Below are 72,089 nucleotides of genomic sequence, written 5' to 3'. Positions count from 1 at the left end.
TCATTTACCATAATCAAAGACTATGAAGTATTAATCAGTTTATCATGTGTCTCCATAGGAATGAAATTTTAAAAATAGTAATATATATACTTCTAATTGAAAATAACAAAATATTTAAAAATACATAGAAAAATGCATTATGCATTTACGTTATTGTGCTATGTTACTTTTTCCCCAAAACCCATTTCTGTCAATAATTTTAGAGTACTAGTTATATAATTGTAATAATTTAAGAAATCACCCATTGAAATACTTTTTACAGTCAATGTTATTTCAGAAGTTGGTGCTATTTAAAAAAACAGGATATATGTTAGTACCGTTATCAAATTATAACATTAGTTTTCTTGATTTCATTTTATAATATTATTTAAGAATATTATTTTCTAAATATGTAATATTTTTTCTGGTGTATCCAAAGTTGCTTATCTATATCTATATGTCTATGTATAGATATATCACCTATATCTATATATCTATCTAAAATGAATCTTTCCTATTGAATTGATATCACTACTTGATACCTTGGATACCTTCTGAATGCTACCCTTGGTGACTAATAAGACACTACAAAATTTGGGAGAACGTTTGATATTTGAGTTACTAAAGCACTATGGATGGGGTCCAAGTCTTTCCAAATCACACACTATGGTTAATGGTTCCATTGAGATTTTCTTTAACCAGTTTTCCTTGACATACACAAAATAAGTCTATGAAAATGCACACTTACGAATGTGATAATGAAAAAAAAGATTGCTTCTTTGCCTAGAACAACTGAAGCCATTTTTTTTTATTTCTGTGGTTATTTCTTGTCTGCCTGTGGCATCTACACCAGTTCTTGAACCTAGAGTACTCTTGGTCAGAGTAATTAATGAACACTTGAGAAAGGAGTCATATAGTGACCAGAAATCACCTAGCATTTTGTGAGGTGTTTTGTTTTGTTTTGTTTTGTTTTGTTTTAGGAGATACTACGATACAATTAAACATGTACTTGTGAACAGAAACTACAGCCAGGAACCTATACTGCTTATCATGACATGAGATTGATCCTAACAGAAAGTGTTTTGCTTTCTTGCCAAGTTCTTGATCTTGTAAGTGGCTTTCTTATCCCATTTTTAAATACTTTATGTTTTGTTACATAAGATGGTGCAAAATATTTTATGTGCAAATTTTTAGAATTTTTTAAAGAAAATTTCAGAGGTAACTAGACATTTTCTTTAATTTTAGATTTTAAACAGAGTTTCATGTATAATATTTGATATTTTAGGGGTGCCTGGGTGGCTCAGTTGGTTAAGTGTCCAAACTCAGGTCATGATCTCACTGTTTGTGAGTTCAAGCCCCCGGTCGGGCTCTATGCTGACAGCACAGAGCCTGGAGCCTGCTTCAGATTCTGTGTCTCCCTCTCTCTCTTACCCTTCCCACTCACTCCCTGTCCTTCTCTGTCTCTCTCAAAACTAAATAAACATTAAAAATTTTTTTAAAAAGTAAAAAATGATTTGATATCTTAACAACCATTGACCTTTGATCATTTCAGTCTTAAGATATTGAATGTATGCTTTCTCCCAAACAATGATCTCTTCTTAATTTTTCATACTTATTGTTTCTAATTTTTAAATAATATGTTAATTACATTACTGCTTTGGTATGACACCAGAATAATATGAATATAATGAAGTATTCATGGGTACCTTCCGGTGATGATTTAGTAAACATACTATATATATATATATATATATATATATATATATATATATATACACACACACACACACACACACATGTAGTATGTGTATATACTATACTATATATATATATATATATATATACTATACTATATATATAGTATATATATACTATACTATATAGTACTATACTGTACTATATATGTATGTTTAGAATATACAGGCATCCCTCATTTTGCATTTCCTTTTATTGCACTTCGCAGATACTGCATTTTTTTTTTTTTTTTTTTTACAAATTGAAGTTTCGTGGCAACCTCATGTCAAGCGAGTATCGGCACCATTTTCCAACAGCATTTGCTCACTTCATATCTCTGTCACATTTTGTTAATTGCTGTATTATTTCATACTTTTTCACTATTATTTTATTTGCAATGGTGGAATTTCATGATAAAACTTGAACGAATGAGGAGTTGCTTCTTAGGGATGAGCAAAGAAAGTGGTTTCCTGAGATGGAATCTACTCCTGATGAATATGTTGTGAAGATTGTTGAAGTGGCAACAAAAGATTTAGAATAGGACATAAACTTAGCTGATAAAGCAGTAGCAGGATTTAAAGCATTGACTCTAATTTTGAAAGAAGTTCTACTGTGGGTAAATGCTATCAAACAGAATGCATGCTGCAGAAAGATATCATTCATGAAAGGAAATGTTAATTGATGTAGCTGACTTCATTTTATTATTATTTCTTCATTCATCTTATTATTTCTTCCACCACTGTCTTCATCAGTCAGCTAGCCATCTGTATTGAGGCAAAGACCTTCCACCAGCAAAAAGATTACAACGCGTTGAAAGCTCCGATGATGGTTAACATTTTTTAGCAATAAAGTATTTTTAATAAGGTATGTACATTGTTTTTTTTTTTTAAATAATGCTATTGCATACTTAATAGACTGCAGTATAGTGTAAACATAAATTTTATATGCACCGGGGAACCAAAAAATTCATTTGACTCATTTTATTGCAATGTTTGCTTTACTATCATGGTCTGGAACCAAACCCATAATATCTATGAGGTATGCTTTCTACATATGTTATATATATGTATGGAGAAAGAGCGAGAGAGAGAGAGAATTAGGATATACAGTATATAATCAGCATGTGTGTGTGTGTATGTGTGTGTGTGTGTGTGTGTGTGTGAGATGTCTTACATATATAAAAGATAAAAAAGAGATTAGGGACCTTTCTTAATCTGTAATGACTATGGCATATCCTATGCTATAGGATGGTTTCTATGTTACTTAGTCTAAAAAAATTCTGAGTTTTATTCTTTGCCCTTTTTTTAAGATTAAGTGGAAACATTAAGTTAATTGAAAGCTTCTGATTATTTTTGGTCTTGATTACTATATTTAATATTATTCTAATAATATAGTTATTATACATTACATGTATAGAGTTAGTAGTGATTTAATAAGCTGTTCTTTTCAAATTTTGTGAGTTGAAGTAGTTTATCCACAATTAGTGCTACTCTGATATTTTAAGCATGGACATAGAATAGAAACATTATGTTGTTTTATTCTGAATCATTCTCCACCCCGTGTGGTATGTCCTCAAATCCGTTTTATTATGAAAACATTGTAAATGTTTTTGATGTGATAAATCTGACGTGTTTTCCTATAACTCATTCATTGACTTCAGTAGAAATTGTGAGGAAGCACATTATATTTTGTGTTGCTATTTGTTTTAATTTTTCTGTTACATATAAATTAATACATTCTTGATTTTGCTTTTTATTATTTTAGATTAGAATGCAAAGCTATTTCATACCTAGACTTAGGATAAGTGTTGGTAACCCTTCCAAAGTGATATGTGGATTTTTTTCCCTTAATTGATTTTTTTACTCCTGGAGATTTGGTTATTCTCACAGGTGATAGAAGCTAAATTTATTGCGAGATAAATAGAGTTAGTTGTAGAAGCTGGTCTACATGCCACTGCTACTTAACCTCCATGTTCATATTTTGATATTTGACTTGTTTCTGTAAATAAGTGTAGGTCTATGGTATAAGTAAGAACTGTGTTGGTTTGCAAATTCAGGAGTTCCCCAGGTGAAATCTGAAACTGACCCCTTGTACCTAGAGTAGGAAGAGAGACTGAAAAAAGAGGCAGGACACTCCAAATTGGTAGATGGTAGGTTTAATAAGCAAAGGAACTTCCATTCAAGGCTTGTGTGGGTGGCTCCAAGAAGATTCTGATAACCAGAATCCTCAAGTTCATATAGAAGCCCTAATGGGGTTCAGTAATATATACAGTCCATACGGTCTCAACAGCACATTACTCTCTCAAGGTTGCATCTTTGAAATGGCTCCTGCTGTGGAAACAGTGGGTGGAACGTGCATTTCCAGGACAGGAGGGAGTAAGGAGCCTCTGTCCTAGTCCAGTTCACAGGTCAACTGGCAGTCACATTCTCTTGATTAATTCCTTCAACACATTGGTAGTTATCATTTACACTCAGCACATCACTTAAAACAATATTAAATTAGGCATCTCATCTGATTAGGGACCAGTACCCAAATGTGTACTTCTGTGGTGTTTATTCAAGGTCAATAAGTAACCTACCCAGGAGGAAAAGTAGCGATGGAAAAATGCCTGTAAACTCGAAGTTATCATTAAAAGACAGAGGAACTGAATACATACTTTTCTAAAGAAGACATCCAAATGGACAAGGGGTACATGAAAAGATGTCTAACCTTTCTAATCACCAGGGAACTGGAAATCATAACCACAATGACATATTACTTCACACTTGTTCAAATGGTTATTATCAAGAAGACAAGTGATTAACGATTCTCTGTTCGTGAGAATGTGGAGAAAAAGGAACCCCTCATATTCTATTGGTGGGAATGCAAATTGGTTCAGTCACTATGGAAAATAGTATGGAGGTTCCTCAAAAAAATTAAAAATATAACTACCTTAAGCTGATTTATTTCACTTAACATAATACCCTCTAGGCCCATCATGTTGTCACAAAGGGCATGATCTCATCCTTTTTTATGGCTGCATAATATTTCATTATGCATACACAAGTGTTCCACATCTTCCTTATTCATTTATCCATTGATGGACACTTAGGTTCCTTCCATATCTTGGCTATTATAAATAATGCTGCAGTAGCACCTGGGTGACTCAGTCGGTTAAGTGTCTGCCTTTGGACCAGGTCATGATCTCACAATTTGTGGGTTTGAGCCCCGCATTGTGCTCTGTGCTGACAGCTCAGAGCCTGGAGCCTGCTTTGGATTCTGTGTCTCCCTCTCTCTCTGCCCCTCCCCAGCTTGTGCTTTGTCTTTCTTTCTCTGCCAAAAATAAATGAACAGTAAAAAAAAAGTTTCTTCTTTTAAATAAATAATGCTGCAATAGGTATGCATATATCTTTTCAAATTAGTGTTTTTCCCCCTTTGGGTAAATGCCCAGTAGTTAAATTATTTGATTGTATGGTATTTTTATTTTTAATTTTTTGAGGAGCCTTTATACTGTTTCCACAGTGGCTGTACTAGTTTACATTCTGACCAAGATTACATGAAGGCCCATATCCTCACCAGCACTTGTTATCTCTTGTCTTTTTGATTTTAACCATTCTGACAGGTGTGAGGTGATAACTCATTGCAGTTTTGATTTGTCTTCCCTGATGATTAGTGATGTTGAGCATCTATTCTCACGTTTCATGGCCATCTGCATGTCTTCATTGGAAACGTATCTATTCATGTCCTCTGCCCATTATTTTTTTTACTTTTTTGGTTTTTTGACCATTGGGTTGTGTAAGTTCTTTATATATTTTGGATATGATTATTTCACTCATGTGGAATCTAAAAAACAAATCAGATGAACAAACAAACAAAAAGTAAAATCAGACCTGGAAATACAGAAAACAAACTGATAATCTCCGAGGGGATGGGGTAGGAGATGAGCAAAATGAGTGAAGGAGAGTGGGAGATACAGGCTTCCATTTAGGGAGTGAATAACTCATGGGAATCAGAGGCACAGCGCAATATTTTAATAATGTTGTATGGTGACAGCTACACTTGTGATGAACATAACATAGGGTATAGAGAAAGCTGAATCACTATGTTGTACACCTGAAACTAATGTAGCACTGTATGTCAACCATATTCAAATGTTTAAAAATTAAAAAAATAAAAATGAAAATACAACTACCATATGATCCATCGGTTCCACTTTGGCATATATCCAAAGGAGATATCTGCACTCCCATATTTATTGCAGTATTATTCACAGTAGCCAAGATATGGAAGCAACCTAAATATCTGTCAATGGATGAAAAAAAAAAAAAGATGGGAGATACACACACACACACACACACACACACACACACACAGGGATATTATTCAATCACAAAAACAAGAAGGAAATCCTGCGATTTGTGACAACATGGGTATACTGGGAGAGTGTTATGCTAAGTGAGATAAATGAAACAGAGAAAACAAACACTGTATGATATTACTTAATATGTCAAATGTAAAAAAGCTAAACTTCTAAAAACAGAGAATGGTGGTTGCCAGGGGATGGGGGGAGGTGGGAGAATTGGGGAGATGTTTAAGGGTACAAACTTGGAACTAGTAGATAAATAAATTGTGGAGATCTAATGCATAGTATAGTGATTATAGTCAGCAATACTGATTTTAAGCTTTAAAGTTGCTAAGAGACTAGATCTTGTGTTCTCATTACAAAAATAAAAGATGATTATGTGACATGACAGAGCTGTTAACTAACACTAAGGTGGTAATCATATTGCAATATATAAATGTATCAGGTTAACATGCTTTACACCTTAAATTTATACAATGTTACATGTCAATTATATCTCAAAAAGAAAGGTATCTAGGATATGAACAAAACATTCAGTACCTAAATATCTCACTTATAATTCCATGTTCCATAGGAGGAAATAAAAAGATATTCATGGATAACTTAGAGCTGGCAGGTTTCTGTTCTTGGAGTATAACATCAAAGAATAGTTTAAAATAAAAGAAGTTTAAGTAATGGTTCCATCTTCATTTATAAAATATAGCAACTGTAAAATGAATAGTTGTATACATTGCTATAAAATTTCTCTTATGTTGACTTTTCCCTGATCTTCAAATGCATTAGAATAGCACAATATTTCTCACTTTATGTTAATTATTGCTACTCTTAAAAGTCTTTAAACAGTTTTTATCTAATCCTCCCATGACATTTCCATGTATATGTTATGTATTGTGTGCCCTATGTGTATCTGTGCTTTATACATAAAAAGAGTGAATTTTTTTTAATCCCCAAATCTCTATCACCCCTTTTGGGCAATATCACCCCATTTTCAGAATTCCTGAAATAACTCTAACCCTGAGAGTTAAATTTAGTTTTTTAGAGCATCAAAACCATACATGTTAATTCAAAACTGTGATTCAAATAATACATTAAGGTTAAAAAATTAAATACTGGGCCTAAAAATTTTTCTGTATAGGATTTTTACAAATGAATTTCTGTAACATCAGGTTCCATTCTCAGTAACATGAAGAAGGGCCTAAACAACTAACTTTGAAAACTAAACCTGACTAAAAAACTAAAAAGTTCAATAAACCTTGAAGTTATTTTGATATTAATAACTCCCAAATAAGGCTTCATTCCAACTAGGCTATGAAAACGGATTCTGGGTGGTTCTGATTTAAGACATCCCTAAGATGGGGGTAGTCACCAGTTTTTCTGTCTTCTTCCTCTAGTGAAAACTGTTTATGCCCTCAAGTGAAGAAAGGAAGTTTGGTTGAAGTTCAAAACCAAACGAAAGATACCATAAGTGTTCATTGAAATAAATGTGCCAAATGATATGGACAAAGAGGTTGATAATTACTTTCTATTGCAAAGATCTCATTTCTGCAGTTCTAGAAGTCTAAGCCTGGAAAACTGTGGTTATATCATTAACTGGAAACTCCTTCAATTATGGAGTGGGGTCAGAAGTAATTTCTTACTGTGGCTTATACAACATGATGATCATTGGAAAGGCACTAACATAACACTTACGGAGAAAAAATGATCATTTGAAAAGTACAGGCTGAGATCCACTTCTAAGACAGCCATCACATTATTGTTGATATAATTAAGTATTCTTCCAAACAGTAGCTAGCTTTTAAGTATCAAAGAAAAGATAATATTTTTTAAGTTTATTTATGTGTTTTGGGAGAGAGTGAGCGAGCAGGGGAGAGGCAGAGAGGAAGAGAGAGAGAATCCCAAACAGGCTTTGCACTGTTAGTGCAGAGTCCAATGCGAGGCTGAAACCCATGAGCCATGAGATCATGACCTGAACCAAAGCCAAGAGTCGGACACTTAACTGACTGACCTACCCAGGTACCCCAAAACGACATTTCAGGGGCACCTGGGTGGTTCAGTCAACTAAGCATCCAATCCTTGATTTAGGCTCAGTCATGATACCACCATTTGTGAGTTTGAGCCCCATGACAGGCTCTGCCCTGACAGCACGGAGCCTGCTTGGGCTCTCTCTCCCCCTTGCTCTCTGCTTCTCTCTCATTCTCTCTCAAAAATAAATAAGCGTTTTAAAAATGACATTTCAGTTCACATGTTTGTGAGTCTTTAATAAAAATCAAAAATAATTCATAAGAAGCTTACCAGTACTTTCCAATTCCATTAAAATATTTAACTGAGAGAAGATGTTTTAAAGAGTTTAAACACACGATAAAATTGAGTCATTATTAATGCTGAATTAAGCTTGTAGTGTTTAATAATTTGAGCATGTTTTGGGGGCACCTGGGTAGCTCAGCGGGTTAAGCGTCCAGCTTCGGCTCAGGTCATGATGTCGCGGTTTGTGAGTTCCAGCCCCACATTGGGCTCTGTGCTGGCAGCTCTCGTAACCTAGAGTTGCTTCAGATTCTGGGTCCACCCCTCCCTCAGCCCCTCCCATACTCATGTTATGTCTCTTTGTCTCTCAATAATAAATACACATTAAAATTTAAAAAAATAAACATTTTTTCAACTGGATACATAGTAATAGAATTTAGTAGGAATCAATAAAATCAATATTGCCAAATTCACCTGTGAAACACCAGACCTTCATTCTTAACTTTCTTTCATTTTGGGCCAATTACTAAGTATTAATTGAGCAGCTCCATGGTATGAGCAACATAATCAACTTCCCATTCCTCCTTTGCTGATACATGCTTTGCTGCAAAAAGAAAAAAAGAGGGGGTGGGGGGGAGATCCTTCCACCGTTTTTGACAGCTGTGAGAGAGGGACATTGACAAGAATGTACATGCTCAAGTCCAAATTGGAACCAAGAAAATTAAGTAGAGTTTTTTATGATGGTAACCTCATATTTCTCACCTGCCTGACTTGAGTTTCTGCCCTCCTTTCATGTCTGAATGTGGCTTTCTGAGAGAAGCTTTCAAATGAGTTATACTATTAACAAAAATCTTATGATAGGAGTATCTCCTTAGCAATTAGTCAATAGACAGCAAGATTTAAATTAACATAACATAAATTGAAATATATTTTTATTAAAATAACTGTTATGATACAGATTAAGTATGTAAGTCTTTGATATATTAATTGTCCATGATATACAGATATGATTTTTAAATCATTCAAATTCACAACATTAGCAAGTTAATAAATGGAGACCAGTCTTGAAAAAGAGAAGCTTTGCTTCATTTATTTTCTAGGATGTTCAGATTACTGAGAGCTACAATTGAAGAGGTCTCTACTAGTGCAAAAAACCAAACCAAAACAAAACAAACAGACAAAAACCCTAAAATAAAATTGGATAAGAAAATCTACATTTAAAATTAAGCTTTGATATTTTATAATTATATGATCTTTTATAAGTTACCTTAGCAATAATACCAATAATAAAACAAAGAATAGTAAAATTTGCAACATTGAATTTTTATGGGAAAAATGCCATCGAAATAGAGGCATCAGAAAAGAGCTTTATAATAAGAGTGTGGACTAGACTGGTATGGTCAGGATTGTTGTGATAGTAAAATGCAGCCAGTATGTTACATAATAAAGATTTTATCTCCTGGTAGGTGCTTACATACTTACTCATTTATCTATCCATCCATCTAACTAAGAAATCCTTTGAGGGTATTGTGTAAGTGATCTAGTGGAAGTTTTTTTATTACTCAGGATAAAATACACTGTGTTCAATGAGAACAGCCCCAACATCTTATTTCTTTTTTTTTTTCAATATATGAAATTTATTGTCAAATTGGTTTCCATACAACACCCAGTGCTCATCCCAAAAGGTGCCCTCCTCAATACCCATCACCCACCCTCCCCTCCCTCCCACCCCCCATCAACCCTCAGTTCTCAGTTTTTAAGAGTCTCTTATGCTTTGGCTCTCTCCCACTCTAACCTCTTTTTTTTTTTTCCTTCCCCTCCCCCATGGGTTTCTGTTAAGTTTCTCAGGATCCACATAAGAGTAAAAACATATGGTATCTGATTTCTCTGTATGGCTTATTTCACTTAGCATCACACTCTCCAGTTCCATCCACGTTGCTACAAAGGGCCATATTTCGTTCTTTCTCATTGCCATGTAGTACTCCATTGTGTATATAAACCACAATTTCTTTATCCATTCATCAGTTGTTGGACATATAGGCTCTTTCCATAATTTGGCTATTGTTGAGAGTGCTGCTATAAACATTGGGGTACAAGTGGCCCTATGCATCAGTGCTCCTGTATCCCTTGGGTAAATTCCTAGCAGTGCTATTGCTGGGTCATAGGGTAGGTCTATTTTTAATTTTCTGAGGAACCTCCACACTGTTTTCCAGAGTGGCTGCACCAATTTGCATTCCCACCAACAGTGCAGGAGGGTTCCCGTTTCTCCACATCCTCTCCAGCATCTATAGTCTCCTGATTTGTTCATTTTGGCCACTCTGGTGTGAGGTGATATCTGAGTGTGGTTTTGATTTGTAATTCCCTGGTAAGGAGCAACGTTGAGCATCTTTTCATTTGCCTGTTGGCCATCCGGGTGTCTTCTTTAGAGAAGTGTCTATTCATGTTTTCTGCCCATTTCTTCACTGGGTTATTTTTTTTTTCGGGTGTGGAGTTTGGTGAGCTCTTTATAGATTTTGGATACTAGCCCTTTGTCCGATATATCATTTGCAAACGTATGGCCAACTAATCTTTGACAAAGCAGGAAAGAACATCCAATGGAAAAAAGACAGTCTCTTTAACAAATGGTGCTGGGAGAACTGGACAGCAACATGCAGAAGGTTGAAACTAGACCACTTTCTCACACCATTCACAAAAATAAACTCAAAATGGTTAAAGGACCTAAATGTGAGACAGGAAACCATCAAAACCCTAGAGGAGAAAGCAGGAAAAGACCACTCTGACCTCAGCCGTAGCAATCTCTTACTCGACACATTCCCAAAGGCAAGGGAATTAAAAGCAAAAATGAATTACTGGGACCTTATGAAGATTAAAAGCTTCTGCACAGCAAAGGAAATAACCAACAAAACTAACAGGCAACCAACGGAATGGGAAAATGAAATCTTATTTCTAACTGACATCAGTCTAAAATAGGTCTGGCAGCTTTCATTGGCTGTCTGATGCTGTGACTTTTAGTTTGAGACTTGGGTTCAAGTCCTATCCCTGAGGTGTGGCTGAAAAATTCCTGAACCTTTAAAATTACCAGTTCCATCATTTGTAATTTGAAGACAAAAATAGGAGCTACCTAGAGAGAAAATTAAATGGGGTAATGTGTATAAAGTGGTTTGCACCAAAATAGCCCAGAGAATAAGCTCAATTAATGTGAGTCATTATTTTTCTGGGAAAAGTCAGGGTGTAAGGTAATAATAAATCAGTTCAGGATGCCCCAAGGATTTCTCTTCTAACCTTTATGGGAACAAATCTTCATCCAGGGTTACAGTCTCCCCACCACCACCTCTACCCCCCAATCTCACAAGTCAGTCCACATTCACTAAGACAACAGCCTCTGATGTCTGGTTGTCAATATGAAAAGCTTCATTCTTTACACCTATGTTGTACTTTGGACATAGTGTTAGTGATTCTCTCTTCTTGTCATGCCTGTTATTTCTGAAGCAGACCAATAAAACCCTAAGAAGTCTTAGTCTAACTACCTTTACTTAATTCAGAGTAACTTTCTTGTTTTTTTCCATCTGACCTGGGAAATCACTGTGGGGAATTTAAACATCTCAGTCTCCATGTTTTGATCAGACTACATCTTAATGTCTGGAATCCTTTTAGTATCTTTGCCTTATGTTCCTACCTCCTTCCTTCATGAGGAAATGGACAAGAAATAGCCATTTATGTTTTCCATTTCCTTATATGTTTTCCATTTCCTTATAGGGACACATGTTGGGAGACCCACCAAGCTTTTATTCCTCACACAAGACTCCCAGCCTTTCATTTCCTGTCAACAAAATGGACCACAGCTGGAGGTATAGGGGAACATTCACTTGTTTAACTCCTTTTACTCAAAGACCAAAATTCAAAAGAGAAAGACAACAAACACACACACACAAAAAAAACCCCCAAACTCCCAAAACACAAAATGACAATCAAACAACAAAAGAATCCATGATGGAAAACCTATGAATGTGGCAACACTTTCCAGAAGTTTGGGAAGTGGTAAATAGATACTATGAATTGTAACACCCTCAGATGGTCTTACTCAGCTCTCTTAATGCTATGTTGAATTAGTATTTTATGTTAAGAAAGTAGGAAACTGTTTAAACTCTACATTGGACTGTATAGCTCAGTGAGGAGAACTGTCATGTCTTCTTCCCTATGTATACTTCCCTATGCTTTACTCAATCTTTGACACCTAGTAAGTGCTTGATGTATGTATGTGTTGAATAAACATTCAGCAAACGTTTATCCTTGCTTGTTAAATGCTAGGCCTTGTGGTGAAGTGATTGGCTATACAAAGATCAACTTAGTAGCCATATACATAATAGACTTTTCAAAAAGTAGTTCTATTTTGCAAATTGGATTTCCAAAAATATCTTATGATATGGCAGAAAATTCACTGGGGGACATCTAATTTTTTGTAGTCTTAACCTTCAAACATGAAGGATAGAAAATAATGGTAAATTATAAACAAAATCCTAAGGACATGGACAGGAAGAAGTAAAACACTCAGTATTTGCAGATGACATGATACTATATATAGAAAACCCTAAAGACTCCACCAAAAAATGATTACAATTATTTAATGAATTCATTTTAGTTGTAGGATGGAAAATTAACATACAAGAATCAATTGGGCTTTCTTTACACTAATAATGATGTAGCAGGAAAAATGCAGAAAATCCATTTACAGTTACATCAAAATATTAAAATACCTAGAAATAAATTTAACCAAGGAGGTAAAAGACCTGCACTCTGAAAACTAGAAGACATTTATGAAAACAATCGAAGATGACACAAATAAATGAAAAGACATCTCATGCTCATGGATTAGAAAATTTAATCTTATTAAAATATTCATACTACCCAAAACAGTCTATAGATTCAGTGCAATCCCTATCAAAACACCAATGCCATTTTTCATATAAAAGGAATAAAATTTGTATGGAAGCACAAAAGACCCCAAAGAGACCAAACAATTTTGTGAAAGACCAAAGCTAGAGGTATCATGCTCCCTGATTTCAAAACGTATTACAAAGCTATAGTAATCAAGTCAGTATGGTGCTGGCATGAAAACACATACATAGATCAATGGAATAGAATTGAGAGCCTGGGAATAAGCCCACACATATATGGTCGATTAGTCTATGACAAAGAAGGCAAAAACATACAATGGGGAAAAGACAGTCTTTCCAAAAAATGGTGCTGGGAAAACTAGACAGCTATATGCAAAAGAATGAAACCGGACCATCATATTATGCTACATATAAAAGTAAGCTCAAAATCAATTAAGGACTTGAATATAAGGCCTGAAACTATAGAACACCTATAAGAAAACATAGGCACTAAGCTCTTGGATATTAGTCTCAGCAGTGTATTCGAGACCAGTTTTCTTAGTCAAGGACAACAAAAGCGAAAATAAACAATTGGGATTACATCAATCTAAAAAGCTTTTGCACAGTGAAAGAAACCATCGACAAAACAAAAAGACAATATACTGAGTGGGAAAAAAATATTTGAAAATCATACATCTGATAAGGGATTAATATCCAAAATATAAAAGAATTTACTCAATTTGATATCAAAAAACAAAGAAGACCTACAGATGGCCAATGGGCACACAAAAAGATGCTAGATGTCACTAATCATCAGGATAAGGCAAATCAAAACCACAAGAGATGTCACCTCACACCTGTTAGATTGGCTGTTATCAAAGACAAAAAAAAAAAAAAAACGTTGGTGAGGATATGGAGAAAAGGGATCCCTTGTGCACTGTTGGGAATGTAAATCGGTACAGCCACAATGGAAAACAGTATGGAAATTATTCCAAAATTTAAAAATAAAACTTCTGTATGATCCAGCAATTCCATATCTGGATATTTATCAAAAGAAAATGAAAATGACAATTTGAAGAGATATAAGCACCCCCCATTGTCACTGCATCAGTATTTATAAGAATCAAGATATGGAAGCAACATAAGTGTGTGTGTGTGTGTGTGTATATATATATATATATATACTATGTATATATACACATGTATGTATATATGTATATACACATGTACACTATGTATATATATACACATTATGTATATATATGTATATATATATATATATAAAGAGATATTACTCAGCCATAAAAAAGAATAAAATCTTGCTATTCGCAACCACATGGATGGGCCTATGCTAAGTGATATAAGTCAAAGAAAGACAAATACCATATGATTTTATTTATACATAGAATCTAAAAAACAAAAAATATCAGAAACAGTCACATAGATACAGGAAGCAAACTGTCAGTTATCAAAGGAGGTGGGGTTAAGAGGTATAAACTTCTAGTTCTAAAATAAATGAGACACGGAGATATAATATTCAGCATGGAAAATACAGTCAATAATATTGTCGTAGCTTTTTAAAAAAAAAATTATATTTATTTAATTTTGACAGAGACAGAACACAAGTGGGGGAGGGGCAGAGAGAGAAGGAAACACAGAATCGGAAGCAGGCTCCAGGCTCCGAGCTCCGAGCTGTCAGCACAGAGCCTGATGTGGGGCTCCAATTCACAAACTGAGATCATGACCTGAGCTGAAGTCAAACACTTAACCGACTGAGCCACCCAGGCGCCCCAATATTGTTGTAACTTTGTATGGTGATGGGACTAGGTACTAACTAGTCTTGTGAGGATCACTTCATGATGTATAAAAATATTGAATCACTATGATGTCATCATTATGGTGTATGGCATTATTGATTATTTATTATAATATACCTAAATATTATCACTATGATGTATATCATTATGACATATACTTGAAAGTTGTAGGATACTGTGTATCAATTATACTCGAATTAAAAAAACCCTACCAGCAAGTAGACTAGCCAGAATATGAATATACGTAAACTTTGAAATGGCATATTTTTCACACAGTTTTTTTCCTGAGGCATAATTGTCATATCACATTATATTAGTTTCAGGTGTACAACATAATGATTTGATATTTGTATGAATTGCAAAATGATCACTACAATAAATCTAGATAACATCACATAGTTTGAAGTTATTTTAAAATTGAGGAGAAAGCCATCAAAACAATTGCTCTGAGGTCTTTTCCAAAGCTATATTTCAATTTGTATGTTGCTAATAGAGGATAATAGTGAGAAAGCCCAGTCTTAAGGCTGTAGAGTAACATAAAATATATAATCTCGCCTCATGGTACATCCCGGCCAGAGATCGTTCAATAAAAGGAAATGAATATATACTAAAAATGTTCAGAGATAATTATGCTAGTTTTTCAGACTAAATACCTTGGAATTTGCAAAGACAGCTCATAGACAAAAGGGATACCACTAAAATCCAGTGCAATAGATTTCTCTATTCACAGTGACAGGAACATCTCTCTCAATATTACTTAGCTAATGAACGAATAGATCTGCTGTGAAGTTCCTAGGAGGCTCATTTTCTTGAGAACAGTAGTAAAAGTTAGCTGATGAATGACCTAAACTGCTTAATGTTTCTCCTTATAACTTCTGAGCAGCAAGGCGTATCCAGGCAAGTACTGAAGGAGTTATCCTCGGGAGGCCCCGGTGTCCTTGCAGGTTGTCAGAGGCAATGAGCCAGGTTTATTTCAAATGGCTCCTTAAATGAACATTTATTTTGTGCCAGTAACACGTTTTTGATTAACAGCTCCTTTGACTAATTTGCTTCCCCAAACAGCCCAATAAAGGACTCGTTTAAAACATAATTAAAAGCATGTTATTGCTAGTAGTTAATACTGATTAAAACAGGCATTAAGACAATTATCGTTGAAGGAAAGTAAGCACCCCGTAGTTAGTATAGAATCCATCCTTACTGTTTTTATGCATCTCGTACAGAAATGGCTACATGACAAGCTAGAGCAAGAGCTCATTTTTTATGGAATCATATCAAAGTATGTTCCCATTTTGCTTGTTTCTTTCAGTGAATGTGCAAGTTCTTATATAGGTGGGCTACTGAAATAGTTTTTGCCTTGTGCAAAACACTCATATATTCAACCAGGTAAAGCTCATTTTCAATCAATATGAACCGATTTGGGCTGTATGGGGTAAAGTTCAGCTGTTCTTTTATTGTTAATAGGACATATACCTTTATTCTTTCTAAACGCTCTCATTACACAAAACTTGCTTAGTCACATTATAGATTGACTGCAATGGATGTTTTCACTATTGTTACTTGGCACTTTGATCCGTTTGTTTTCGTATTACTTCTTGTTCAAATCATGTTCTGTTGTGGTGTGAAAAAGAAATAAGACCTTCAACGATTCCTGATTCTTTTTTAAAAAGCACCTTTTTAAAACAGAACAATAGTGGAAATTAATATTATATGAAAGAAGTACATCAGGTTTTGCAACAACTTCTCTGTTTTGCATCAAATTATGACTTTTCAGGAATTGTGTAGGTAATATAAAAAGAGCGTGTGTTTTGCATGAAAGATTATTTTATTGAAAATGAAAATACAGAAAGCAGCCTCAGTTCATATAAAAGATTCCTTTCTAAAAATATTTTTCTTGTGAACAATTTTATATTTAAGTATAACCTCTTGTTCTGTGACTCTTCAAGAAGGCATATGGTGGAAATAATGGAAATTCAGTTTTGGTATACTTGAATACAGCAAAACTGCCTTTACAGAACGGATGTATAAGTCACTTAAAAATTTTAACATAAAAGATTGGGGAGATAAAACCATGCCAACGGATTTGATCATTTGTTTTAGATTCCCATTTTGCTCTGGTAGCCCCTGGACAGTCTCACAAATAGATGGCACTCGCCAAGTGCCTTGACAAAGTGCATTGATCAAGAGATGATTTGTCTTTTCCTTCATGGATCCAAGAAAAGTCTGGGCTGACTACAGTCATCAGAGACCAGTTTCCAAACACTGTATGGCTTGCAGAGATAAAAATCAAAAATAAAAACAAAATACACACATGCACACACATATGTACACACATATGCACACACAAACTTGTAAGGTGATAGGTGGTCTAAAATTATATGTGGGTGGGGAGAGGGAATATAAAAAGAGAAAAGAGAAAGGTTTTTGTCATATTTGATATCAGTAATAAATTAATTTCTTTTCATTCTACTGTAGACTTTTTACAACTCTTCTGGATGATTCCAAGAGCTTTCTAAAATGCCTTCCTCTTTCTACTTTGGTTAATCCTTCACACTGCTATCAAAATTATGGTTAAAAAATGCAAATATGATCTCCATCTATGCTAGTTAAAGCCTCTCTATGATTCATATCAATTCTTTTTTGATAGAGTTTAATTCTTTAATTATCTGACCTCACTCTACATTTTCAGTCAAATTTTCTGATCTGCTGTCTTGTGTACCTCATGAAACCTCATAGAATTGAACTGTTTTTTTAAAATCATGTTAGCTAGTGGGAACTCTGGTACACAAAAGATAATTAACAATTTTGTTGAATAAAAATAGGTTTCATTTTAGGTATTAGTAATATTGTGTCAACATGTATAGGTATTTCTAATAGTGTATAAAACTGCAGATAGTATTTTGAACTATTCAGAGAATATTGTGAATAATTCCACTTAGATTAATGGAATAATCACAGGAAGTTGGCAACTACTACACAGCTTGAACTGGATTTATTAGGTAATAGTTAGGAGTTCTGGTTAGAAAAATGAGCTGTAAAATCCGACCTAACTGCCCAATGCCTCAGTTTCTTCATCTGCCAAATGAAGATAATAAAACGTGATTTCTAGGGAAGAGTTAATGGGTTAATAGGTGTAAATTTCTCAGGAGAGTATGTGGCAAATTTTATGTAAAAATGAGCCTTTATATCAATCTCAGACATCTCTGTGCACCAAAAGAAACCATTACATCAGTGATGTCAAAATATCTAGGAACATACAAGTCTATGAATCTAAAGTAAACAGTTGTTTGTGTCTTCCTTTGCTCCTCCTGATCCAGATTCTCCCCTCTGCTTGATGCCCAGGGCATTGGCCCACACAGACAACACTAATACACCCACTGCCCTCTAGCTTAAGGTGGGGTCACCAGTGGGGAGAACTGGCAGGAAAAGGAGAAGAGTGTGCTCAGAGAACATATTGCACTGGCACCAGTGGCTGACTGGGTTCCAGGACCTGAAGCCGACAGGCCTGGGCTGGGACTCACTCCATATGGCGCTCCCTTCCTCTGGGTCTAGTAGCCAAGACACCCTTTCCCCCATCAGGCGGTGGGGGTGGTGGTGGTAATGGTTGTTGTCATCATCTTACTCCTACCAGCCCTGGTTCTACTCTTCCTGGCCATTAACTGCACTATACGTCACCTACATCTTTGAAGAGTTCATTTATTCAACTCTTCTGAAATGTTACCATCCATTTCCTGTAGGGACCTTGACCAAAGCGATACTAAAAAGGAGTAATTTGATTTCAAAATCTTTTAACTAGTTTTGCTTGTCAAATATATCTGCTTATTGTGAAAGACATCCAAACACCCACCTAATGCCAAAATAGTTGTTCTTATCTTTATCATGGTCATTACAACTGGATATTTGAATTGTATTTCATTAAAATATGGTTTTCACTTTATGGTAGTAGATTTTTTTTAATCGATAAATTGAGAAAAACAGTTGTTTCTGGCAGATTTGAAACCAAAGCAGCCTTCTGAAGATATTGGGGTCATAATATGGATATTAACTAAATAGTAATGTATTGTCTTGTCTGGAAACTTAGCTTTTATAAACAATCACTTGGATCCTGGCAGAACATATTTGCAATATAATCTATTCCAGGGCACCTGGGTGGCTCAGTTGGTTAAGTGGACGACTTTGGCTCATGTCGTGATCTCACGGTTTATGAGTTCGAGCCCCGCATTGGGCTCTGTCCTGACAGTTCAGAGCCTGGAGCCTGCTTCTGATTCTGTGTGTGTATGTCTCTGCCCTTTCCTCACTCACTCTCTCTCTGTCTCAATAAAATGAATAAACATTAATTTTTTTAATGTAATCTACTCTACTTACAGAAGTATATTTGCCTATCTTGACAACTGAAAACAGTAAAATTGTCTTTCCAAGTAGCAACTTTTTAAATTCAATATTGAAAAAAAAAGTTGGTGGGCAAGGTGGAGAGTGCATGGATAAAAGTAATAGAAAACACGAAGGGAATAGGAATTTTCTGCTTTGCATTACCCAAGGTGTTATGCTCATGGCAGTAATGTTCGAATATACATTTATCACAGAGAGAGAAAGGAAGAACGAGAGGGAGAGAAAGAGATTTGAGAATCAGAAAATAATAAATTTGACTTCTGATTTTTTTTTGACTCATGGAAAGTATTGCTGCTCTGATTGTAGTTAAAACTCCATTGTTCGGGTAAATGCATTGAAATAATTTGTATTTTCCATCTGTAAAATGGGGAACACAGTGCCTTCATTTAAAAGTAAAACATTTACTAGAATAATTGAAAATATTTGATTGTGATAGTAAAGCAGTATTATTGAATATTACATTTTATCAGGATATTTTGTATGTGGAAAATTATACTTGCAATTATAATAATGATATATCAGCTTAAAAATATATTTTGATGATAGTACAGTTTTATTAGAAAGTTAAACTCATAGAGACTCTTAACCACATATATTGCATAGGTAACTCTTTAGAAATTCATAAATTATATTTCTTTTTAGTCTTTTGTTGACATTAGCTTGTTTCACTGCATGATGCAAAAAACAAGCAAACATGGGTAACTTTTTAAAATCCTGTGAAATATAAAAGCCACTTCAAAGCTAATGGATAACAATAAAGTTTGAAGTTTTTTTCCCAAAACAGTTCATTTTAGGAAAAATTCTATGCAAATTTGACTTTACAGATACGCTTCCTCTCAGAAAGTAGCCACCAGTCTTTACACTCCAACATAATTTTAATTCCTGAAGTCTTATGGAGGACACATTCATTCTTTGTGATTATTCAGAAATAATATTTGTTTTTACGCACTCTAAACAATGGATGCAAACCTGGAAGAGTTTCCTATTCTCAGAGGACTTCTGCCCAGATCCATCAAGGCCAAGTAGCAGTCACTCACTGCACTTTGAAAACCAGCAGATGATGTCTGGTTAGAAGTAACAGACTTTGGCAATACTAAGAAATCTAAGGGCCTGTGTCTGTTTTGAAGGAAGCAAAAAGTGACAGATTTAAAATGAGCTGAAATGATGCAGTTGTCAAATGAGAATCTGTTCCAAAATTGAGATTTACTGAACCAACAGTTTCTCCGCCAGTGCACTGTATTGGTCAGACATAGAAATTTTATGTTTTGGAGGAACAGCCAGAGGAAAACCAGCTGAAACAGCAGACGGTGTACCTCGTTCATGACTTTACACTTTCTGGCTTTTCTCTTGATGTCCCGTTCTTAGTACTGTTAGGATACATCCTCTTACATTTTACTACCCAATTAATTGGAATGTAAAGAGTTCATTATCTACTGTGTGATTGTTTACCTTCTTCCTAAGAGAGGAAGTTCTTAGAAGAATTTATCCAGCTTATACATGAAGAAGAAACTGGGGCAAAAAGTTTATTTTACTCTCAATCCAACTTATGGGCAATACTGAAATGGATCCTTTAAGGCAGTTGTGGTTCATATGTAAAAGAACTGATCTAATATTAAGAAAAAAAAATTGGCTTGGGGAATGCAGAGCTGTGGAGCCATGGAAAATAATTGTTCACAGAACTCCTGACAGTTTCAATCACAGGATTCCCTGCAATGACTGGAAGAAATTGCAGAGTAACTTGTTCAGGGACGATTCAGAAATTGATGTAAACCCAAAGGATGACTTCTTTGTTTCTGATTTAAGATGTGGACCACAACAAATATATCATCATTAAGTTATTTTTTCCTAACCCTTATGGCCTTAGGGCCGTGTGTGTGTGTGTGTGTGTGTGTGTGTGTGTGTGAGTGTGTGTGTGTTTTCCATGTGTTTGTACATAAACATGAAATTGCATGTTTTGAGATGAATCAGGTTTCTTTTCATTTTCCCCAAACATTGTACTAGTTATCTATTAAGAATAAAATTTCCCCAGTAAAATAAACCTGATGTTGCTTTCCATCCAAGAGTTTGTGAAATTGAAGTTGAATTTAGACCATACTGTAACACAAAGAGATCAATCCTTTTATACAAATCCGTGTGTAATTCCAAACCAAATAGCTGCAAAATAAATTGGCAACTGGTATATTCTTTATAATACGCTGCCAGTTATGGAGCTGGGATAAACTAAACCTGGAATTTAATTACAAAAGAAAACCAAAAGAATCTGAAAGAAGTAGGAAACTGGGTAAGAATTCATTTTGATAATATGCTGAAAAACCTCTTTCTTTTTCTATATCTTATTTCTTAAATGCCCATCTGTACATACTAGTTTCTTACAATTGAACTCAAAATCCCAAAGTAACTGAGAGTATATGCTCAGTTCATTTAAAGCATAGAAAAGCAAACAAATAATTTTCATACTCTGATTGCATCTACTGTCTGCCCATTTACTTATTATCAGCATAGTTGTCTCTCTTACTTCTGAAATGCCTGCCTTTGCTAGCCCAAACCATACCAACGTGCACCCCCCATAAAGCAGCTTTCTCCAGAGATACTTAATAAACATTTAAATCTATGATTACAACCTGTACAAATGACACTCTCATAGAATTCTATGTACCCAACCTGAACAACCATACATGTATCATGCTGTTTTAAATTGTTTAATTTTTTTTCTGTCTTCATGTTTTTCATGAGTATCTTGTACATCTCTCCCTACCATCCCTACCATGAGTGAAGAAACATACTCATTTAGAAATGTGTCCTGAAAATAAAATCCTCTAAAAAGCAATGGCTCATCAGGAAATTCACCATTTTACCCACTGGTTACAGAGACTTTTGAACCAAATTCTGTTCCACTTTCACTGGAAAGTATCACACTAATTTGGTAATCAAAGTGTCCTTTAAAAGCAGACACCGCTCTCTGCGTAGTGACCAGTATACTACAACTCATTTTAAGATAATAATCTAACAATATATTCAGAAATTTTTCATACATGTGCCACATTCTCAGATTCCTAGGGAGAAGCAATTCCTGTCAATTCTTAATATAGACATTAATGCCAAGTAACATATAAGAAACAGACTCACAATATTTTCCTGGCAAAATACTATAAAACTAAGAACTTTGTGTTCTAGGACGTTTAGAATAATTCCACAGTGAGATCTGCTATTACAATGAATTTGTGAATCCTAAAACAACGTACACACATTTTGCTATATTGAAATATGAAATATCCAGAGAGGGATATTATGCATTTCATACATATAGAAGCATAGATTGCTCTTTGCGTTAATCATGGCCATTTGTGTGCATTTTTTATTTTTATTACCTAGGCTTGGAGCAATCTTTGCAAAACAGACCCATAACAAACACGTAAAAATGGAATAAAAAGCACATTCCCCATAAAGTGCTTGCACAGCACAGAAATGTAAAATTTTGGCACCCAGTCAGTTTTGTGTGGTATAAAAAAAATTTCTTATATTTAAATTCTCTGTATTTTACAAGTCTTTTTATGTAAAACCTTAAGTGGAGTTGACTGTTTATCCCGGTTGATTTGGCCACGTGACGCCTTCCAGGTTGGGGAGCTCTCGCTTCGCTGTTTCTTATCAGCCCTCCTTACTACCGCCATGTGGGGCCAATTTGTTCCTTCTGCAGAGAAAGAAGGGGTTTGGATTTAATTTGAAGCCTTGACATAAGGTTTAATTTGCTAAAAAGGGGAGCTATGCCATTGTAAATCTTGGAGGAGACACTCAGGTTGTGAGAGCTGTCAGCCCAATCTGTTTTAAGCACTGTTTGAGGTGTTTGTTAAAGAAACTGTATTTCCTTCAAGACCCTACTCACCTAATTGAATTGATGCTTAATTGCAAATATAATTCTATTCTGTATTCTGATCAACTGTTTATTTTTTGAGAGAAGGATGATGGGTTATGGAAAGTTTCCATATGAAATATGTATTTACAGTAGATGCACAGATTAGATAGTGGGGTATGAGTATGAAACTCATGAAAGGGAAATATTCATCTTATTTTTTACATCTCAATAAAAATAGAGGAGAAGGAAATATGAGCTACATTGGATGAGCTCAATAGAGAAATATGGGAGATTCTTAACTGTGAGGATTATTTTAGAATGAGTAGTAGTTATGAGGAAGCTGGGAAATGTTTGCTTTTCAAAGTTCTTAAAAATTAAGACAGATTCACATTGGTAAATTTTGTTTGGGTACTTTTGGGCTAAGAAATGAAGAAATGGGCTAATTTTCATCCTTGGGTCTTTACTGTATTCCTGTCCCTGGAGCATTTGTGACTGTGAGGGGGCTTTCAGCTCCGATGATGACTGAAGGGGACACTGGCAGGCAGTGCATGGTGATGATGGATAGAAAATATCCTGCAGTGCATGAGCCATTTCTGTACCATTTCTGCCCTTCCTAAAATGACATTAACTCTGCAGTTAGACAAATACACATAAATATCTCTTATTTACTCCTAGAAATGATATGTTTGTATGTTCATGTTTGTGTGGAGTGTGTTTGTGAATGTGTTTAATATTAGCGAAACAACATAGTCTGATATATAAGATCACCTTCTCTGGAGTCTATTGTCTAGATTTGTATTCCAACCTAACCATTTGCTATTTTCTGAATAAGGTATATATACACTCAGTGCTTCAGTCCCCTCATCTCTAAATTTGGGATAGTAATAGTACATGCTTCTGTGTTTTTGTAAGCATTAAATGAGTTAAGACATAGGTACTTAGGACATTGCAGCAAAACAAAACAATACAAAAATATGGAGTACAAACATTTGTGTTTATGGCTTACATGTTAGTAGTTATTATTAATTACTATTTCTTCTGTGATCTTGGACCAACTTTCTACAGTCTGACAAACTCCACTCCTTCCTTCATGTTTATTGCCTATATGAATAATTACGAAGTGTGGACTTGCAGAAATAAATTATATTTGCCCAAGGGTATTCAGAAGTCGAACACAGGAAACTTTTGAGTTCCTTAAAAAAAGTCAAAGTATCCATGAATACTTAATTCTACTTTCAAACTTACCTATTTTGTGACAGATACATAGTGATAAATACTTTTGGGGATTATAATCTCCTATAGTGTTTGAGATCTAAAAATTCAAGTCATGGAAAGTTTTAGAAATGGGAAGGAGTCATATTTTTCATATATTTAAAAATTACTCAGTATTTGTAGCTTATAAAAGATTTAAGTTGCAGCAATTCAAACAAATGGACACAATATCACATTGTTTTAATAGAAAGTGTGGATTTTTGATTTTTGAAAAGAAATTCACCTTTATTGCTTTGTATACTTATGTAGTCTTGGGATTAATTTGAGAAATGTTATCATCAGACAGCATCCTTTGTGTTCTGGATAATAATTTTGCTTGGAAATGAGCACTGATGCAGTACTAAAAAGTTTCAAGCCTATTAATAGTGTCCTGTGGGCCCTACTAATTTGCTGAGAAACCTTTTGTTTAATTGCAATCAGTTATCAAGTGTTTTATAGAACTGCCGTATCCTTAAGTGTGTGCTAGATATTGTGAAGGTACTGGTGAAGCATGTGGCATAGGACCAGTACTTGTGGAGCTTGATGTCTAATTAGGAGGAAAGCAAGACTGATACATGGCCATTACTTTTCAGGCAGATAGATACCTCGATACCTTTGTGCATCTGCACTGCTCTGCACAATGGGTGTTTGGCAGTAAATAAGACAGACTAAACAAAAGATGGTGCTTGCTTTCTAGAGAGTTTGGATTGGAGGACAGACAGTAAAATAAAATATTTAATACCAGATGGGGATAAGGGTTATACAGAAAACTAATCTCTGAAGGGTGCTAGAGAGAGCAGGGATGAAGGTCTTCCAATTTTAAATAGGCTGAGCAGTAATTTACACTTGAACAAAGACCTGAAGAAGCTGAGGAAGCCAGCAACAATTAAAAGATTCCAGGTTGAATTGAAAGTAGCAAATACAAAATCCCATTAGCTAGAACTTGGCTGGTAAATTCCAGGAAAAGCAAGGAGGGCAATAAATTCAGTTAGAAGTAAATGAGTGAAGGGAATCTTCAGTGGGATATGAGTCAGAGGGGGCCAGATTGTATAGTCTATGTGGGCATTTTAGGACTTGGTCTTAACTAACTGAAGTAGAGTCATTGGAGGGTGTTGGAAAGAAGATTTATCTGGTGAATTAATCTGACTTAACAGTTTTATAAGGATTACATGGCCCGCTGGGCTGAGTATAACCTTGCCTTCCCGCTAACCCCTATTACAGGAAACCCAGAGACCAATGAGGAGATAAAGATGATGTTATCTTAAGACAGAGTGGTGGCTGTAGACATAGACACGGTGAAATTTCTGGATATATTTTTATGATCAAGCCAACAAGATTTGCTGCTAAATTCATTAGTGGGAAGGAAAGAAGGTGGAGTCAAAGAGGATGCAAGGTTGTTAGGTCTGGAATAGTGGGAAGAGAATTTGTAATCAATTGAGATGGGAGAAGCTAGTAGAGCAGGTTTGTGGAAGAATATTATGAGGAGTTTGAAGTGAGGTATGTTACATCTTAGCTGCAGGTTTGGTATCAAAGTGGGATGTCAAGGAGACAGTGCATACATTCCAGTAGGTTGCGATTTAGGGAGTAGGTCAAGGTTGCAGATGTAAATTAAGCTGTCTCAACTGGCTTTTAAAACCATGAAATTGAATGAGAACACAAGGGAGTGTGTGTAGCGAAGAGTATAGAGAAAAAAAGAGGTTCTTCAGTTTATCCTTGAGGTACCTAAAAGATACAAGTTTGGGGAAAAGGGGTGGAGCAAGAAAGCAGACAGAGGAGGAGTAAGGAGTGGAATAGGAAGAAAATAATTTTGTTTTGGAAGCAGGTAGCTGTTGGAAGGGAAGGCAGGAGCTTGTGGAAATTATATCCTGATTGCTTTTCCTTTATCTGAAACTAGGAAAAGTTATCAGCTGAGGAAAATAATAGAGACAGGTGTTTTAATTTTAAGGAAAGAGAGAGCTATATCTACTAGGAGCTTGAGAAAATGAGCAGATAGGACAATATCATATGACTACTGGAAAACCTTAAGAGCTGTTTGAGTTTTGTGAGCAAGAATTTATTATTTTTTAATTTTTTATTAAAACAATTTTTAATGTTTATTTCTGAGAGAGAGAGAGAGAGAGAGAGAGGCAGAGAATAAGTGGGGGACAGGCAGAGAGAGAGGGAGACACCGAATCTGAAGCAGGCTCCAGGCTCCTATGTGTCAGCACAGAGCCTGGATGCAGAGCTGGAACTTACAAACTGTGAGATCGTGATCTGAGGCAAAGTCTGATACTCAACTAACTGAGCCACCCAGGTGTCCCTGTGAGCGAGAATTTAAATCCAAGCCAGTTAGGATGATTGTGTGGCTTTTTTCCTAGTGACGTTAATCTGCATGCATGCCCGCAAAGTGTTCTCATTAACAATGTAGGTATCTAGGTATTTAATAAACTACTTCGATACTTAGCAGCTTAAAACCACAACAGCCTAAAACCACAGCAATCATTTGTTCTCCTCACAGACCTGAAATTTTGAGCAGGCCTTAGAAAGTGTTGCTCATTTCTGTTCACACTTTCAAAAGTATTGAGCCATGGTGGTTTGACTGGAGCTGAAGGTGGCTTACTCAAGACTGGCAAGTTGATGTTGCCAGCCTGCCAAGAGCTCAGTGGGCTGATGGCTGGGTCCTTGGTTCCTCTCCATGTGGGCCTCTCCACAGAATCATTGGCCTTTCTCACAGCATGGCAGCTGGCTTCTAAGACCAAGCCTTGGAGTGACACTTCTTTTGGTCAAGTAAACTACAAGGATCACCTGAGATTCTCTCAAGGGAAGGAAAATTAGACTCCACCTTTACTGGGAGGAATATATGGACCTCTTTAGTCTAGTACACAACTTGGCAAGGGTTTGGATTTAGTCAAGTTTGGGTGTTTTTCCAGATGAGTATTATGAGGAAAATTAAGACCAGAGTATATTCTCAGGTAAATTTATAATGACAAATTATGAAATTTAATAGAGTAAGGTTGGGAATTAACACAGAAACAAAGTGATGACCTATGAAAAATTGGTAGGCCTAATGGACTTTAGCTTCCAGTGGAGTTGAACCATGGTTGGAGAAGAATGGGGGATCCCTAAAATCTGGATGTGATCATTTCAGGGATAGGTGCTTGGACTGAGATTGCAGATGTTTTTTGTTTGTTTGTGTGTTTGTTTGTTTGTTTGTTTTAGAGAGAGAAAGAGAGCATAAGCGGGGAGGAGCAGAGAGAGAAGGAGACAAGAATCCCAAGCAGGTTCCTCACTGTCAGTGCAGAACCCGATGCGGGGCTTACTCACTAACTGCAAGATCATGACCTGAGCTGAAATCAAGAGTTGTACCTTTAACCGACTAAGCCACCCAGGTGCCCCCGTAGATGGGTCTTAACGGAAACGATGTCAGTCTATATTATGATCATGGAAATAAATGGCTATAAAAGACGTGCATTTTTAAAATTTATTTATTTATTTTTAGAGAGAGAGCGGAGGAGGGGCAGAGAGAGAGGGAGAGAGAGAGAATCCCCTATAGGCTCTGCACTGTAAGCACAGAGCCCGACTTGGAGCTCAAACTCACAAACTGTGAAATCATGACCTGAGCCTAAATCAAGAGTCTGACACTCAACCAGCTGAGCCACCCAGGAGCCTCAAAAGGTAGACTTTTTTTTTTATTTTTTACAAAAAAGATAAATGAATGTGGTAGGAAGCAAAGAACATCTAGGAGGAAAACATAAATCTATGCCTTTAAGAATTTGTAAAAGAAGATAGCATGTGTTTTAACAAGGAGTGAAGGCATAGACACAGGAATAAGAATTACATGTTGGTAAAAACGCTGTTTTGATTAGTGGAAGGTGTCTACTAAGAGAAAAGACCACTTGGAGGATATTGAAAATCAAGAGGTGTTTAGATTTCACGAAATTAGATATAAGACATCATGAATTTTTCCCTAGCAGAATAGCACGTTGAAATTGACTTCTAAGAAGGGAAAACTGGTGATGAAGAGAGGCAGATAAGAGAAAAAAATTTTAATAAACAGCATGTTTGAGCATAAAGGGAAAAGGTAAAAAGCATTTAATGTTTAGAATTTTAATTGACCAGGATTTTGGTGATATAATTTGGCAGTTATATGGAAATTGATAAAAACAAAAAATCTGGAATATGTTTAGTTTGGCAGTGGTTTGTTGTGGCAAAAAATACACTTCAAATTTGCAATGCCTTTATTGAAATTTACTACACATTGATTATTGATTTGCTTATTTACCCCCATATTATTTGAGAAATAATTCAAAGCAACCTATAAAGATATGATACATGAAATATACTATTTAGCTGGTGTGGTGTAAATAAACATAACTAAATTTCATATACATTCTCTTCAAGGAATTTATAAATAAAATGAAGATATTTAGAAAGTATTTGCAAGTGTTTACATTTCAGGCAACATGACAAAGGTAATTAATATGCTATCTAACGTATACTATCTACAACTATCTGACTACAGCTATCTAACATATACTATGTGACAACATGTTGTATATCAGATACTCAATATAATTTTTTTAACTACCAGTACATGGCAGGTATCATGTATATCATGTCAGGCAATGAATATAAAATGTCATTACAAAGTGAAGCAGTTCCTGCCCTCATGGACCTTCCAGTCCTACAGGGGAGACCAATATCAAATACCATATTTCACTATTTTTAAGATGCATTTTTCTTCCATTTTTGCATCTCTGAAATTGGGATGTATCTTATAATTCATAGTCTTGAAATTATAACTGGTGGTGTTTTCTCTTTCTTGGTGAGTGCTTGCAATAACAGTGTGTCTTAAAATGATGGTATTTTTTTTAATAAAATGAACTACAGTAAACATAAAATAAATATAAAATGTTTATTTTTTTAAGTTTATTTAATTATTTATTGAGAGAGAGAGAGAGAGAGAGAGAGAGAGAGGAGAGGTAGAGAGAGAATACCAAGCAGGCTTCGTGCTGTCAGTAGAGAGCCTGATGCAGGCTCAGTCTCATGAACTGTGAGATCATGACCTGAGCCGAAATCAAGAGTCAGACACCTAAGTGACCGAGTCACCCAGGTGCCCCAAATGTAACATATTAAAAGAGAAGTGCAGTGTTCCCACTCCTTATTTTATGGGATCAAACCTTGTAGTAACAGGAAGAAAGGGACTGTGAGAGAAATCTTCCTTCTTTCGAAGGAAGAGCCCTTTTGTGGCCTGAAGGAACCCAGAATATTGAAGTAGTTAAGGGGGAGTCAGTGAGGCTGAGAGCAGAAAACAATGAGGACCCTGTTTCTAGAAGAATCCAGAAAAACTGGGAAAGTACAGACATTCCAGGGTCTTGTAGGGTAAATTAAGCATTTTTTTTTTCTTTAGAGAAATGGAAAGTTCCTGAAGTGTCTTGATTTATGGGCTAATATGATAATCTTTGTGTTCAGTCAATGTGTGTGGAGAAATTAATGGAATTAATGAAGAAAAAAGAGGGAATAGCAATGGAAAATGACAATAGATGAGAAGAGTTTAGCAACAAACAAGCAAAACACCTCCATAAGGATTAGTTACACCCTGCTTTGAGTTATAGATGGACATTTACCAACAAAGTGTATAAAATTGAAATTTGCTATTCCTCCAGAATTTTGTAACTATATATTTGACACTGGGTCATCAAGGTGTCAAGTGGCAATAAAAATAGATATAGCACCAGTTCTAAAAGAGATTACTGAAAGAGAATGCCCATGCAAACTAATGTGTAAACAAAAATGTAGGTAAGGCATGCTTTTGGATTTTCCAAGCGTGTTTCCATATAATTGGACAAAGATGACAGGACCAAAGTAAATTCGTTACCTACTGTCACTTAAAAAAAAAATGATGGAGTACACAATATAGTCATAATGGCATAAGAATTTTTGGCATTGGGAATGAGTAAAAATAGTATTTCACATTTTTTTTTGACATTTAACCTTACTATGTGCCTGGTATGGATTTAGAACTTTGCTTGGATTTTGTTATGTAATTCTCCCAGTATCCTAGGCAGTAGGAACTGCTATAGTGTCTTTTTTGCATATCAATAAACCCCATCACATAGTTAATCATAATAAATCCTGAGTTCTGGAATTGACCCCAGGTAGTCTGACTTTCCAGTTTCTAAAACTCTGCTTACCAGATGAGGCATATGGCTACAGCAGCTGAGACTCATCCTTTACATAGTACATATTTACTACATATCTACTTTGTTCTGGTCCTAGCAGTAGGAATAGAATCACAACTTTTGAGGAGACAAAGTACTTGGTTAGAATCCCCCCATGTAATTCTTCATCCCGACTCTTGTAGATTTCAGTCATTTACCTTTAGTTTTGCTGTAAGGCTTTGGATTGTGGTGCCATGTAACAACGTGATTCTAATTTAAGTAGCATGTATTACCCTCTTAATGTTACTATATATATTCTGTTTTATAATGCAATTGACTGAGGAAGGTTGTGTTTTGTCTCATTTTTTAGCCAGCAAAAATATACACCCCTTACTTTTCCAGACTCTAGAGCAACATCAAATTAATTTAAAGTGTGTTTCATTTTGTTTAGTTTCTTTGAAACTCTCTTCTTGCTGTTAATAATAATAATTACTCTTTCTTAGCTCTCCGATCAGCTAGTAAATTTCACCAGTTGATCAAATTGGGCAAATGGGATGAAATAGAAATCTTAGTTACATTTATACTACTTAAAGTCCTACCATAAAGTAGTGTTCCTTTCAGCTCTGTTAGCATATACTGTGTGAAAAATTATGCCCTCCTTGCACCATTGCTGTATAATACATGTATGAAAAAACAAAAAGCCTGAAGTCCTAGTAGCATTATCTGGAGTGCCAGTATAGTTAGCATAGGCTTTCTATGTATTTCCAATATTTTAAACGTTGAAAACTTACCAGTGCAAAGAAAAATTGCAGAGTATTGCTTTGAATTATAGAAGAATGTTCTACGAAATCTCCAATGCTAAGTATAAAATATAACAAATTCTAAGAAAAGAGTGGCAAACAGGAAGGAAAATGACATATTTAGTATTAGGCTGGTGCTGAGATACATCCTTGTCCTCATATTATGAAGAATTAAAATACATTTTTACATACGTGTGATAATGCAAAAATCATGTTGCTGGTTATTGCGGCCACAATGCATCGAGATATATATGGATTTAGAATGCCTTTATTGTAAAAACGGTGCAGCTCATGCTTCCTTTGTATGGCTTCGTTGGGTATAGCCTTTGAGTATTTCATTCCAAGAGTTCTGATACATTGTGGTGATCCTTCCATTTTCTCTCAACCATGTCCACTTGGTATCAACATCTGGTTTCGAGTAAAGCTGTTGTCCATGGCTCTTCAACTGCAGAAATAACTATTTTCTTTTTTCTTTTTTAAAATTTATTTATTTTGAGAGAGACAGAAAGCGCGAGCATGGGAGGGGCAGAGAGAAGGAGAGTGAGAATCCCAAACAGCCTCCACATTGTCAGCACAGAGCCCAATGTGGGGCTTGAACTCACAAACTGAGATCATTACCTGAGCCGAAACCAAGAGTTGGATACTTAACTGACTGAGCCACCCAGATGCCCCAGAAATAACTGTTTTCTGTTCACATGGTAACATAAGACTTAAAAATCTTATTGGTTCAAAATGTATTTATTGAGGGACTCGTGGTGGCTCTGTCAGTTAAGCATCTGATTTAGGTCAGGTCGTGATCTCATGGTTCATGACTTCAAGCCCCACACTGGGCTTCCTGCCGACAGTGCAGAGCTTGCTTTGGATCCTCTGTCCCCTTCTCTTTCTGCCCCTCCCCTCTCATTCTCTCTCACAAAATAAATAAACTTTTTTTAATAAAAGATATATTTATTGATCACCAACTGACTGTCAATCACTGTCTGTCCCATGTACTCACAATATATCAGTGAACAAAATGGACAACCCCTGTTCTCCAGGAGTTTATACTCTAGTGGGACTACACAGTAAAGGAAGAAACAACAAATTAATGTGTAGGATATCAAATGACATTACAATCTATAAAGTGCTATAAAGAAAAATACATTAAGAGGATGGAGAGCTAGAGGCAGAAGAGTAATATTTTATATACTGATTTACATAAAGACCACTCAGATATGGTGGCATTTAGATAAAAACTTGCATGTGGTATGATATGTATATAGAAAGAGGAAGATCTTTGAGGCAAAATAAATCAATACAGTCAAGATTCTATAGATTTTTTCTAACAATAACATTTACCTGGTTTTTTATGTCAAGTGTATGAGAAATACTTTTTTTATCCTATGAAATCTTATGCTGTGAAGTGAAAAAAAAAAGATTTTTTTAATGAGAAAATTCTGTTTCTGGTACGTATGGCTAGAGATAGCCTAAGAAGAGATGGTGTACTCTGTAGCCAGAGGCCTCAGTTCAAATCCTGTTTCAGGTACTCACTAGCTGTGTAGATATATAATAGGTAAATATATAATAGGACCATGTTATATATTTATAATAGGACTAATAGTCAACAAAAACATGAACCTTATTCTTCTAGCCATTGGTGAAATCAGGAGGAAGGGAGATGAATTCATAACACTCATTGAATCATATACCAGACCAATAAACTTGACCAAATATCATAATTAAGATGATTCTTGGAATCATTTACATGGGTCCAACTCAGATTGACCCTTGGTTTGAAGGAGCTAATAGTATACCAAGAACATGGGTCAATGACCGGTCTTTGCTAACTTTTTAAAAAGAAATATGGCACAAAGTTTATATATTGTGCTTATTTGAAAATGTGCTCCATTCATTTGACACTATGCTACTGATCCAGAGACTATGTAACAGGGGTGTGCTCAATGTAGACAATGCTTATATTTCCTCAATTCCTTGTTTAGCAGCTTTTAAAAGAGTACATTTTTGACCAGTTATTGCAAGTTGGCTCATCTATCTCACATATCATCTTTAATTCACAAATTAAAGATCCTGGAAATAATCACAAGTCCTTGGGAATCATCAGAGCCTTCTCTGTCAATTAGCAAAGTTTGTACAGTGAAAGGATTTCAAATGATGCAATACTTAGTTTCGTCTAAAAAGTTACACATATGCAACTGGACATTGAAAAAAAAATGAACTACTCAGTCATGCATCCAAACATGCAAACACATAACACTAGGTTGAACTCAAAGCCAAATTTGAGGTTCCTAAGTTAAAATTCTTTTTTACATTCTGAAACAAGTTTCTAGTTGAAATAGTATATATTTTGTTGTTGGATATGATGGTTGGTGTCACCAAAAAAAGAAAAAAAAAGACCTTTTTAATTGATACACTAATTTTCACAATAAAAAGTATTCCCCCTCCCACTCGGGTCATTGAAAGCTGGTTGAAAGTGCTCTAAAAGAAGTTAACTATTTTTATTTTGAAAATTTATCATTGTTATGTGTGCATTATAACAAATCACATGGTAGAGAAGGATTTTAATGAAAAGCAATCTTCCAATTATTTTTTTCTTATTCCCACCCTCAATCTCCAGGGCCAATTTTTCTATTTCCATTATCATTCTTCTGTAGGTTATCTTCCTAACACTAGGTATGTTTATATGACCATTTCTTAATTTCCAACTTAAGACAATGTTGACTTCCTAAGAAAGGCAAGATTTATCTCATTCTATTTCATCTTCCCTCCCCCAACTTCCTCCCAAAGTTGGACAGTTTTATCATTACTTTGAGAACTTCCATCCATTACCTTGTAACTCGGAATGATTTACATATACCTCTACTTATTGAACCATCAATTCCAGTCAGTATTTTAACTACTCTTCTCTCCACCTTTCCTCTTCCTCATTTTTTCTGATCTACTTTAACTTATCAAGCTGGTTAATGCATTCTCTTCTTCACACACAAGTAATTATTGCATGTTTTGTCCATGGGCTGATTTTTAAAGTTGTAAACCAATTTACAATGTCTACATTATTATGACCATGTGAATATTATTCACTGCCAGAAGAAATAGGATGAAATTTCCTCCCTTTAAGGCCTAATGCCATGATTCTGGGAACACTTAAAGAAAAAAAAAAGCATTTCTAGGATCAAAGTCACCTAGATTCTTATTTTCTGCATACCATTCAAGTGCTCAGAATCATGGTACATTTTATTTGGGCTTAAATTTGGACCATAGTTTTTTTTCATTTGTTCATTTTCTTGGAAACTTTGTCTTTCTCTGTGTGTATTTACCAAAATCTCAAAATTTCCATCTTTTTGTGAATATTAGCTTTCTTGAATTCCTCCCCCCACCATTTTTGTTTGTTTGTTTGTTTTTGTTTTTTTTCATGGAGGCCTCTTTCCTGAGGCTCCAACTTGGACTAACTCACTTTTAGACCTGACAAATAAGCTATCAGCCCAGACTTGCATTGAAGGATTGCCTGAGTTATAGTCTCCATTGCTGAGATCAAATGTTTTCCCTTTTAGTATTATAAGATATTTTTTTCTGGAACACATATGAAAATAACTGTCAAAGAAAGGATACATGGAAGGTGAATTTTTGGAAGCCCTCTCTGTTTGAAATGTCTTTATTTAGCTCTCACATTTGAGTAACATTTTGTTGTGACCTAGAGTTCTGAATCAAAAATATGTTTTCTCCTACAATTCTTTATTCTTTTATAATATGGTATTGCTGAGGTGAATTCCAGTTCCAATCTCAATTTTATTTATTTTAAAAAGGCATTTTATTTATTTGGAAAATTGTACTAGCTCTATCCTTAGAATTCCTAAATTTTCACAAGGATATTTGAAAAACAAGATATTTCCCTGCGTACTGGACACTTGAATTATCAAAATCTGTTAAATCTAAGGACTTCTGACTTAAATTCTCTGCTATTATCCTTCTAGTAATTGGATAATTTCTTTGCAGCTTTTTTCTCAACTTTGTTTTTCTAGAGCTCTTTTTTAGTAGGACATTTATGCTCCGTGACTACCTTTTTCTCTCACATTTTTTAATGTTTATTTATTTTGAGAGAGAGAGAGAGCACGAGTGAAGGAGGAGCAGAGAGAGAGGCAGACACAATCCAAAGCGGGCTCCAGGCTCTGAGCTGTCAGCACAGAGAATGATGTGGGGCTGGAACTTATGATCCACGAGATCATGAGGGATGCTTAACTGACTGAGCCACTCAAAGCATCCCTCTCACATCTTTTGTTAATCTGTCTGTCATACACAGAACATCTAGCTGAGTTCTATAGGGTCAGAACACCCCTTCCCCTCCTTTTCCTCCTCCTTGTTTGTTTGTTTGTTTGTTTGTTTGTTTGTTTGTTTGTTTTGAAAGCAGCTAGTGAGCATGTGCCCAGGGGAGGGGCAGAGGGAGAAAGGGAGAAGAATCTCAAGGCTCCACACCCAACAGAGCCCAACGTGGGGCTCCATCCCAGGACCTTGAGATCATGACAAAATCAAGTCGGAGGGTTAACCAACTCAGCCACTTTGGCACGTCTCTCCTCCTTTTTTCAATTGAATCTTTAATCTCTAATCACCTAAGCGCACTAATTGTATTCTTTAATATTTTTGCTTTCCTTTTACATAGCATCATGTTTTTGTTACATTGACCTAATGTCACCTCTGATTTCTCTGTTTTACAAGAAAGGATTTTGTTTTCTCTTCTTTCGTTTACTGAATTACTCATTACCTTTTTTAGCTCCATGATCATCTTTTCTGTTTATCTTGGTATTTCTCTTTGATGCTGTTGATTTTGCAGTCACCTGATGATCTTATTTGCCTGTTCATATTTAAGAAGAAAGAATGGTTTGGGGATATAGGTTTCTTGGGCAAATTTGCAGACCTGCAAATAGTTCTTTTCATGTACATCACTTGAATAGGCAGTAAGATTTGTTCATATGAGTACTGTGGATCATTAGGCTTAACATAGATTTATGAAGCCAAGTTCTAGGTATGCTATTACACATCACGTGTCAGAACAATCAGAGCTGTATTCAGGGCTTCAATATACACATCAGCCTTACTGTTTCTCTCTCCAGATATCTCATTTAATTTCTTTCATAAACAATGTCCTGGGATTGTTGTTTTTGTTTGTTTGTTTGTTTTGTTTCTCCCCCCATAAACACAAATGCTGGGCTACCTTGTAGCAGTATGGCTTGGCATATTATCTAAAATAATCACTCTTATATGATCATTCTCCTTCCATGTCATTTCGGCCTCTAAGCCCAAAGCCATTTCAGTGGTCTGATGGAAACACGATTCTCATCTCCCAGGGAGGAGAGACTTTTTATAGCAAATTCTGCTCTGCTCATTGATTTACACACTTCTACTTTCAGTCTCCTAAACCTTGCTGAAATAGCTATGATGATATTGATAACCACCTGTCCTATTTGGTTCTCTGGGTTTATTAATTTTACGTGATCCATGTCGTTTTTATTCAGAAAGCCCTCAAGAGGAAAAGGGGATTAATTCATTTTCTCACTATTTCATCTTGAATTGGAAGTCAAGAAGAGATATGCAAATTCTCAGGTTTCTAAAAGGTCATCATCTTGAAATAAATAAATATTAATGGCATGCACATTTAAAATTAATAACAATGAAACATTTGTTTCTTTTCCCTAAGAGAATTATAAGAAGTTATCTTAAAGCTCTTGTGAACAAATGATAAATTTTAAGAGAAGGCAAACAAGCAGAAATTCCCCTTTAAGGTTTTTCAAGACTGAGATATGACCATAACCAATGAGTGGACATGATATTTGAAGCTCAAAGGCTGAGTCATGTTTCATAGTTAGAATATGAGGATCCTAAAGATGAACTAAATGAGAAAGAGAAAGAGAGAGAGAGAGAGAGAGAGAGAGAGAGTGTGTGTGTGTGTGTGTGTGTGTGTGTGTATTCCCCTTTCTTTTGGAAACTAAAGATACTTTCCTTGTTTCATGGCAAAGATTTAGCCAGGATTATGGGATTTATGAGAGAAAGAGTTTTATTATTTTACAGGAAGCTTTTTATCTGAATCATCAGTATATGGCTTGTTACTTATCAGTTCTGTCATCCTGGGATCTTTTTCCACCAGAATTTATAATACGATAGCTCTTATTCCTAAAGGGATATGAAAAGTGCCACTTAGTGAGCTGCTTCTGTGCCACCAAATACTATTTGGATTTCCATTTTTACATTGTAGTGAAAAGGGCCATTAACTCTTCATTGAGAACTCATTTGGTACACAGGTATTAATTTAATTATTCTTTTATTGGAAGCATGGTTGAAGGCAGTTACAAAGTTACTGATTTGACTTATTTCTGGTAGTTGCATATATCTGATATTTTATTAATATAAAAAATGAATTATGAATGGTATCATAACACACTATATTGTATTATTTTATAATTAAGCTATAAATTTGTTCTTATTTTAGTAGTGATAATATGAGAAATTATTGCTAAAGGTCATGGTCCATAATAAAAGATACACATTTTTCTTTCAAACAACTTACACATATGCCAAGATTTTATGATAATTTTCTCATTTTGACTACTTAAATGTATAATGGAAGTTATTGGTATCTGTTTCTCAAGAAGATCCAGAATTGCGGTATTATGAAGTGCATGTACAAAGTGATTTCTAAATACGGGTTATTAAAATGTCAGATGAAACAAATCCTCCGTATTTATAAGTGTGTATTTTCTCTGGAAATCATGCTTGTAAACAATGTGCACTTTCCAGGGAGTCAGCAATTTGGGGCTTCCTTTTGCACAAGTACAGTGAAGATGAAGCATCCCACACTGTACATTCCTCGGCTAAGCTGTGATATAAGCTAGACAGGAAATCTGTGACCCCAAATTAGGGTGTATATGTTCAGTTATTGTAGATATATGGTGATTAGTTGGCGCCATGACAACAATTTAAGGTTTTGCCAGTTTTTCCAATTGCATTTCACTTCTTAGAATTTATGTCAAAAGTCGAAGGTCATGATTTTCAGCTATTAATCTTTCCTGTCTGGAAAAAAACAATCCAAGTGTGTTTAGCTGGAAGAGCTGCCTCAAGCTGTTGACTGTGCAGGACTAAACTTTCAAATGTTGCAGTTTATGTAACCAATCCCCCATACTTAAATTTCAATGACAGATCTTTTTATTTTGTTTATCACCAAATGACAACGCGAACATGTCATGATACGGCTTTAGACATGCTGTGTGGTCATTTGAAGCAGTATTTCTAAATTGATTTTTTGGCCAAGGTCTCTCAAAACTCTTTAAAAGCATTTCATTGTTATAAAGTCTCTCAAAACTTACTTCAAGCATCTTATTGTTAGATGCAACTAGGGAGAGAAAAAATAAGCTTTTTATTTACATAAGGATGAGAGTAAATCACTTTGTTTTCTTGATTATCAGTTGTTTGGTTAATCAGAAAAGCTATGTTATTACAGTATTTTTTGTAGGCAGCAGTTTAGGAGAAAAACTGCAAATGGTGTCATGGTGAAATGTGTTACTGGAAATTGAAATTCCAATTTTAAAATTAGACAGACATTTTATGTGTTTATCATATTAGAATAATTAAGTTTCTGCTGCAGATTAGAATGTAAACTTTTAGCAAAAGTATACTCTTGCTGTATTTTGGTAACACAAATGTTATTATGAAAGCACTGTAGGGTTTTGGGCTTTTCTGGATAATTATGAGTAAATGATCATTTTGTAATGAAATCATCCTCGGCTTGTGACTCTCAACTGATTTTTCCATCTGGTGTTTGTCATGTAAAGAGGTCCATTCAGCAGTATTAAGCAGTTGGAAAAAATACCAACCAAACCTCTGTATTTACAGAAGGTCCTCATTCAACGTGGTGTTTCCAGATTTCTCTCTCTCATATTTATATTCTCTCTCTCTCTCTCTCTCTCTCTCTCTCTCTCTCTCTGGAGGGCATTTTCTTCATAGGAGAGCATAAAGAACGTTGGCATTTCATTCCTACTTCACCTAAAAAGTTGAGTTAGTCCAATCATTTTCTATCTATTCCTCATTTATCTTACATAGAAAATATAGGGGTGCCTGGGTGGCTCATTCGATTAAGTGTCCAACTTGTGCTCCAGTCATGATCTCATGGTCTGTGGGTTCGAGCCCCAAGTTGGGCTCTGTGCTGACAGGCTCAGAGCCTGGTCCCTGCTTCAAATTCTGTGTCCCCCTCTCTCTCCACCTCTTCCCCACTCTCTCTCTCTCTCTCTCTCTCTCTCTCTCTCAAAAATAAATAAACATTAAAAAATTAAAATAAATATAAATACTGCTTTAAACAGATTTGTTACTTGGGTAATGTTGAGGTCGGCAAAAAAAATAAAGGAGATCCAACCATAGGACATTTATTTCTTAATCTCAATTTCTAAATTATTATCTGATAATAATCATTTGATTACAATAAACTTGTTCCTTCTACCTCTACCACCAACTTACCCTTTTGAATCAAGCCCCCTCTTTATCCACACGATTAAGTGCGATTTATCTAGTTCAGCCATATATCAGAGAATTCTCTGTAAAGCTTTCCCATGTATGAGTCACCCATTTCATAGTTGAAATATGCACAGGTCCAGTATTCCAGAAAGGTTCCAGGATTTTTTTTAAGAAAAGAAAAGAAAACAAACAAACAAAAACTTCATTGAGTTACGTGTTCAAAACTGTGTTCTGTCACATTTTTCCTTGCTAGGTGTTTCCACTTGCCAGACCTGTTCACCTTCAGATGCATCTGCCCTGCCCTGCTTGCTCTGTTTTATCTTGCAGCAGAACCTACTCCTGCAAGATGGGTTTCTTAGCTGACCTTTGGCTGGGTTTTGCCATCTGAAGCACACTGCGAGTGTGGAGGGCAGGAATGGAGAATGTGGAGTGATTTCACTTCTTGGGGTCTTAACAGTGTCTTACCCAGTTGACACCATCTCTTCTGGAAGATCCCAAAATGGTTTCAGTGTCCTCCACATGAACATGTCTTTGAGTTCCAGTAAAATGACTGGCCCGTTGTCCCTCAAGTGTAGACGCCTGTCGTTACTAATGCACAGTTCACTTTCCCATTCTGGTCTGGGGTGGTGCCCCTCTGCACTGCTCTCGGGCCAGAGCCTACACCCCACCATCTGGCTTTTGAGGTGAGGCACCCTGGCACTGTGACTCTAAGGAGGGGAGGGAAGGGAGGCATCCATGAGCATTGAGGTTTGTGTGAGACTGGTGCAAGCCAGACTCCTAATGAACACCTCTGGAAAAAGGGGCCACCAGCACCAAGGGGCTCCCAGGTGCACCACCCTTGTAGAGCTTCCAAAATCTTATGAGATCCAGCTTCCTCTGGGGAGCATGGCAGGGGCTACAGCACCTTAGAGTCTGATTCTACCATTTTCTGAGCCATCCCTGACATGCAGCACATTCTAGCCCATTCCCCACTGCCCCTCTTTCAGGACCTGCACTTACTCCTCCCACACGTACCCAAAGTCACAGAGTAAACCCTGCAGGCTCCAACCATGCCTTGTTTGCTTTCATGGAAAACTCCACATTCCTCCCCCATGGATCAAGGCCCCCTCACCAACCCTCCAGCATCACCCATAAAAGAAAAACAATTTTTTAATGTTTATTTATTTTTGAGAGTGAGAGAGAGATACAGAGCGTGAGCAAGGGTGGGGCAGGGAGGGAGGGAGGCACAGAATCTGTAGCAGGCTTCAGGCTCTGAACTGTCAGCATAGAGCCCAACGGAGGGGCTCCAACTAGGGGCTTAAACTCATGGACCACAAGATTATGACCTGAGCTTAAGTCGGACATTTGACTGAGCCAGCCACCCAGGTGCCCCAAGAAAAACATTTTTATAATGAATTAAAAAGTTTTTTGTTATAGAAAACAATTAGCCCTCAACATCTGTTCTTGTTAAGTTCCCTGTAAAATAGTAAGCTTACATTCCATACGGTTTCTCGTGAACAGGAAATCACTACGCTTTTGGTCCAAGATAATCTTTGGGTTGCTTCGTTCAGTTTACTCTGGTTGTCTCTGTAACTGTCTTCCAAATGATGTCACCAAATACCTGCTTGGAATTTCCTTTGTTTTAGCTACCCAAAATAGTTCTTCTTTTACTCACTGGATCTTAACAGACACAGGCGTCTGCTTATATTGCCAAATGATGGGCAGGAGAAAAAGATTTTACCGTGTATTTAACTCTGCCTATATGCTGTAACATCATATGCTTTTCATTCCAGTGGAAGAGCCACCAGTAAATAGGATAACTAAATAACGTGTGTGATATATTGGAGAGTAGTATGTGCAAGAGATAGAAAGAGAGCACAGGAAGTGAATAGAAAGTGGGATTAATTTTAAAAATGTTCATGGCAAAATTAAATTACACAAAACTCTGTCTCATGAGGGTTTTCCTTAGCTGAGTCTTTTCCAGCACTGGGGTGGTACCTGGCACAAACCAATTCTCAAAAAATATGAACTTGAAGATATGAATATAAAGAAGGGAGTTATGTGTATGGACTAGAGTCATTGGCAGTAGTTTTATGGAAGAAACATGATTTCATTTAGTTCTTGAAGCACAGAAAGGATTTGGAAAACATTACTTTTGTGTAACTGCTCTTAATTAAATCAATACTCTTCTCTATTCCATATCTCATAAAACCTTGGCGGAGATGATATTAAGGCTGAACTGCATGTCTCTTCCTATTCCAACATCACTTAGAAAGTAATGATTTATTTGCAAGTTGAATATATTTGTGTCCATGTATATGTATGTAAAAGTAAAGGGGAAGTGAAATTCTCCTATTACACATTAATCCCCCTAAATTCAATACTGCTATTTCAGTTACGTTTACCTCATTTTTAATTTTGCCTTATAGAAAAGTATATTTTAGATATCAGTCTGTTTCAATAAACTCAAAGTTACTTTCTAATTTGTTTGATCTATTGAAATTTTATTTTCATTTCTTCACTCAGCAAATATCTATTGAGAGCCTACAGTGCTCTGAGGACTATTGTAATTTCTGAAGATACCACAATGAGACATGAATGTCTCCCTTTATGGGCTTACATTTTAACCAAAGAGGTAGGGGGAGCAAGCAGGATAAAAATGTAAAATGTCTGACATGTTTAATATTGATAAATGATAGAGAAGAGAAACGGAGCAGAGAAGCGAAGCTAGATAGGAGGTGCATGTGTGAGTGCTCCCGTTTTAGACTGGTGGGTCAAAGGCCTCAGGAAGAAGAGAAGGTTTCAATAAAAAATGTGATGCAAGCAAAAGTGACCAGCCATGCATGTATATGAGGGAAGAGTGTGTCAGGTGGTAGGAACAGCAACTGTAAAGGCTGGCGGCAGGTAACACCCCAACGTGACTTAGTGCCTAGGATCACTACCTTGCTGCCAGGAGGATCTGAAGTTTGGCTTTGTTTCATTTGTATTGTTTCCTGTGGCATTATAAATCTGACTTCTATCACAGATAGCTAACATACCAGTGAAATTTCCAAAATCAACCTGTTCTCAAATGCATTCATTCAACTTTCATGACCTTGATATTTTTTTCCATAGATTATTTTATAGGTTTTGAAAAGTGATAGGCCAAGTGGGCAAGAATTTTGCATGTGGCATTATGATCCAGAAGTTGGCATTTAAAGTCACATGCTGGAGAGAGGATGAGAAAGAGAATGTATTCAGTATTCTAATGTTAATAGAAAAGGAATGTCTCAGATATATCAAAAGCCACACTGGGAGTTTGTAAATTGCACAGGAATGAAAATATTATTTTAGGTGAATATTGGGAATCCGGAGCAAGATGGAGCTGACAGGGTGACAGGCTTTTTTTACGCAAGACATCAGCTCCAGGGAGCAATGAAGCAAGACTCCTCCCTCCTCTTCTGACTTTTCAGCTGGTGCATATCTCTGCTGATCAATGAGTTCAGAAAAGAAGAATTAAAATAAAACCAAATTCCAAAAAAAGTGATTACTCAGTGAGAGTGAAAATGCCTATGTGGAAAATATTTCAAATCAAACCCTCAGAAAACAAAAACTCTGAATTTCCAAGAAATGCTATGCATGTTGGCAGAGCAAACACAGACACACCCCAGATCTCTGAACTAACATATATGAGGTGTTAATGACCCACGGATTAACATCCACACCCGCCTTCAGCATACAGAGTGATTCAAAGACCAGTCAGTTCCAAATACCATGGCCAATCAGGAAGCTGAAGGATTATCACTGGATGACACAAATTTAAAAGCAGCAATATGATACACTTTTGAAAGAAAATGCCTCCAAAAAACTTCTTAAGTATTCAAGTTTCATTTGGTTTTCTTTCTGAAATTTAGCAAGTACTTATAAACTAAACTGCTTTTGATTCTGTGCCTGTATCAAAGCATATTTGGTGAAGTTGCAAGAGGTATTTCAATATAAACTCCCACTTTCCTCTTCTAAAATTTTTCCTTTTGGGGCCTAGAAATTTCCATGTCTGGTTTTATTTTTAATGGAAACTCCTTGGAAAAATGTGAAAAATCCATAGATCCAATAAATGCTTGGGAACTTTGGCATGGGGACATGGAGGTCAGCTTCCGCTGTCTTTATCAAAAATAAATGCAATTTCTATTCTTGTTATTGTTCAAAAATAGCATAATAAACCACTTCAAGGTTCCCACCAGATTAAACCTCCAGGGAGAAAAGTATGTAACAGCAACATAATCCAACAGTACGAGAAGAGTACTGAGTCAGTTGGCATATGAAAAAGTTTCATATGAAGGAGCAGGAGGAGATGGGGTCTCAACATGACAGAACTGAATCTGAACAGGAAAATCTGTCTTCCATTTTTGTCACCCCAGAACACAAAGCCAAATTGGAGTGACTTCATAGAAGAACAACAAAATGATTAGGGCACCAGGGGCTTGATTTATGTGGAGAGATTAAAAGAGCACAGAGTAATGTATATTTTGGCTAAGTGATTGCTAAGAGGAACATGATAACAGTCTGCAAATATGTGAAAGATGTAAACGCCTCAGGAGAGGAAGAATCCTCTGGAAGGATGCAAATGGACAGCACAAAGGACGAAGAAAATGTTTAAGTTAAAAATGAGAGGAGGGGAATATGCTCACCGTGAGAACCAACCCCATTCTTAGAAAATCAGTGGGCATCCTCACTCTTGGGACTTTTGAAATACTCCAAATAAAACCCCAGGAGGCTTACTGAAGGAGCAGGTCTTTGCTGGTGTAATACTATGGAATCAGTGATGCCTTGAGTCAAAGGAAGAAAGGAAGCACAGGTGTGCCTCTGTGTGTGTGTGTGTGTGTGTGTGTGTGTGTGTGTACCACTCACATGGTACGTGGAGTTGGAGAAGGATAGAAGAGAGGGGTCAGTTGTACTTTGAAAAATAGACAAAGAAAAAAATAAGAAAAAAGAAAAATATTTCCCAGTTGCATTGCAATGGAGCAAATTTTAAAAGTTATGAGTAACTTTTTTTTTAAGGGGAAAAAAATCTATTGGATTTTGGAGATTGACCAAATATGACAATCAACTCCTGAGGTCTCGTTGCCCTTGTATGACATCACTCACAGGATGTAGGTAATTATATCTCATCCCTACTGCCCACACTTCCTAACCTCAAGGTTAGGGGGGTGGTCATAACTACTTTTTGAGCATGTTGGAATTTTGTATTTAAACGCCTCTTATCCAACCATAATATAAAATCATCTTTGAGGCAGTTTGTCTGTAACAGCCTGGAGTGGTGTTGCATCAATCTTTGTAAATGCAGAGTAAACAATATTGATTTGAAGAAATGGAGAAAAGAGGTGTTTTCATTCTCATGCCACCCTTCCCTGGACCTCTGGCTCCCTTCAACACACCACACGCAGATACCAACACATATGTTAGTATCTGAAAAGGCAACATTTACAGCCATTTTCCCTGGGAAAAAATGGGGAGAATCTTCCACAGAATTAATAATAGGTTGGGAGACAGACGGTGAAAAGGAGAATTTTCTCTCTCTCTGCCCCACCCCCTAGAGTTTTGCAGCTAACCAACAGGAAAGCTGTTTACCTCTAGCAGCAGGTCAAGTGCACAGCCCTCTGCACAGCCAGCACTCTGTGGAGTGACCACATGCTCCAGCTGCCATCCTCGTGAGACTGAGCACATCTGCTTGGAGATGTTTTCAGCATTCCCTGACCTGGGGCATGGGAACCTCAGAACATTTCCTAACCCAGGTCTCATTAGCTTGATACAATTAGATTACTGAAGAATGCAGTTGACGAAAGGCACATATTATTTATAATTTCCATTAGCAGTAAAAATTGTTCCAGACAAAATTTCATAAGGCCATCTCATGTCATTTGTCACACGATTAATCTCACCAAGGGGTTGGGGTGGGGGGAGGGAGATGGCATAAAAGAATTATAGGAAATCTTTCTATGCCAAGTATTTGATGTAAGAGGTTTTTTTTTTTTTAATTTTCTTTCTTTTAGACAGGAACTATTACTACTCTTGGTTTAGTAAGATGTGTGTGTGTGTGTGTGTGTGTGTGTGTGTGTATGTGTGTGTGTGTGTGTATGTTTTGGTTAATGTGTACAGTTTTTGGAAAATATATATGATAAAAATTATAAAATATTATTTTTCAACTTGTGAACTTTTCTGAGAATGCGTTCAGGGATAAGTGATTACTGGGTTGACGTTTACAGTTTAGGGTCTAAACTGTCATTAACAGCACTTAAAAGTAACACATTGGTTGAAGTGGGAGGTATGTTGGGGGCTAGTGGGAAGAGGTAGTTTCCAGTATCATTTATCTCTGTCAGGTCCTCATGTTCAGTCCTTGCAGAAGACCCCAAAAAATCCCCTTTAATTCAGTTTTCCCACTTGTATATGTAGGTGATTGCATCAAATGAACATTAAGAATCCAGGTAGATCTAAAGTCATTTAGTTAGTTGGCTAATGATTAGAGGAGATGAGTACAATTTGTTGTTTGAAAACTTTATAAAGTTTTATAAAAAACTTATATAAAGTATACATGAAGTTATATGTATTTATATATATTATATTATATATATACATGTATATATTTAAGATAGACTAATATATTGCAAAATGGATTTTAGATTCTTTTTAGGGGAAAACAGAAAAAAATAAACATTCTTTTTCAATATGTATAGCAAATAAACAGCGTATTAAATGGATAAAATGAACTTCCCCTCTTATAGCTTTTTTCTCCTCTTCTTTGCCTTTACTGCACACTTACGAGAGGATTAGTCATTAAAGGATTCTAAGCAGGGTAAAAAGAAAGAACATGTTCTTTTTTGCTGGAATGATCCAAGAAGACTCTTCAGTCATGCCACTGCAGTGTTCTGAGGAAGATATCCAAGCTAGTTAGGACTTTAATAAAATATGTTTATATGGAATTCAGAGGTCACAAAATCGTTCATTCTCAATTCTATGATTCTCTCTAATAGAGGGCCCAGATTTATGTATTTTCCATTTATAGACTTCCATACCATAGTTTTTGAGATGATGCTTACACTAAGCATATGGATTATTCTTTGATACAGAAAAAGAACATCCAGTTAGGTTTCCTTTTGCTTTATGTTTTAACAATCCTTCAATGAAATAAGGACATTCTACTATGAAACAAATTGTTATGATGGCTGGTAAATTTTAATGTTGTAAAATGCAAACAGTTATTCTACATCATAGGTTCAAACACATTAATTAATTAATTAGTTAATTTATTATTCATTAGTTCACTCATTTACTCACTAATTTAATAGACACTTATTAAGCAAATACAATTTGCAGATACCCTTGGGAATAAGGATACAGCAGTTGTGTAGGTAGGTGCTGTGATGAGATACACTGGGGGCTCTGGGAATCCAAAATTAAGTCACTTAACCTTATTTTTAATATTAGGAGGAATCTTCCAAGGGGTGCTGCTTTTAAGCTGAGATTTAACAAATAATAGGGTGTAGCCAAGTGAAAAAACATGGTGAAGTAGGAAACAAGGTGGTGGTTCTATGGCGAAAATGATGCACAGAAAAAGACCCCAAGGAAAGTGTCCCAAGTTGAGATGGCTAGGTTGAAAGGCTTAGACATTTATGTATATGACGATAACCCTCCAGAAAGGTTGTGTCAATTTATATTCTCACTGAATATAGACAAGAGAGAGCATATTCCCACAAGTTTTACTAGGGATAAAATATCTTAAGATTTATTAGCTAAATACTAGTTGAGTATCTTTTACTTAATGCTATGGAGAGTGTGGTCTGTACAGGATTAACATGGATAAGACACAGACTCTGTTCCCCCCGCACTTGTCATACACTTGAAACAAGAACTAAAGCAAAGAACAATGTTGAATTATATGTATTAAGAGCACAATTGTGAAATTCACTTAGAAACTGAGGTGTAAGTAGTAAGGGGAATTAGTAGAAGTGGAACAAATATCTACTCACTTGATGAAAGAGTACGGAGAGAAAAAAAAAACTAGAAGAATAGGGAGAATATGAACAGACTGTATTTATGCATTTACTGGATTACTTTTCAACTTAATATGCTTGTTATAATCAAATTATGAGGGCAGTTGCTTTTGCTATCTATGATCATTTTCAAGCTAAAATGTATAATAAAAGTTCTATGCCTCGCCATTGTAAATTGTAATGATCTCTTTCAATCTCTTTATCGTATTTGCTCACCTAAATTCTTTATTTTTTTTAAATGTGTATTTATTTTTAAGAGAGAGAGAGAGAGAGAGAGAGAGAACAAGTAGGGGAGGGGCAGAGAGAGAGAGAGAGAAACACAGAATCTGAAGCAGGCCCCACGCTATTAGCGCAGAGCCCAAGCTGGGGCTTAAACCTACGAACCGTGAGATCATGACCTGAGCCAAACTCAGACACTTAACTGACTGAGCCACCCAGATGTCCCTAAATTCTTTCTTTTTAATAGACATGATTATACACTAAGTGCTGATTCATTTCTAAACAATATTCTACAAAACTATGAATCTCTTCTCAGTTATCTGTTTTCATAAACTTATAAAAGCATAAAGTCCAAACACCTATATTTGAAATTATTTCAAATGATAGAAAATCCATTCTACATCCAATGTTATTCATTTACAGCTTCATATAATTTCATAGTAGTCGCTGCTTTTCTAAGCAGTCATGATCTACATTGAATTTTTTAAAAAAATATGTTAGAATTAGAATAAAGAATAAACTTAGACCTAACTTTCCAGAGCCACAAATTGTCCAATTTCATGAGATTTGATGGAAAGTACACAAACTATAGAATAAGTTAGATCCAGATTTGAGTTGTTAGATTCTGCATCTTTTGAATGAAAAAATATTACCCATTTTTATTTATTTTTTGTTTTATTGTTATTTTTAAAAATAATTTATTGTTGTTAGCCAACATACATTGTATACAATGTAGTCTTGGTTCAGAAGTAGATTCCCGTGATTCATCACTTACATACAATATCCCAACAAGTGCCCTCCTCAATGCCCATCTCCCATTTCCCTGCAGCCCTACCCCCGCCCCATCCCCATCAACCCTCAGTTTGTTCTGTGTATTTAAGAGTCTCTTATGGCTTGCCTCCTTCTCTGTTTGTGACTTATTTTTCCTTCTTTTCCCCTGTGGTCTTCTGTTAGGTTTCTCTAATTCCACATATGTGTGAAAACATATGATATCTGCCTTTTTCTGACTGACTTATTTCACTTAGCTTAATACCCTGTGGTTCCATCCACGTTGTTGCCAATGGCAAGCTTTTATTCATTTTCATCACCAATAGTATTCCATTGTATATGTGTATATATACATACCTATATACAATGTATATATATGTATATATACATACCACATCTTCTTTATCCATTCATCAGTTGATGGACATTTGGGCTCTTCCCGTAATTTGGCTCTTGTTGATGTGCCACTATAAACATTGGGGTACATGTGTCCCTATGAATCAGCACTCCATATCCTTTGGATAAATTCCTAGTAGTGCTATTGCTGGGTCATAGAGTAAGTCTATTTTTTTTTTAATTTTCTGAGTAAGCTCCACACTGTTTTACATAGTGGCTGCACCAGTTTGCATTCCTCCCAACAGTGCAAGAAGGTTCCCCTTTCTCCACATCCTCACAACATCTGTTGTTTCCTGAGTTGTTGAATTTAGCCACTCTGACTGGTGTGAGGTAGTATCTTAATGTGGTTTTGATTTGTATTTCCCTGATGATGAGCAATGTTGAGCATCTTTTCACGTGTCTGTTGCCTATCTGGGTGTCTTCTTTGGGAAAGTGTCTATTCATGTCTTCTGCCCATTTCTTCACTGGGTTATTTGTTTTTGGGGTGTTGAGTTTGGTAAGTTCTTTATATATTTTTGATACTAACCTTTTATTCAATATGTCATTTGCAAATATCTTCTCCCATTATGTTGGTTGCTTCTTAGTTTTGTTGATTGTTTCCTTTGCTGTGCTCAATTTTTTTCTTGATCAGGTCCCAGGAGTTCATTTTTGCTTTTATTTCCCTTGCCTTCGGAGACATGCCAAGAAGTTGCTGTGGCCAATGTCAAAGAAGTTGTTGCCTGTTTTCTCCTCTAGGATTTTCATGGTTTCCTGTCACATGTTTAGGTAATTCATCCATTTTGAAGTTATTTTTGTGTTTGGTGTAAGAAAGTGGTCCAGTTTCATTATTCTGCATGACTCTGCATTTTAAAATATTAGCTACCTAGGGTAAGCTATTTTACTTCTTTAGAACTCTTTGACTTGCAAGTTTGGAGATCATAATAACTCATATGTATTGAACTAGTTTGTTGACAGTATCTTCCACAGTTATGGGTACATTGTAAGCATTCAAAGAATAAAGTTATGTTGTAGAAATGACTTAAGAGTTGGGGTAATGATTTTGGAAGTCAGTATTTATTAAGATAAAAGTTAAAGTTTAATCCATAAAGGGATATAGTACCAATGCTATTTTTTTCATGGCATAACTTTTGCTGTTTAATTTGGAAAAGCTGAAATTAACACAATTTCAACTGCAACCCTTATGTTTAAGGGATATGTAGAGGAAGGGAGTTCAACATTAACTTTAACTGGAAATTAACTGTTAAATCTGAACAAGCCAAGTGAAATTAAATATGAAATCTCGAAGTATTTCTGCCTCTTGAAACTGAAATTGCATGCATTTTCTATTTTAAAAAGTTAAGTATTTCACTGGTAATGTCTTTATTTTGTATTTGTTACAGACAATTTCATCATCCAGAAGACTACTGGTAAGTTCAACCAATTTCCTACTGATTTAGTCAAATATGGATTCAGGTATTGGTCTATTATTATCTTTTTATCTATTCATTCTATTAGTGGGCATAAAATTATTAGTATTTTTCTTGATGAATACAAATGCTTGAATTTGGAATTGTTAACATTATGGGACAGTGAAATAAATATTAAATACATATCAGTGGGTTCCAATAAACTTGTCTTAAAAATGCAATAAAAATTCAGCATTAAAAAGGAATATTAAATCTCTTTCACATGAATATTACTGTCATTCTCAAAAATTTCCTAGGGGCGCCTGGGTGGCTCAGTCGGTTAGGCGGCCGACTTCGGCTCAGGTCATGATCTCACGGTCCATGAGTTCGAGCCCCGCGTCGGGCTCTGTGCTGACGGCTCAGAGCCTGGAGCCTGTTTCGGATTCTGTGTCTCCCTCTCTCTGACCCTCCCCCATTCATGCTCTGTCTCTCTCTGTCTCAAAAATAAATAAACGTTAAAAATTAAAAAAAAAAATTTCCTCTCACAAGACTATTTTTCCATCAATATGACCAATATTTCCATGTTTATGTTTTGTTTTCCTCACTGATCCTTGTTTTCTATATGAGAAACAATTTTGATATCTATTTTCATTACCTCCTATCAAATTAAGTCCATATCATCCCAATGTGACATAATGAGATAGGTTAAGAACAAGTTTGTCAATTCTGTGTGCAGTCAGTAAAAATGGCTGTCCTGGAGGTCAGATGTGGCCTTAAACGGTAGCAGAGGAGGCCGACTCAGAAGTGTAGGAAAAGGATGTCTAGCTTTTGACAGGTAAGTGTATGGGAGATTCTTCTAAAACTTTGTGATAACTGACCAATTGAAGGTTCATCTACAAATGATTTGAGACAATTGTTAGTATTTTTTAAGGTGATATCCTTGGTTAGGAGTTTTTATGCCATTCACAGTTTATTTTGAATGAATGCAGAACAATCTTCCTTTTTTAGTCTTAATTAACTTTTTCTATACAATTGGGAATTGATAAAATGTGAGGAATCAATTTGGAGTTGGGTGTTCTGGATCATGAGTAGCACCTGAGTACCTGGAATCTAGGACAAGAAGTTTGGTAGTACAGATACAGCATCAGCATGCTAGCACATTCCCAGAAGGGAGGGAAGCCAGGAGGCAGGTGGGAGCAGGCCAGAAGAGGTGCAAGGGCAAAAGATCAACATATAGCACAAGGTTTGGCACATGGTATGTACCTAATAAATGTTTACTAAATGAATAACCATGAAAGCTTGCTGACAGGTTTGATAGACACAGGTTAAAAAGGAAAAATGAGGAAAGAAATTCTATGTTTATCTGAAGGTAGATATGGGGATAGGAAAAAAAAAAGGAAAGATGTTAAGCAGTGGGGAAAACATGACAAAACCAGATTGGACTCACCTTCTATCAGAGGTCCTTTCAAGGATCCACTTCTCTACTGAAGTAAATACTTAGTTGCCTCTCTTCACTCTTTTGTCCTTACTACTTGTCATCTAGTAAGAAAGCTCTTCTCATTGAGTTTAAAGTTATTGATCTATTCTCACTGAGGCATTACTCATTAAGGACCTCATCCTAAGATGAATGAGGCCAAACAACATTGTTTATGATCTCACTTTATTTCATTATAAGGCATGTAGATAACAAAGATGGAGCAGGAAAAGCTAGATTAGGACATAGAACACCTACTCATATGGGCTTAGCTAAAAATCTCTAAGAAATGCATTTATCTTTTTTATATGTGTTTGCCTTCTACCATTTAGCATTCAGAACAGTGTTTATGAATAACCTCCTGAACTGAATCAATTAGAAAATGTAAGCAGGAAAACTTAGGATATTATACTGTTTCTTATATAATGTCTCAATTTAGGAGCAGATAAGAGATCAGATTTGTCCATATGGTTGATCTACGTTGCTGAAATTCACAGGCTGTCTGCTTTCTCCATGTAAACACATTTGTAAACCTCTTCAGTAGCAGGAACTTTTCTTGAATTAACCAAATTATGACTTCTGAAATTCTCTTAGTATGATTTTAGGAACTTCCCAATCTTTGATTTTTCCTTTCAAGGTATTACTTTCAAAATATCCTTTCAGACATTATTTAAGTTAATTCTATAGAATCATAAAAGTAAATAGGGAGTGCCTGGATGGCTCAGTCAGTTAAGCATCCAATTCTTGATCTCAGCTCAGGTCTTGATCTCAGAGTGCTGAGTTCAAGTCCCAAGTTGGGTTCTATGCTGAGTGTGAAGCTTACTACAAAAAGAAAGAAGAAAAGAAAAGAAAAGAAAAAAAGAAAAGAAAAGAAAAGAAAAGAAAAGAAAAGAAAAGAAAAGAGGAAGAAAAAGAAAGAAAGAAAGGAAGGGAGGGAGGAAAAGGTAAATAGTAGATTATACTAATTAGGCAAAAAGAATAAGAATCCTTAGATAAACTTTCAGATTTTATTTGAAAAGACAAATATGATCCACATGAGCTCACCACCCTTCCTACATTGAGATAAGGTGATATAGTTTGTTTCTGTGCTGTTGTGATGTGAAGGGAGGTTGCAAAGGTTCCAGAAGTCTGATGTAATATCCCCTTAGTCCTCCTAACATCGAAGCGAAGATACTTCAAAGCATGGATCTGTGTCTTCCATTGCTGTGTGCACATTTATATTTCCTATCTGGATGACAGCTCACTATGTTGTAGGAAGTGCTTTAACTTGGACAGTGAGAACCATGCTCTGATCCTGACACAAAATAGCCAAGTTCCTTTAATCAAGTTTTTTGGTTTTCTAAGCATTTACTGTCAGATAAAGATGTTCAATGAAAGTCCTGTCTCCTCCCCTAAATATCTAATATTCTAATATATGCTATCATGTGAATAAATTTTTCCTTACATACTGAAACATAGCTAGAGTTCCATGATCAATACTTCTTGAGCTAAAGCATTCAAAAATATATGCTGATATAACTGTCCTCACAGGTAATATAATTTGTCCTTAAAAACACGATATAGGTCTCCAGACCATGAAGATATTACATCATGGACATCATCCCAAAATGTATGCTTTAAAAGGATCATTGTTAATGTTCTCAAAAACTTACTCACAGTGTTATATTCCTAAGGAGGTTTGATGATCCTGACACATCTAGTGGTTTAAATCTTCAAATATGTTAACAATATGTATATGTATATATAACATTCATTTGTGATTCCTGGCTGAATAAATCAAGTAATTGTAATCTTTTAGCATTGGGAACATTTTGATCATCTCACACTGTAACAGAGACTGAAGAGTTGAAATTAAGAATCATAAAATGCAGAATAAAATTATAAAGACCTTCTTGTAATACAAAATTCATGGAAACAAAACTCTAATTTCCTGATGGATATATTATATTAATGTAATGGATACCTCAGTGTAGTTAAATTGCATTAAATGGTTATTAATGCTTGAATAAACTTCAAGGAAGTGGGTACTGGTTGAAATGGGATAATATTTTGTTCTGCTAAATTATACGTTAATTGGTATTTCCTCTCTTGTAAAAGGACCTAAAGGGTTTAATAAAATATGTGGTAGAAACATGATTTTTTTTCTTGAGATATTAAGTCAAGAGTTTAACTGGAAGTGTTTCAAACCTTTCCCAGAAAATTCTTCAGTATTTTTGATGACATGGGTTTTAGGGACTCCCAAAAGTAAATAATTAAAGCTTTTAGTCATCCAAATAATGATAGACTGCGTCATGGGAAAAAATGTTACAAATTGTACAGTTGAGATTTGTTTTCTTACTGCATGTTCCACAGAGGGGAGGGAGGGAGGAGGAGACTGAGAGAGAGAAAAAGAGAGAGAGAGAGACCGATTCCAGAGGCAAGGGCAAGCCATCTTTGTTATTCTCAAGTTACTTCACAAGCTGTATTCGATAATACAAGGAGCAAGACCTTGCAGTTCATTTTCTTTTTATCAGATTATGAAAAGTACTGGAAACCTCAAGTTTTACCTGAGGGATGTGGTGCTTCTGCTATGCATGAGGAAAACAGCTGCAACCAAGTACTTGAATCTGGCCAGGCTGGAGTTGTGTTTTGAGTTTCAATTTTTTGAGTAAACTAGGTGATAAAATTAGGTCCATGCCTCCAGATGCTTATAGACAGAGTACCTAAAGATTGTATAGTTCAGGACTCAGCACAAGTGGAACTGGCACAGGGGGCATGTCAGGAAAATTAAGTTGAGGAACTTAGAAAGCATGCATAGATTTACAGTCCAGAGTTAGTGCACTGACTTCTATTTAAACATTATTTAGAAGTTTCGGTGCTCAGTTCTTGTCTTGTGGGAGGCACATCTCATTTTCTTTAGGGTCAGCAGTCATACAATGTTACTCAAGTGTCATACAAAAAAGGAAACACAGGCCACTCAATCTAAAATAATAGACAATGTGGCCCAGTCACAGGGACTACATCACCAAGATGAAATATTTGTAGCACTGTAAAGGCTAAACCCATGGGGCTGGCAATTCCAAGTAAGTAAGACCAACAGGAAGTGACCCCCCAACTCCATGGTGACACACTGCTTTCGAATTGAAACACACTTACCAACAGAAAAGTTAAGAAAGGAGAAACCAGGGAAAAGAAGTGAAGAGTCATTAATCAAGGCACCAAAGGGGGAAAATGGTCTGTGCACTTCAGGGTAAACAGGAACGTTGTAAGGTCAATGTAAATTCATGGCCATTTAAATCTATCACTGAAAGCTGTGTGTACCCCCAGGCCCTTTAGGGCAACCTATATATATATATATATATATTTTTTTTTTCTCTATTCTTTTGTTCATCTTGAGGGAATACTGGGACAAAATAAAAGGATTAAACTTCAACTAAACCAATACAATTGAGATGCATATATATAGTCACATAGGGTAAGTGAGTAAAATAAGGTGTCTTCAACTTTTAGTATGTTTGTTAGCTGACACAAGATACATTCATGGTTCAGGATTTTAGGCTTTGTATTGGATTCTATCTTGTTCAGTTTCCTCTTTCTGACATAATTCTCTTTGGAGGGTACTGCATTTGTTATTTTTAAAGACATGCTTTATCAAGACATGACAAAATCTTACTTTTCCAGTGATTTAAACCTGGGAGGTACCTAGCTTCTAGTAATTCTGGCTGTTTGTCATCTAGTTTACACAGATGGAAACTATTGTTGTTTCTGTTGTGTGTGGATGGTTCAAACTTAAAATCCTGTATCATTATGTCTTCTCCGGAGAAAACATAAAGAAATTATATTGGTCTCCAAAGGCAGTGCACCTAATAACACAGTACATGGGAAAATATCTTCCTTTCTCTTAACACTTTCTAGACCGTGCAGACAAAATAAAAGATCTGATTCCATGCCAATAGCAAAGTAAACACACTGTTCGTCTGTAAGATTTTAGTCCAAAAAATTACGTAAAATATTTTTATCCCCTAAAGTAAAAAAACAAACAACAACAACAACACCCCTCAGTCTTTGCACTGCTTTAAATCACTATGAGATGTGGGGTGCCTGGGTGGCTCAGTTGGTTAAGTTGTCCAACTCTTGGTTTTGGCTCAGGTCATGATCTCATGGTTTGTGGGTTCGAGCCCAGCATCCGGCTCCGCACTGGCAGCAGGGAGGCTGCTTGTGATTCTCTCTCTCCCTCTCTCTGCCTCTCCCCTGCTCATGTGTGCACTCTCTCTCAAAATAAACAAAAATAAATAAATAAATAAATAAATAAATAAATAAATAAATAAATCACTATGAGATGTGATTGCATTATCTCAGTGGAAAGTATTGGTGACAGGGTAGACCTAGTGCTCTATCTCCTTACTAACTCTGTGAGCTTAAATAAATTACCTAACATCTCCATATTTAATTGTTTTTAAAATCCTCTTTAAAATGGGGCAACACCCATCTCCTAAAGTGGTGGTGAGGCTTTCATACCATATGTGCATTTGTTTGTTTGTTTTATAACAGTCCTTAGTTTCTATCATAAAGGAGTATATAAAAAAGAGTAATCATAATTTATGGCTAGTGCAATGAAACCAATTTATCATGGCTCTCTAGAGATATCAGGTGATGTCTTATTTCATAAACTGTACTAACAACAGTGCTTTTAAATAATAATAAACTTATTTTTTTCTTTTTCTTTTTATTATTTTGATTTAATTCATTTATTATTATTTTATTATTATTCTTTTATTATTAATAAAAATTTTTCTCTAAAACACCTATAAAATTTAGCAAATTCTTCTCTTATTGGACACTTTACTCCCGCCCCCAAAGTCCTATGATTAGAGAAACTTACTGTGTTATCTCAGTGAGAAAGGCATATTATCTCCTTTAGATGACAATCCACCCCCACTATCCCCACCTTGTTTATTAATTCAGGAAAATGTTCCATATCTTGTGGGACACCTTCCTGCCACAAAGTAGAAGATGTTTCTTTGCTGAGTAATTCTCTTAAAAGAGTGTAATTCTTGGTGTGGAGGGAGTGTAGTTACAGTTGCCAAAGACTTTCAGTCTCTGTTTAGGAGGTTTATAACATTTCTATGTCTCATCCTATTCCTAACCTCGTCCCAAACTGTGGTAGGTCTTAGGGATACATAGTCTAGACAACGGCATTAAACCATGAAAATCTGTTCATCACACATTTTTGTCTGGAGGCTTCACCCCGCCTCCTCCCGACCTCTTGCTTTCCATTATCTGGGGCACTTCAGGGACTGATTGCTACATCTGACTCTTGTAAAGGATAAAGCAGCCTGGGAAATATGTAGAAAGGAGATTGTTAGGTGTAAGAAGACATAAACTTAGTCTACAGCTACGATACAGTATGAATAACTGAGAAGTGATGGAAGAAATGAGAAATAGTGAATTGCTTTTGGTATATAGGAAATGGCAACAGGTTAAAAGAAGAAATAAAAGGGAACAGGAAGATGTCAGTTATCAACTGCATTTCTGGACAAACATTAGAGAGTGGCCATATGATTTAGAAAATGATAAAAATGATAATTCCACTGACGAATTTTATTCAAATACCTAAAATAAAATAAATTTTATTATTTTAATAGTATTCAGATACCTAAAATAAAAGGAAATCCCATGGGTCACTTATAAAAATAGAGATTTTATATTCCCCTTTTGCTGACAAAAGCAAGAGTTAAAGATTGAAAGGTCAATGAAAGCTTCACGGTGGAATCAATCCCAAGATAAGAACATTTAGAAACCTCTGGGGATAGGGGGAAACCTGAAAGAAACATTTAGGGATGTTCATTTTACTGGTCAGTATAACTGAGGGCCTTGTGTAGGGGAAGACCAGCCTATTGCCAGTGCTTTCTGTGACCGAAAGGGAAGGTGTGTGCTCCAAGTGAAACTGTGCAGACAAAGAATGTGAGAGCATATGGACTTCCAGTGACAGACACTGTCATAACAGCCAGGCTGGTCATTTGTTATTTCCAACTGTTAAGCTCAGGGGCCAGCAATTCATAGCCTTTCCATAGCATTCAAGTTTATTGCTTCTGCTAGAGTCAGAAGGGGCAAAGTAATCTTTCTAATGTATTCCATGGCTTTTGAGTGAAAATCTAGCTGTGCAGCATAAAATCTAATACAGGATTCAACTTGCTGATGGGCATAGGTTCTCAGGACATGGATTGCTGCCTGACATGGTGGTGGGCCCTGTAACTATCAGATTGGAGTTCAGAGGACCTCCTTATGTTGTATCTGGAAGCACAAGACAGATATTGGGTCAACAAGGAGGTTAATATAAATATGCAGAAGCAATGGAGTGCAGTGGTAACAGATGTCTGACATGCTGTTCTGTCAAGGGGAATTTGTGACTATGAAATGTCAATTATTAGTGGCCTAATAGTGGTAACATTGATGATTTAGATCATATTGTAGATGATAATTATGGAAGGCTGTGTGCTCTCCATTGTGTGGTTGGCTTTTAACATGATGCTTCTCATTTAAAAAATATTATTGAAGCTATTATATTATTACTACATCCTAGGACAAAATGAATGAACTGTTTTCCCAGAATGACAGATGATCACTCAGATGATCATCATCCACTCAGATAAAATCATAGCAGACACCAACTCAGTTAGTACTCCCCAACAGAATATTTTTTTCAACTTTCATTCCCTCAATTCTCTTTGGCCATCTATCTGCTAGCACTGATCAGATTATTAAAAACATCTAAGCTATTATAGATGAGGAATTAGATTTGATCTCTTCTACTTAGAATTGGCAACTAAAATGTGAATTAACAAGAATGTACTGAGCAACTGTCACATTCAAGACACTGTCTTAGTCATCTGGGGATAGAATGGGGAAAGGACGTGTGGGATACAGAAATGTATATTGTACACACCACAGTCTAATCTATTATAGGCATGAAATAAACATACATGGAATGCTTAGTAAAATGCCAACATTGGATTTTAATTCAAGAACACGAGAGACCACAGAGCAATCTAAGGTAGTTTTCATTTCAAGAAGGAGGGTGTGAAATGCTATGAATGTAGAGGAAACTGTAGGGTCTTGGAGTAGACTAAAATGAGGTCTTTGAACGCTGAGGCTACACGGGTCATTGATACATATTGCTGAGAGAAAAAGCAGAGCATGGATGGCATGAGCACAAAATCAGGCATGGAGGACAGGACATGCTTCCTAATTCAGTCATGTTAACAAATGACCAGGCTTAGATGTGGGTGTGTAACATTTTAACTATTTTTCAGGTTAAATCCAAGGCTAGCCTGGCTGGTAGTGGAGGGTGACTCAGCCCACTTTGAAAACTCAAATGTCCAGAACCAAACATTGTAAGAAAATATTAAAGGAGAAGTTAAAGTAAAGAAACCAATCAAATCTACAGTGAATATGTGTTAGACGAGAGTGAGCAAAATTAAGGTCTACCCCATTCCTTCCCGACACAAGTGCAGTCACTATGAGATTATAGGCAAGGCATAAGTCATATACATTTTTCCATTAAGAGTGTATTTAATTTATGAAAACAACTCCAATAAATTCCTCAGGAGCAGTGTGAAAACGTTCCTTTTTAAGATGTAGTTAGGATGGGTGTGCACATCAAGACTGGAGAGATGTCAAGATGGAAGGCATTAGAATACATTCGTCCATATTCCAGTTCCTGTCACTGCTAGGGAGACACATGCAGGAGCACATCAGCACTGGTTGTAAGAAGGGGAAGCTGCCTTTCTAAGCACAACCTTGCACTTGGAAACATAGGGCTGCCAGGGCCAGAGAAACAAAAGCCCAACTGGACTTATTAATAGCGTGACACTCTGCTCTGGTATGGCATTTATAAAATAGCTACACATCCAGGAAGACTCCTCAGTTGCTTGGTCACTGAACTTGTTAATGCTTGTTTTCTCTGATTACTGCTTTTGAAATTTATAAGGCCTTTCTCCTCAAGTGTTTCAAAAAACTCTCCGGGCAATGCTTTTTAAATAGTATCTTGTTGTACAGTGTCTACATTGTAACTACATCGCACTGTTCTCCACTAAAATATTAGAATCAAATCCTTTACATTTTGAGATTTAACCAGAAATTTTGCTATTGCATGTTGCTTCCACTTAGATTCTTCAGAATTAACAACTTTCCTCCCCCATTTTCCTATAATTCTCCTTACAGACTCAATTTTAAGGATAAATTAGCCAATGTCTTCACTCCCTATAGTGGCTTCTTAGCTGTTTAGCCATTAAGGAAACAGAAGTTCTGTTTCCCAACTTTATGAAACTTCCATAGTACTTCAGGAAGGGCACCTGCTTAATTCAGTAACCAGAATAAGGTCCTCTAGCTTCACTGCACTACTTTAGATCTTCTATAGTTTTCTCAAAGCACTGCTCCTCCTGCACCCCTTACACCAATTGAGAGAGGATTTGACAAATTCCTGCTTGGAAACTCCGTAACTTTCCAAATATAGGCCTCTACACATTGATTTTAATTAATTACCAAAGATAACATAAGTCATCCTGGAGGTCCAATTGCTAATCCTCCCAGTCTGTTCTCATGTAGGACATGGACAATTTATCCATGGTAAAATTTAATTTTAGCTATAATTACAAAAGTTTGAAATTAAATCTCACTAGTGCTATGCTCCCATTAATATGGACAAAATAACTGATCTACATAGGATTAATGTGGGGGACAAAAGTAAGATTTAATTTTTAACTTTTATAATTAATTTGGGAAAATGTGATAAAGGATTTTGTTTCAGAGAGGGAGGAAAAGAGAAAGTTTCAGAGTTCTGAGGAAGATGTTCCAGCCATCCCTCAAATCTCTTACATCCTTAAAGAATCTTGTATAAGGTAATATGAACTGACTCAAACTAAAAATAATGTGTAACGGTTCCTAAACTTGAGGAGTTGAAACTTGAGCTTATAGTACATTTCTCTCCAACAGTTAAAGAAGGGGGAATTATGGAACAGAATTCTGGCTTTTTATATACTACAGGACAACCACATGGGCCACTTACACACACACACACACACACACACATATGTAATCATAAGGAACACAATATTCTTACCACATTCAACATTTCTTCATACTGCAATACTGTCTCTGGCATATGAAATTCAAGTTACTAGGGTCCAGAAAATTTAAAGAAATGGGCAAGCATATTAAGAACCACACTCTTAGACCTATTCAAGAAAATCTCAACACTTATTTTTCTAGTTCCTATTTGTTCTACTTAATGACAATTCTGGTTTAAGGAATAAAACATTCTCAAGTTTCAAAAATTTCCAACTTAAATTGTAAAGGGAGTAATAAATAGATTCACGATGTACTCTGACCACAGAGCTCTGGGAGAATATGGACAAGAGGGTCTTTCAGTAACCCTAATGCGAACTAGTCTAGTGGGCAATCCTAATGAGTAATAGAATGTAAATGATGTCCATCAGCAAGCTGAGGCAGCAGGGACACTGAATGGGAACTATAGCTTCTTTTTTGCCTCAGACATACAGGTTGATTGGAGATTTCATTTCCCTCTTCCTTGTGTATGCCTATTGTCTTCACTGTACTGGTAGCTTATGAAGTAAACACAAGATAAAATGAGGTGAGGGGCGCCTGGTTGGCTCAGTTGGTTCAGCTTCAGACTCTTGATTTCGGCTCAGATCATGATCTGATGGTTTGAGTTCAGGCTCCTGCGTCAGGCTCTGTAGTAACAGCACGGAGCCTGCTTGGGATTCTGTTTCCCTCTCTCTGCCCCTCGCCTGCTTGCTCTGTATCTCTCTCTCAAAAATAAAAATGAAAACAAAAATAAATGAGGTGATACAGGGTTTAGAAATATAAAGGAAGGAGAACAAAAGAATACACTAAGTCCTGTGAGTGGTATACCACATACTTTTAGTAAACATAGAAGAGACAATTACATTATGTTGACCTAAATACATCCTGAAGTTTGATAGTCCAAATCTCTCTTATTTTAATCAACCAGGTTTACATTTTAAGAAAATTAAAGATTGATTTCCCATAGGATCAATGATATATTTGGTTATTATATTGCTTGAGAATTTCCAAATAGTCACAAATAAACGTAGAAAAGCTAAAAACAATGCATGATTTTGGAGTAACAACATAATTATGATCAATGAAATTTAGTGATAAGATCTATAAATGAAGCACAGTCTTCTCTCATTGGATAGTACAAATAATAGAATGTATAGATTGGTTCAATGGTTAAGTTACTGGAACATTGGAAATTGAGGGTTAATTTTAAGAGATCTGTAGGATGCCAAAAGATTGCAGAGGGAGCATTGACTGCTCATCTAATTAGCATTAAAGAAGTACAAATTATTCAAGAATATGTTTTAGAGCATTTTTGTTGGTGGTAAATCATTTGAATATAATCCTATAATATTGTGTGCCATAAAGTGATGGGAAATACAAAATTATTTACTGATAATGTTTTAATTTATCCCCTTAAAAAGCATCATCTCTCATATTGAAAAAAGGCCAGTAGTTACTGAACTTCACTTCTACATGTCAATATCCTACTATTGATTGGCAAATAAAGAAGCTTGTTGAAATCAATTAAAGATGGAATATAAACCCAAAGATGAAAAAGAGGCTACTGACAAAATCTGAATGACTTTATTTGGTGGAAGATAACAAACATCAGAATTTCCCATGAACATTTGTTTGATTTTGGTATAGTTCATCCCTAAAACTGTGAAATTGATACTGTTTTTTTATCAGTTTTAGATTAGACTAAAAATGTGAGATGGTGAATAAAACAGATCAGAAACTTCTCTTGTGAAAATCAATTCTGAAATTTTCTTTTTGATTGTTCTCTCCCCACTTTTGGTCCTGAAATATTTTGAACTCTTCTGTAAAAGATTAAAATGTAACAAATATCTAATCAGCTTAAAGGCGAAATTATTTTGGAATCAAGAGGTTCAGATGACTAAACAATGAAAATAAATCATATTCAAATTGGCCCCACAGAAGAAGGAATCAGATATGTTTTATTATAAATGATCGAAGATGTTTAGTTTTCAGAAACTTTAGTCTCACTACTAGTGAGCCAGCATGAGGATATAGTTTGATATAGTGATTTGTATTATTTAATAGTTAAATAAAACTGTGTAATTAATACAATTGTAGTGATATGTCCTTGTCAAAACATCTGGAATAAGAGGCTAATATATGTGACAGTTTAATTATTTTGGAGAACTTTTGACTGGCTATGTAGATTATGAGATGAAATATTTCTGAATTAGGATAAAAATTCTGGAGGGTTTAGGAAGATATCCTTAAATATATTCACAAACAATTGTAGAGTGTATCCCAACACACGAACTGGAATCTGTACACTTTCACAAAATTCATATCATAAGATAAGATCAGAAAGAGGTAGAACTTACCTATGACCATAGCACCACATCAACAAATGTTTATTTTTCACTGAATATTTGTGACATCTTGTTGGATAGAGATGTGCTCAGACACAGTTCATGTGATTCTTTTTAAGGTTCTTTAAATGACTTACCAAAAGTATACATTTTATGTAAAAAATCTACAAATTTGATGGTTCAGCAGTACCACTCCCACTAACAAATGAACATAAATGCATTCATATGTTCATCCAAGGCAAGGGCACAAATTCTTATAGCAAGACTGTTCACGACAGCCCCGAACTTGGAAACCACCCAACTGCACATCAACAAAATGGTGAATAAATAAAGTGTGTTATAATCACATAATGGAATAACATAACAATAAGAATGACTGATACACACAACAACATTATGCCGAGCAAAAGAATCCAGACACAAAATGAGCACACGCTGTGTAGTCCTGTGTATACGAAGCTCAGGAACAGGCAAAGCTAACCTATCATCTTAGAAGTCAGGATTTATGGGAGGGTACTGGTCAGAAGGGGCATGAGGGACTTCCAGGGGTGGGGGAAATAAGGACCCTTGGAATGTTTTATTTCTTGATCTGGATGCTGGTTACACAGGTGTTTTGTGGGTGTGAAAATCTATTGAGCTATATACCTGGTTCATTTTTCTGAATCATGTTGAATTTCAATAAAAAGTTAAAAATGTTTTAAAAACTACAAATTGGGGGGGGGACTACAAATTTTGTTGTTGATTGTATAGTTCTTAAGCATGGAGTAGTGATTATTCTAACTCACTTGATGACAGGCGTTTTTTTTTTCTGAACATATGAGAAAACAGTGTACGGAAAGGCATAGTGCATAAAAATTAAGAATGTGGTTTCTACACTGTGATCTGTATGTCTGTGTCCCTCCAAAATATATATGTTGAAATCCTAACCTAAAATGTGATGGTATTTGGAGGTGGAGACTTTGGAGTTGACTAGGCTATGAAGATGGAGTCTTCATGAATGGAATTAAGCCCTTATCAAATGGCCCAAGAATGTTCCCTTGCTCCTTCTGCCATGTGAGATTAGAGCAAATAGATAGGTATCATTGAGGAAGCTGGTCTCATCAGACGCTGATTCCAAGGGTACCTTGATCTTGGACTTCCCAGTCCCAACAACTGTGAGAAAGAGATATTAGTTGCTTATAAGCCACTTGGTCTCTGGCATTTGGTTATAGAAATCCAAATGAACTAAGACCTAGTATCACATTGGTTTGGTTCAAATCTCCAGCTCCAAGGTATTAGTTTTGTGACTTTGATTAAATCTCTCAAACTCTTCAAACCCTTAATTTCTCATTTGATATATGAATGTGAGAATAATAGTGTCTAATTCCATAATGCCACTGCTAGGCCTGGCAACATTAAAGACTCTAACATAATGCTTGTATGACACAAATAAAACACAGAGAAAAGTTACCATGTTTGTTTGTTTAAATTGAATTATAATTAAATTTATTTAAAATGAACTCTTTTGGGAATCTACCATATTTGACTCGTGTATAGAGTCATGTAATTATGAGCAAAATTAAGACACAAAGGAATTCCATTAGCCCCCACAACTCCTTGTGCTACTCTTTTGTAGTCAAAAGATGATTTATAACCCATGATTTATAACCCTTGTAGCCACTAAACTATGCTGTATCACAATAGCTTTATCTTTCCAGAATGTCATATAAATGGAACCATACAATATATTGAATTTTGAGATGCTTTCTGTCATGTGGCATAATGCATTTGAGATTCATCCATATGGTTGCATGTATCAATAATTTATTTTTCTTTTGTTTTTGTTTGTTCATTTGTTTGTGCATTTCCTAGTTCAGGGATATTTGGGTTGTTTCAGTGTTTACTGATTACAAGTGAAACTGCTATAGACATTATGTATAGGCTTTTGTTTTGTTTTTATATAAGACAATTACTGAAATATACTTCACATAGATTCAAATCATGTGTTTAAGGAGTACAATTCACTGGTATTCAGTGTATTTATAGAGTTTTGCAGCCATAAACTCAATAAACTTTAAAATATTGTTATCACCCAATGGTGAACTCCATTTTTAATAATTTAAGGAACTGTCAAACTGTCTTCCAAAGCAGCTGCCCTGCATTACAGTCACATCAGTGATGTATGATGGTGCCACTTTCTCCACATCTTTATCAGCAACTGGTTTTTTCTCTTAGGTTTTTATTATAACCATCCTAGTGGCTGTGAAATGGTATCTCATTGTGGTTTTTATTTATATTTCCCTATGGCAAATCTTTTAAAGCACCTTTCATGTATTTTTAAGTCATTTGTGTATCTTTTTTAGATATAGATTCACATTTTTGTCCATTCTTTTAATAAATGGGGTGTCTTTTTATTTATTTATAAGAGTTATTTATATTTTCCAGGCACATCAGAGACCTAATTTATTATTTATTTATAAGAGTTATTTATATATTCTAGTCTCATCAGATACATAATTTGCAAAAATTTTCTCCCATTATGTGGGTTGTCTTTTCTATTTTATTTTATATTATTTTATTTTATTAATTTTATTTTTATCCCCATTGCTATTTCACTCATTCCGCCACCCACCTCCCCTCTGGCAACCACCAGTTTGTTCTCTATATTTAAGAGTCTGGTTTTTTGTTTGTCTCTTTTCTTTATTGGCTTTGTTTCTTCCACATATGAGTGAAATCCTTGTGGTGTTTGTCTTTATCCGACTGACATATTTCACTTAGCAGTATAGTCTTTATGTCCATCAATGTTGTTGCAAATGGCAAGGTTTTGTTTTTTTATTGCTGTGTAATATTCCATCATGCATATATATATATATACATATATATATAATTATATGTATATATAGGATACATATACACATATGTAAATATACCATTTCTTCTTTATCCATTCATCTATGGTTATATACTTGGGTTGCTTGTGTATCTTGGCTGTTGTAAATAATGCTTCAGTAAACAGGGCTGCATATGTCTTTTCAAATTAGTGTTCTTGTTTTCTTTGGGTAAATAGTAGAATTATTGGATCATAGTTTAATTCTACTTTTAATTTTTGAGGAACCTCCATTCTGTTTTCCACAGTGGCTACACCAGCTTGCATTCCTATCAACAGTGCATAAGAGTTCCTTTTTTTCCACATCTTTGTCAACACTTGTTACTTTTTGTGTTTTTTTTTTTAATTTTAGCCATTCTTATGGGTGATATTCATGGTGGTTTTGATTTGCATTTCCTTGATGATTAGTGATATTGAGCATCTTTTCATGTGTTTGTTGGCCATCTGTATGTCTTCCTTGGAAAAATGTCTATTCAAGTCCTTTTTCCATGTTTAAATTGGGTTGTTTGTTTTTTTGATATTAAGTTCAGTAAGTTCTTCATATATTTTGGATATTAACCCCTTATCAGATATATCATTTGCAAATATCTTCTCCCACTAAGTAGATTTCCTTTTTGTTTTGTTGATGTTTTCCTTAACTGGAAAAGCTTTTTATTTTGGCATAATTCTACTAGTTTAATTTTGTTTTTGTTTCCTTTCCTGCTTATAGTTTTAGGTCTTAAATTTTAATCTGTGTTCCATTTTGAGTTAATTGTTGTGTGTGTTGTAAGCATTTCAACTTTATTAATTTATTTTTTTTTTTGCATGTGGAATTCTAGTTTTCCCAACACAGTTTTTGAAAAGTCTTTTCTTTCCCAATTAAATTGTCTTCCCACCTGTCAAAATCAATTTACCATAAATGTATTACCATAAATCAATTCCATTGATCAATATGTCGACCCTTATGTCAGTATTATGTTCCTTTGATAACTGTAGCTTCATACCAAAATTTAAAAACAAGAAGTGAGTGATGTCCAACTTTGTTATTCTTTTCCAAGATTTTGGCTATTTTGGGTTCCATGATTTTCTGTAAGACTTAGTATCATCTTGTCAATTTCTATGGAGAAGAAATCAGGGACTTTAATAGCACTTATATTGAGCCTGTAGATCAATTTGGGTAGTATTGTCACCTTAAAAATATTAAGTTATCTGGTTCATGAACATATAATATTTGAAAAATTTGCAAAATAAGCATTTTGCAAATATTTAGATCTTTAATTTTTTCCAACGATGATCTGTAGATTTGTCTTATTCCTGTATTCACTATTTATAGCTTTAGCATCTGTAGTGATAGCCTCTTTTATGATGTTATTATTAATTTCAGTTTTCTCTCTCCTTTTTTTTGTTAGTCTAAGTAGTAGTTTATACATTTTCTTTATATTTTCGAAGAACTGTCTTTTGTTTATATTGATTCTCTCTTTTCTATCTTAAAACAATATTCTATCCTTATTTTTTCATTCATTTTGCTTGCTTTTATTTAATTTGCTATTCTTTTTTCCATATCTCAAGTCAGAGGCTCTAATTATTTAAGACCTTTATTATTTTTAACACAAATATTTACTGCTATAAATTTCCCTCTCAGCACTGCTTTAGCTGCATTCCACAAATTTTTATGTACAGTAATTCAATTAAAATATGTTTTATTTTTCTTTGTGACATATTCTTATAACCATTAGTTATATAAATGTGTGCTGTTTAATTTCAACTTCATTGGGGATTTTCCAGATATCTTTCTCTTACAGATTTATATGTTAATCCCAAAATTATGAGAGAACATACTTTGTATGCTTTCCATTCATTTAGATTTTTTATGGTTTGGCTTATGGCCTACACATGGTCTTCCTGAATATTTCATGAACATTTGGAAGAATATCTGGTTTGTGGTTTTTGAGTGCTCTATAAATGTCACTTTCTAATTCAGAGATTGGCAAAAAGATTAAAGTGAAAAGTAGTAAATATTTTAGACTTTGCAAACCAACAAGCAAAATTGAAAAGACTATGTAGATACTTATATAACCACTTAAGATGCAACCATTTTAAAGTGTAAAAACCATTCTTAGGACCTGGGCCATATCAAAAATAGTGGAAGTCCAGATCTGATTGGTAAGCCATAATTTACCAAACCCTGGTTTTAGTTAGTTGATAATATTGTTAAGATACTTTTTTGTATCCTTCTTAATATTCTATCTTAATGCTTTGACAATTATTGAGAAAGTGTGTTGAAATCTTCCAGTGTAATTGTGGACTTTTTTATTTCTCCTTTTTAAAATCAATTTTTAGTATTTCTTGCATTTTGTAGCTCACTATGTACAAATACTTTTAAGATTGTTGTGGATTTGGAGTTTACTGAACTCCTTGAGTCTGTGAATGTATGCTTTTTACCAAATTTAGAATGCTTGTAACTACTGTTTCTTCAAATATGTTTTGTGCAACACTTACTTTCTCCTCTTTCAAGAACTCCAACAAAAAAATATTAAACATTAAAATATTATTCCGCAAGTCACTAAGGCTCTGTTCATTTTGTTTTCCCTATTTTTTTGTTTTGTTTTGCTTTTGTTGTTGTTGTTGTTGTTCAGATTGGTCAATTTCTATTGTTCTATCTCGATTTTACCCTCTCTTTCCTCTTTCATCTACATTCTACTAGTTTGAGCCCATCTAGGGTTTTTTATTTTTTTTCCAGATATTGGCTTACTTTCTGTACTAAAATTTCTATTTGCCTTTGTTTTATAGTTTCTATTTCTCTGCTTAGAATATGTAACTCCCATTAATTTCAAGAGTGCTCATGTTTACCTCATAAAGCTTGAAATAACTTCTTTAGTTTGTTGTGTGATACTTCCAATATCTGTGTCATCTCGGGATTGTCATCTGTTGATTTTCTTTTCCCTTGATAATTGGTCAGAATTTCCTGGTTTTTGGTGAGACTGTCCTGGGTCCTGATGTTTTGGGTAACTTTGGAGTGTGTCTGAACACCTGGAAACTGTGTTATGAGATATTGGGTCTTCTTAAAATCCAGTTGATAATGCTGGTTTTTGTTTGTTTCTTTTAGCAGGCAGTAAATTCATGCACAGAATGGAAGTCAGACTGCCTTCCGCAGGTGGTCATTCTAATGTAAATTTAATATGCAAAGAGTTTACTATGTTCTTTGAGTCTGCCTCTCACCTGAGAAGTAGCAGTGGTTTATCTAGTAGCAGTAGTTTATATAGCACATTTTTCAAACCCTTGGCTATGCTTCTTGAGTACATCCTGCACATAGACACTTGAGGGTGAGCTCAGGACTTGCACTGGTTCATACTCAAATATAGGTTCCCCAGCTTATTCAGCCACAGGTTGTATGGACTGTATGGACTTTTGTTTTTGTTGTTGTTGTTGTTGTTGTTGTTGTTGTTCTATTGCCACTGGACAGAAAGATGAGGTTCTCTCAATCTTTTAGCCTCCCAAGTTGTACAAATCCATGCATCTGGGCCTGCCCTTGGGGCAAAGTAAAGACAGAAGAGACAGACAAAATTTTGGGGAATTCTTTTACATTACTTTTTTGTAATGATACCCCTCTAATCTGTTCATGAATCCAGAATTATGGGTGTTTTTCTTAATCTTTAGGTATTTGTGCCATTTCAGCAATGTGATATTGTAGCTCCACATTGGGGCTGGCTCTGAAACAGGAGAATTCTAAAAGGGGGGGGAATGAAGAATTATCCCTACTATCGTGAGCTCACAGGTGGCTTTTTTCCTGGCCTTCTGGCCAGAAGGAGGCATTACAAGAGATTTTGATGATGGTATCCATCATACAGTTTAATCTGTCTCACAGTGGGGACATTAAGGGGAAACAAAAACATGAAACACAACATGACCATATTAGTTGTTATTTAAATTTTACTATCCTTCCCTATTCTCCTGTTCTTATTTGCTTTACATATTCCTCAAACAGTTGCTTTTTGTATTTTGTTAAGTTTTAAGTAATCAACTGCAGTTTGCTTACTATAATTGGAAGTCTTACTCCTTCCTTTTAATTCTGAGGCAACACACACACACACACTCTCTTTCTCTCTCTCTTTCTAAAAATAGCAGTCCTACAAAAAAGACTTATTACTTTGTATGTCTCCATAGTAAATGTTCTAATTTACTTGGTCACTAAAGGTACAGTTTTGTTTTGTTTTGTTTTGTTTTGTTTTGTTTTGTTAGCATTAGATAGGGTTGGACTTTGGGGAACAGAGCTCACATTTATGAACAGTTATCTTCTCAAGAATGATAAATTGAAATTGCTGTTTCTAAAGAAAGTGTGTTATTTTTTTCCAGAATCTTCATTTCCTTAAAACCCTTCAGACAACTTCAGAGACAAATTATCATAATCGATTAGTTATGCTGTGATACCTGAATAATTAAACAATATCTTAATGTTAACATTTGATTCGATTTGTAATTAGTTTTTATCCCTAAAAGATAAACTGAGCAAATGTCTCTCAAGTGGTCGTGCAATATTGCCAAAGCACATTACAAGGAAATATCTTTTCATGAATTTTAAAATTATCTGATCCCCTGTAAATTAAACACACACACACACACACACACACACACACACGTCACAATTGAAATTTATTACTAAATGATCTTGAAAAGACAGGAAACCTATTTAAGCATATTTTTAAATACTGTTTATCAACATCTGTTTCTCTAGGTGTCTCACAATGTGTGTTTTAACTTTTAAGCTTGGTGTTAAAATTCGTGAGATTCCAAACACCCAAGACATTAAAAATCAACCCCTTTGCCATGGAGTAATTGGAGCTAAGATAAAAGTTATAGTCCACAAAAGGCTAAATATTGATCTGTTCAGTTTGCATCCATTATTGCTGATCTTTCAGGATTTAAATATCGATTGTGCACTGCAGTTACGATAAGCGAGAGCAAAGGCTCATCCATATTGCAATGTTGGGCAAAAGAAGAAGAGTTTTAACTTCGATAAGCCTGTGGCCTGGTTAGAAAATGCGATTCTCCTTCTAAATCTTTAGCCTGGCTATGAAAAATTAATAATTTATTAAACCATATTTTATTACAGGGCTTTTCCCTTCTGCCTCCCTGGCACAATGCCAATGTACACTATGAAGTAACAGTTGGAAATGACCTCCACTTCTTCAAATGAGTTGTTTCTTTAGTTTGGCTTAGCGTTAATCATTTATTTTTTTAAAAATACAAGAAATGGTTCTCAGGATAGCTAAACTTTCATGCTCATTGTGGCTCATTGCCAGAACCTAAGATGACATCAGAGTGATGTTACTATGACCATGCCAGCCATCCTACAATTATAATGCATTGCTCTGATGATATATTAAACATTGACTCGGAAATTAAATATATAATTGGCAATGACAGGAGGAAGCATGATTTAATACCTTCCATGCCACCTTCTTTTTCCACCCCCCCACCCCCCCCCCCGAATTGCTTAGGGTCATGTCTTCTCAATGCACTTCCATTATTTCAAATAAGATATCCTGATGTATGGCACACAATTATAAGTTCCTACCCAAACCCCTTTGTTGGAAATATTTTGTATACATTACAGCACTCGAAGGACCATCCCATTTCTTCTTTTTCCCATAAAGTAGAATTAAAGA

The sequence above is a fragment of the Prionailurus bengalensis genome, chromosome C1, assembly GCF_016509475.1.
Source record: "Prionailurus bengalensis isolate Pbe53 chromosome C1, Fcat_Pben_1.1_paternal_pri, whole genome shotgun sequence".
In the NCBI taxonomy this organism is placed as follows: domain Eukaryota; kingdom Metazoa; phylum Chordata; class Mammalia; order Carnivora; family Felidae; genus Prionailurus; species Prionailurus bengalensis.
Note: the sequence above shows the minus strand (reverse complement) of the source record.